Here is a 72,089-nt window from a genome sequence, read left to right as displayed (position 1 = left end):
AAAATTACTTGGAATAAAAAAAATGAAAGTACAACTAATCAAACTTTCACAATAGAAAAAAAAAGTATTGCTTAAGAGGGAAATTTATTGCATGAAATTCATAAAAAGTACTGAAAATCAATAATCTAAGCTACATTTTAGGAAACTAGGGAAACAAATATAAGACAAATCTACAAAAAGCAGAAGAAAGGAATTAAAGTTAGAGGAGAAACCAATGAATATGAAACCAAGAGAAAATATCTACAACAACAACAACAACAATAAAATCTTGCTTATATGAAAGGATCAATAAAATTCAAACCTTTAGTCAAATTAACTAAGAAAAAAAGATAAATTTAAATTGTTAATAAAATTAAAAGAGGGGGTATCATTGCTGATCTCATAGATACTAAAATAATAATACAGAAATATTGTAAACAAATTTATACTCAAATATTTGAAACCTAAATAAGATTATTTTTTGAAATTTACAAACTACTAAAAGTCACCAAAAAAGAAGTAGATAATAGGAATTTATTATCTACTAAAAATAGGCCTATATCTATTAAGGAAGTTGAATCAATCACTAATAACCTTAGGCTCAGGTTGTGGCTCAGTGGTAGAATGCTCGCCTAGCACATGTGAGGTCCTGGATTCAATCCTCAGCACCACATAAAAATACATAAAATAAAGGTAGTGTGTATGTGTATAAATAAAGAATGAATTTTTAAAAAATCACTAATAACCTTTAAAAAAAGAAAGCACCAAACACAGATAGTTTCATTGTGACTCTATCAAACATTTAAGGAAAAAAAAAAAACAGTACCAATTCTCTATTACTCCCATAAAATAGAAGCAGAAGGATCCCTTCTAACTTATTCTATGAGGTCAGCCAAGATAAACCAAAGCCAAGATACAGGCATCACAAGCATTTTAGTGAGTTTTTAATTCCCTTAACCAAAATACCCCCAAAGAATAATTTGGATGAAGAAAAGCTTAATTCTGAGCTCACAGTTTTTCAGTTTCAGTCCATGGTTGACAAATTCCATTGCTCAGGGCCTGAGGTGAGGCAGAACATCATGGTGTAAGGTTCTGGCAGAGGAATGGTGCTCAGTACATGGAAGTCAGAAAGCAGAGAGCGAGCTCCAATGGCATAAAATATAAACTCTATAGGCACTCCCCTCAACCACCTTCTTCTTTCAGTCACACCCTATCTGCATACAGCTGTCACCACATTAATACAACAGTCCTTTAAATTATTAATCTATCAATGAATCCACTCTTAAGTTACAACTCTTATGATCTTATCATTTCACCTCTGAATATTGTCTCACACATGATCTTTGGGGAGACATCTTTTTATCCCTCATATCCAAACCATTACAACATGAAAGGAAAATATCAGAACCATATCTCAAGGCAAAAATACTCAATAAAATATTACTAAACCTAACAATTGTGTGAAGCAGTTTATAAACCATGGCCAAATAAGGTTTATTTTAATATGCAAGACCAATTTAACATTTTCAAAAAAAATCTACCACATTAACAGGCTAATGAAAAAAAATACAAGCATGTAAACTGATGCAGAAAATACAGTTGAAAGAATTCAATTAATTTATGAGTGAAAATTCTCAGCAAAGTAGTACTAGAGAGAAAGATTTTCAACTTGATAGAGAACATATAAAAAGACAATTGCTAGCATCATATTTGATGGAGATAAATAAAATGCAACCTATATTAGACTGAGAGCAATTCAAGGAGGTCCCCTTTCACTACTCAGCCCCATATTAGAAGCATTAGCTACTGCAATGCAATAAGGAAAACATAGAAAGCATACAAATTGGAAAGGCAGAAATAAGAATGTTTTCACTCACAAATGACATGAATGTCTACTTTAAAAATTAATCAAAACTTTCAGGAACTAATAATCGAGTTTATTAAGGTCACAGGACACAGGCTAATGTGAAAACGTCAATTATTTTTCTGTATGCCAGCATTGAATGATTGGCATTGTAATTTTAAAATACAGCAATATTTATATTCAGACTCCCAAAATGCAATCATTGGCTTAAATCTAACAAAATATCTGTATGATTTACATTTAGAACTCTAATTAAAGAAATCAAAGACAAAAAAAAGAAAAAGAAATCAAAGACAGTCTAAATAAGTAGACATTCTATGTGTATAGTGTAGAAAATTTGATATTATTAATGTATCATTTTTCCCCCAAATATATCCTCAGAGTCAGTTTAATTCCAATGAAAGTTTCTTAAGGTACGCTATAGACATCGTTGAAATGACTCTCAAGTTTATGCAGAATGGCAAAGTTCCAGAAAAGTCCACATAAACTGAAATGGGACATTGTAAGAGAACAGACACTAGCACACTGTAAGAGTTAGGATAAAGCTACATGAGTTAAGGCAGCTAGATACCAGCAAAGGTGTAGGCACATAAATGGATAGACCAGAAAAAGAAACAAAGTGGCCATGCAAACATAAACACACACAATCCTGGTGGTACATTAAAGGAACAAAGGCTCCCGATGACCAGACAAGGAACAATGTCATCATTATGAAAATAAATAAATCATACTGGATTGTAACTAAGGCATAAAATAGACTATGAGACTACATTAGTATAAGTAGGTGATTAAATCAAGAAATACATGGAGTATAGGCACATCTTCCACGCAGAAGAATTCCAAATCATGGAAACAGAGGCTCATCCCTCAAGGACTGGAATACAGTTTCCTACCCCTTAGCTACAGACTGTGAAAGTGACATCCCATACATGGTGGAGGAGTGCTTCTCACCTCATTGTGGCTGAGAAAGAGAGAGAGAGAGAGAGAGAGAGAGAGAGAGAGAGAGAGAGAGAGAGAGAGAGAGAGACTGCAGGGTAGATGCACCCTTCTTCCAGGGCAAGACCCCAGGGACAGAACTCCTCCAATCATATCCACCTGCTGACAGTCACCATCCAGTCAGTCCATTCAAATTAGAGTGGATTGATTAGATTACAGCTCTCACAATCCAAACATTCCACCTCCAAACATGTTTGCATGAACACAGGAGCATTGGGAGAACACTTCAAATTCAAACCGTAACAGAAAGTAAGAACTTAGAATTCTTTGGGTAGAAAAATAAATGTGATGATGCATCCAATTTACTTTTCCGGAATCAATGATACTTAGATTCCCCAGAAAAATCACGACCCCTGTGGCTGATCCTTTGTATATTTAATGTGCACGGGAGCCATTGTTTTTTCTTCACAGCATCATTAAAACTAGGTCATGCTCTGCAGCATTTCAAGAAGTCAAATCATCACATAGGTGAAAAACAACTCTGCAACAGTTGACAGAAATCCCATTGATAATTATTCACAACTTTCCTCTCTTGTTTAAGGCCCTTTTTAAATCCTACAGAGCTATTTCAGTGTGACCATGGCTGCCACTTTTTTGCTCTTTATAAAAACACATAATCTATTTTTTTTTTTTTAAAAATGGCTAGAACCAGTCCTGAGGCCCTGAAAGGGTCTTGCATAACAGAAGATCAAGCTGTATTGACCTCATAGTTAATCCTATTTTGATTATAAATATCTGATTATTAATAATTTGGATCTACCTCATCTACATAGTACATTTCCCTAAATATTTTCATTTCAACTTCTAATCAGATGGTCAGGCAGGTTTCATCTGTTCAGAATAGTGCATCCACCATATTTTAAGTTTGGATCCTATCATATTCCCACACCCAGGAGCATCACTCTGACCCAATCAAGGGCACTAGTTCTATTCATGTCTCCTCTGTCAAAGTCTAAAATTCATTCCATTATCAAATACAGGTGGGGATATTGTTTTTCTTTTGCTCCTGATTCTTTGCATTCAGGTCTTGGTTTTAATTTTTATGTAAAACTTTACCCCTCTACTGCTGTCAGAACCCAATAGAAGACACCAGAAATCATTCAGTCAGTATAAAAATGTGTCTCTAATATTTTCACTGTAACTCTCAGAAAAACAAGCAAACAAATGAATCCTAAATCTAAAGTCTTCTAGGTTGTGCTGGTTCTACTAGAGTTAAGGCTGAGTTCTGAGACAAGTCTTTTTCCATTTGAGACTGTTCTTGACTGGATGTCTATGGTGCCCCAAATTAATAGAAAACCTAACCATCAATGCAATGGAGTTGAGGCCATTGGTAGGTGGGTAAGTCCTGAGGGTTGGCCCTGTCCTACCCTAATTTGCTTAGGGCCTCACTAAATTGCTGAGGCTGTCCTCAAATTTGCAATCCTCCTGCCTCAGCCCCCCAAGTCACTTGGATTACAGGTGTGTGCCACCGTACCCAGCTAAGCTGCCTGTTATGGTTTAGATGTGGTGTGTCCCAAAAGCTCACATGTGAGATAGTACAAGGAGAAGAAACGATCAGGTTACAGCCTTAACCCAATTAGTGAATTAACCTCTGATGGGATTAACTGAGTGGTAACTAGAGGCAGATGGAGTGTGCCTGGAGGAAGTGGTTTATGGGGTATATATTTTGTATCTGGAGAGTTGAATCTCTCTCTCTCTGCGTCCTGATTATCTTGTGAGCTGCTTCCATCTGCCACACTCTTCCACCATGATATTCAGCTTCACTTTGAACCCTGAGAAATGGAGCTGGCTGTGTATGGATGGAGACCTCGGAAAACCGTGAACCCTTAAGTAAGCTTTTCCTTCTCTACAGTTGTGCTGGTCAGGCCTTTTATTTACAACAGCAGACAATCTGGCTAAAACACTGCCAAGGTCTTGATCTTCAACTTCCAGACTCCAGCACTGTGAGAAATACTTGTGCATTGTTGATAAGGCATAGTTGATAGAATTTTGTTGCAGCAGGTTAAGTGGACTAAGACTGCACTCAATAGGAATTGTGCCGATGATGTTGTTTTGTTTGTTATTGTAGCAAAATTATGTAAGATTTTTTTCTTCATATAAAACAAAAATAACAATGCCAAACACTTTGGGTAGAGTGAAACCTAAATGTGTTAACCTCACTAGAATTACAGTAGAGATTCAATGAGTGAAGTTCTGATCTCAGATTGTCTGATTAAGGAAGGTTCTGCCTTCCTTTATTTCACAGTATTTATTGATAACTGCAATTGGCTATTTATTTGTTTATTACTCTCTTTTCAACTAGACTACATTTTAAGAGCTCTGAAATTATGTTGTTCTGATATATGCCTGGTGTACCTGGAAACCAGAACATTTCAGGTACTTAGTATAGGCTCATTATTTTCTAAGTGAATAAGTTTATTCTCCTTTAAGCTTCCTTATGGGTTTTGAATTTACAATGATTTTTAAGAAGCACAACTTAGATGAACAATGATACACACTTTTATACTGACTGAATGATTTCTGGTGTCTTCTATTGGGTTCTGACAGCAGTAGAGGGGTAAAGTTTTACATAAAAATTAAAACCAAGACCTGAATGCAAAGAATCAGGAGCAAAAGAAAAACAATATCACCACCTGTATTTGATAATGGAATGAATTTTAGACTTTGACAGAGGAGACATGAATAGAACTAGTGCCCTTGATTGGGTCAGAGTGATGCTCCTGGTGTGGGCATATGATGGGATCCAACTTAAAATATGGTGGATGCACTATTCTGAACAGATGAAACCTGCCTGACCATCTGATTAGAAGTTGAAATGAAAATATTTAGGGAAATGTACTATGTAGATGAGGTAGATCCAAATTATTAATAATCAGATATTTATAATCAAAATAGGATTAACTATGAGGTCAATACAGCTTGATCTTCTGTTATGCAAGACCCTTTCAGGGCCTCAGGACTGGTTCTAGCCATTTTTTTAAAAAAAATAGATTATGTGTTTTTATAGAGAGCAAAAATCTATATATTTTTTTCTTTTACTACTCCCCAAAGCTTAACTCTTTATGCCCATCTTACCCTCATCCATTTATTCAGAACTGCTGGATGATTCGGGGAATTCTATCTGATAGACACAGGGTGCCTAGCATCACTATCACAAGGGAGATGTTAGAGCATCCTGTGGTGTGAGCTAATGGTCTCTGGGTTTGGAATCTTCACTTTGGTTCTGTGTTTTCAACAATCACCATCTTGTGAGGCACACAGTCAGGATATTGAGGATAATTTTTTGTTTGTGTACACACCAAAAGTTTGAAAAACCAACACTTGATTTATAGGCAGATCTCTGGGCAGAGAAAAAAACCCTGAAAGGTCTAGACTAGACAGAGAAATGAAAAATTGTGAATTGATTTCTTCAAAAAGTTTTTTTTTGTTTTTCAAATTTAAGGGCTTCTGTTTGCTAAACTTGTTAGGTATAAAGTCAGAAATTTTAATGCTTATAATAATACAGAGCTCAAAAGTTTTTGAGTTTTTATTTTGTGTGAGAAACAATGATGATCACATTTAAACATCAAAATGAAAAAATGGATCATGGGCCTAAATATAAGAGAGAAAACTATAAAACTGTTAGAGGAAACATGGGGATACTTCTTTATGACCTTGGATTTGTCAATGGATTCTCAGATTTAACAACAAAACCAAAAGCAACTAAAGAGGAATTGATAAATTAGATGTCATTAAAATTAAAATCTTTTTCTGTAAATCAGGGGACATTACTGAGAAAATACAAAGACAATCTAAACAGTGAAAGAAAATGTTAGCAAATCACAATCAGGTAATGTTTTAAAATACATAATGAATTCTTATAACTCAATTACAAAAATAAAATTAGATTTTCAAAATAGAGAATTGTCTTGAATATACATTTCTCAACAGAAAATATACAAATATATAATAAGCACATAAAAATATTCAACTTCACTGGTCACTAAGCAAATTGAAACTGCAGAGATAAAATTTTACAAATACTTGAGAGTGTAGATAAAAAAAAATACTGAACAAGTTTTGGAAAGGATATAAAGAAATAGGGAGTCATACATGGCTCCTAGGGATGTAAAATGGTGCAAATGCTATGGAAAAATTTGGTAGTTTTTCTAAAAGTTAAGTACAGAATTGCCACATGATACTGTATGTGGAGAGCCGAGACAGAGAATGGAAGGACAGTATCTGATATTGGGGTCTCTTACGACCTCATGGCTTTGGCATGCCTGGTGCCTGGGAATGTTTCTGTGCAAGGGCACAGGATGCTTAGGTGCTGTGGTAATGCTCTGCATGAGGAGGAGGCTCTGTGCAAGAGTTCTATTAGCTTTGACCTTGATCTCAGGCACATAGCTACAGAGAATAAAATAATTCTCTTGCTAGACAATCAAAATGTTTCACCATCTCTGCTACTCATGAGCCTGCCGGTTTAACAATAACTTTAAACAAAGGACTTTCTTTAGCATTACACAAAGCTCCTAACACTGCACACTGAAACTGTGGATTGCAACTGGAATAGCTACATAGGTGTTTCTAGTTTCTGTTACTTTCCTGAATATAAAGAATAATACTTGCATAAACTTTAACCTGATAATGAGACATATATAAATAAAGATTGCTGGCTTAATTCTTTAGATCTGCTTCTCCATCAGAGAGCAGTACTCCACCTGTTTCTAGCTATTGAACTTCAAAATCTGATTGTGTGAGTCTTTATTTTCTAATCCCCCATTGCCCCTGTCAGAACCCACAAGTTTGACCATGCTGGACATGACAACTATAATTCCAATCCTAGATACATATCTGAAATAAATACAAACATATCAGTTTTCTATACCCACAGATGCACTCATATGTAGTTTATAGCAGCATTATTCATAGTAGATAAAAAGTGAAGTAGCCCAGATGTCCAGAAAAGGAAGAATTGATAAAGAAACCACAGTATGTACATGTAATAAAATATTATTCAGCCATAAAAATGAATAAAATACTGATTAAAATCTATAATTTGGATGAACCTTGAAAAATGTATGTAAAGTAAAAATATTCAGCACAAGTTTATTTATTGTATGATTTATTTCATATGAAATATCTCAAACAGATAAAGTCAGAGGAAAAAAAATTATCATTGCCAGGGGATTGGAAGAAGGAGAAATAGGAGTAATTACTTAAATGGTATAGATGATTCTGGGGTGATGAAAAAGTTTGAAACTTAAAAGAAGTAGTGATTTACAACACTGTGAATGCACTAACTGTGATTTAATTGGGATCTTTGAAATGGTTAATCATAGGAAATGCAAACTTCACTTCAATCAAAAAAGTAATCATTGTATTTCAGTATACAAACATCCTTAAATATAAAGGAAACATAGTTATCTCCACAGAAGTGGAATAATAATTTAGCAAAATCCAACATCCATTCTTGGAAGATTCAACAAAATAGTGAGAGGAGGGAATTCCTTCAACTTCAACATAGGGATCTATACAAGTTATTTTTACGTCTAAAAGACTGAATATTTCCCCTTTGTGATCAGGAAAAAAAATACAAACTCTCTACACTTGGCATAAATGGATCAGCAACTGACAATGGAATGCAGGAGATGTACTCACCCCCTGCAAGAGCCAGGTTTATACACCATGGACATGCCACGTCTATGAAGGCCTGCCTTTTGATCAGCACATCAGCAACCATTAAGCAGGAACTTTCCAGGTGGTGAAAAACAGGGTCAACACTTTTGAGAGAGGGAATAAAAGCACTGGGAGTAGAAATGGGGCCTACATAACATTTCATTCAAGACCTCTCGTCTAAGATAGTGAACCTAAAGAACAACGCAAGTTCAATAACATAACTTTTCTACTGAACTTCTACTTACCATACCCTCTCCTCTTTACTAGGAGTTAGTGTCCACACATCAGAGAAAAAAAAACCTGACTTTGGCTTTGGGGGATTGGCTTATTTCAATTAGCAGGATAGTCTCCAGATCCATCCATTTACTGGCCAATGTCACAAAGTCATTCTTGTTTATGGCTCATACTTAAGCTATTGTGAATCCAACTACCATAAACATTGATATGGCTGCATCACTGTAGTATGATGATGTTATATTCTTTGGATAGATACTGAGGAGTGGGATTGCTGGGTCAAATGGTGGTTCCTTTCCAAGGTGGTTTTTTTTTTGTTTGTTTGTTTGGTTGGTTTTTTTTGTTTTTTGTTTTTTTTTAGAAATCTCCATACTGTTTTCCAGAGTGGTTACACCAATTTGCAGTTCCACCAGCAATGTATGAATGTAACTTTTCCACCACATCCTTGCCAACATTTACTGGTTTTTGTATTGTTGATAATTGCTATCCTGACTAGAGTTAGATGAAATCTCAGTACAGTTTTAACTTGCATTTCTCTTATTACTAGAGATGTGGAATATTTTCATATATATTTGTTGAACACTCATATTTATTTTTCTGTGAAGTATCTGTTCAGTTCCTTTGACCATTTATTCCATGGGTTATTTGGTTTCTTTGACGTTGAGATTTTTGAGTTCTTTATGTGTCCTGAAAATTAACGCTCCATGTGAGGTGCAGATGGCAAAGATGTTTTTTTCCCAATTTTGTAGGCTCTCTCTTTATGCGCGATTGTTTCTTTGTTGTGAAGAAACTTTTGTTTGCTACCACTATATTTATTGATTCTTGATTTTACTTCTCATGCTTTAAGAGTCTTGTTGAGGCATTTGACTCCTATGCTGATATGTTGAAGTTTGAGACCTATATGGGGTTTCTGGTCTAATACTTAGGTCCTTGATCCACTTTGAGTGGAGTTTTGTGCAGGGTGAGAGGGGATTTCCAGCTTTCTGAGCACCATTTGTTGAAGATGCAATCATTTCTCCAATGTATATTTTGATGTTTTTGTCTAGTATGAGGTTAACTTTTTTTGTGGGTTTGTCTCTATGTCTTCTATTCTGTTCCATTGGTCTTCATGCCTTTTTTGGTGCCAATATCATGCTGTTTGGAAAATTAAGAGGCCTAGACTATCCAAAGCAGGAGGCACCACCATATCAGACCTTAAATTATCAGAGCCACCATATCAGATTATTAGATGATATCAATATCAGAGCCACCACCTGCCATGAAGTCTAAATTTTGCAAACCAAGTATATTTTTTCTCTATTTACAATTCTATATCAGTTTATCATCCATTTCCACCATAAAACTCTACCTACATTGCAAAACTCTGTAAGTTCAGACCCATATTTTACACACAAAATTTGTTACTATATCTCTGTAGTATAATTTAAGGTCTGATGTTGTGGTGCCTCCTGCTTTCATTTTCTTGCTAAGAATTGCTTTGGCTAGTCTAGGCCTCTTAATTTTCCAAATAATGACTGGTTTTCCTGTTTCTATGAAGACCATCATTGGAATTTTGTTAGGAATTGCATTGATTCTACACATCACTTTTGGTAGAATAGCCATTTTGACAATATTAGTTCTGCATATCCAAAAACATGGGAGATCTTTGCATGTTCTAAGATCTTCCTCAGTTGTTTTTCTTTATTTAGTGCACTGAAATGTGTATTCCTCCACCTCTTTTGTAAGATTGATTTCCAAGTATTTTTTGAGTCTATTGTGAATGAAATGGTTTTCCTCATTTCTCTTTTAGCTGATTTGTCATTGGAGTTTAGGAACACAATTTATTATTGTAAATTTTGTTTGAATTCATTTATTTATTGAATTCATTTATTTGTTTGAATTCATTAACTTTGCTGAATTCATTTATGAGTTCTAGAATTTTTCTGGTAGAGTGTTTTGGATCTTCTGAACATAGGATCATGTTGTCAGCAAGCAGAAATAATTTTTTTTAAGCAGAAATAATTTTAATGGGGATAGGAAAAGGAAAGACAGTGGAATGAATCTGACATAATTTTCCTGTGTACATATAAAAATATGCCACAGTGAATCCTATCATCATGTACATCATAGGAATGGGATCCTAACTAGATTCAGATATATTCCATGCTTTTATAATTACATTAAAATGTCATGTATAACTAAAAGAATCAATCCATCAACAAATATTACATAACTTTATGATTATAAACTGTAAGCCTACCCATACAAGACAGGGATAATATAAGAAGAGAGAAAAATCAGCAATTGACATTGTTCAAACTACCTTAATAGGCATAAATATTCTGATGTGGGATTAGAATTCCTGATATATGCAATGACATAATCTATCTTTGGATGCTCTTCCCTTTGGGAAACTCACAGAATGGAAGTTATTCTGGAGAAAGAATTAAATATATATATATATATATATATATATATATATATATATATATATATATCCCCTGGAAAATATCCTTTCAAAACCACCTATCATAGTACCAACCTCTTATTAATAATTATGATGCTTTTTAGATTTCTTGTTATCCAGTTCCAATTTGGATGGACATTACCTCTGGCTACAGTATCTCACAGATGAAAAACCAGACAAAACTACTGGTTGCTCTTTAAAGAAGCCTGCTGCATTACCAGTTTATATTTGACTGAAATGTCTGTTCCACTTGCCAATGTTAAATATCTTGCTGCCAGCACTTAATTCAAGAGCCACCACCTGCCATGAAGTCTCAATTTTGCAACCCAAGTATAATTTTTCTCTATTTATAATTCTATATCAGTTTATCATCCATTTCCACCACAAAACTCTATCTACATTTCAAAACCCTATAAGTTCAGACCCATATTTTAGACACAAAATTGCCTACTGCTGCAGATGGTGCTCGATGAATCTTCATGTGAATGAATGAATGAATGAATGAATAGGAAGGGTTGAAGAAGTGGTCTAAGGAGGGGAGTCATTTTAAATGGTAAAAGGGAGTCCTTTTAAATGGTAAAAATAATGAACCCCAATAGTGACCCAAAACTTTCAGATCTAGGATGTAAAAGAACTGTATTAGAAATCTCACCACCACAGCCTCTTCAAAGAATAACCCATATTTTTCAACAAATCTAATGATAGTCTGATTCCTCTTCCTAAGAGAGTTACAAAATAAAAAGTGAAATATCATCTAATTTAATATTTGATGCAAATCCAATGATGCATAATCTACTCATTTCTTAGCTCCGAACAGTTTATTTGTGTTTGTAATCACATCTGCTCTGCACTTTCAAAAGAGAATAGAGCATTGCCAATTATGTTAATATTTTAGTGCTGAAAGCAGAGGACAGATCTTACTTGCTAAATACTGTATCACTTATGAATTCATTCAGAACCCTCTATCCTTAAATTAGTAACAGCATTTAAACACGACTATGTTTTGGCTTCTCCAATATTCCTTTCATTGCACCAGTGTTAGTTCAATATCACCAAAGTTCTTCCTTGGTTTCACTTGACCTGTGTTGCCAACCATCAAAGGAAGGAAACTACCTAAAAATTGACTTATTCCATCTCTTTGCATGATACCTATTGGGAAAAAATAATAGCTAATAGATTCTGAGTATTTCTTATGTACCATGCTTTTAAAATATATTTTATGCACATTATCTGAGTATGCATTCCCAAGGAGTAGACTCAATTAGGAGTAGACTCAATTATGGCCTGAAATATGTTTCAGCACAATTTATATCTTCATGTTCAAATCCCCAGAATTTCAGAATATGGCTGTATTTAGTGGTAGGGTCCTTAAAGTGGTAATAAAGTTAAAATAAGTCTCTGATCATATGATCTAATCCAATATGAAGGACTATCTTACAAGAAGAGAAGATGGTACACAGAGACACCAAGAATAACACTGCACAGAGAGAAAGCCATGAGAAAAATCAGGAAGAGGGCCCATCTGGAAACCAAGGAGAAAGGCCTCTGGGGAAATCTGGCACTTTATTCTTGGAAATCCAGATCCAGAACTATGAGAAAATAAATCTGTATTCCTTGAGCCACCTAGTCTGTGGTATTTTGTTAGAATAGCCCTAGAAAACTAACATCAATGCTATTATTATCTCAGTTTTACAGAGGAGAAACAGAATCTTGAATAGGTCATAGTCCAGTATGTGGTAAAGCTAGTATTAAGACCACCGTCTGAGTTCAGAGGCTGTGCTGTTTGACACTATTCAATGAGTCCCTTTCTTACCTTAGGATAAGACCATTTTGCACTGGATTTAGACATCAGATTGTACCTGGCATTGTGTTGAGAACTTTGTGTGCTTTATCAAACCAAGTTGCTGATATGCTTAATAATTTTCTGAAACACTGCCAGTTGTGTTTCTTGCTTCTGAAGACTTTGTCCTGCACTTTTCCTCTAGTTCTCCTAGATGGACTCATTTCTCCTTTCATTCTTCTCTTGTCCCTTACCTTGTGTCTATGAAAAAGTCAGTATTGCCAAGATTCTCCAGTAGTTTATCACTGTAATTTTTCTTGACCTTTTTAAATCAAGTTCCAGTCTTTTGAAAATCAGGCATCTAGGGACACTTTCTCATTAATATTGTTCTGACCCCTCATGGGTTTCTGACTATTCCCAAGTGTGAAAGCCAGCTCACTGCCTTCTGTTTCCACCAGAACAATGTTCTGTATACTGCATCCATTTTCAATACTTATGTCCCTAGACACATGGTTTGTTCACATCCTTCACTTCTAATCACTGTGAAGCCAGTTTTGTCTTCACTATTGGACAATTCCCATGTTTTCTTAATGTTTCAAAGATCAGGCTTTTCCTTTGTCCCCTGTCCCTCTTGCTTACACCTGGGGTAATGTGATAATCAGGTTTAAATTAGCACAGGTGGGATAGGTCCAGGCAGTACATGAGAAGAAACAAGGTGTGATCTAGGAGTAGGTTATGGAAATAATGTGCAGGTGAAAGTTATTGCATTTCAAAATGCCCAGAATCTTAGAAGACTGAAATTTGTTGAAGTGTTCACATGGTTATGGAAGTTGGTCAATATCTGCTGTGGGAGGGATGTGTCACCCCCAAGCCTTGTGTTAAAGGCTGCATTGCCATCCTATGGTGCTATAGGGAGGTGGTAGAACCTTTAAGAGGTGGGGGTCTAATGGGAGGAAGCTGGGTTCCTAGGAGCATGTATTTGAAGGGCACTTGAGACCATGGGCCCCTTTCTCTCTCTCTCTTTCACATCTCTACCACCTCCTATGCTACACGCTTTTTTTTCATGATGTGCTGTCTTGCCATAGGCCCATAGGAAAGGGATTCAGACAACCAGCTTCTGAAACTCCCAAAACTGTGCACCAAAATAAGCCTTTTCACTTTATAAGTTAACTATATGAGAAATTTTGTCATAGAGACATAAATCTAACTAATGTAGTATCAGACAGAATAAAATACAGGTGAGGTTGCAAAGAACCATATCTTTCCTACTAAGAAGAAAAAATATTATTTTTCTAGAAAGTTTCATATAAATTTACAAGAATAGTGAGTATGTGATAGATAACTTATTTTGTTTTTCTTCTCTCCTGTGCAAAAATCTATGCAAAATGTCTTTCTATTTTATTTTAAATATAAAGGCTTAAAAAATAGTCCATAAATAAATGGAATACCCAACAGCCTACTGCTTCAATTCTCTACTCTTATGAAAACCTAACTGACACTTTTCTTCTTTCCTCAGGGTCTTTGCACTTGGTCTTCCCTCTACCTTCCACACTCTTTGTTCAATCTCTGCATGCACATTTCTCTTCCCTCTAACTTTGCACAAATACAATTTCCTCTATATGGTCTTTGCTGATTACCCTGCTTAAACTTGCAACTCCCTGCCCCGGTAAAATCCTTTTCCTTTTTCAGGTTATGTCTTCAAAGCAATTGTCATCTTCTATCATGCTATATAATTTATCTATTTGCCTTATTGTTTGCTTTTTTCTGCAACCTTCAGCTTCTGACTTGTGCATGTGTGTGTGTGTGTTGTTGTTGTTGTTGCTGCTGCTGCTGCTGCTGCTATTGCTCTTTGATATATCACCAGTGCTTAGGAAAGTGCCTGGCACATACTAAGTACTCATTATTTGCTTGGGAGTGGAATGACTAAATAGGGTAGGGGAAATATTTACATATGCATCTTTTTGCTCTAAATCTAATAAATTATTATTTATTATAAAGTTTATATATAAAACTTGCTTTTTAGCATCAGAAAGGTCCTTATACTTTTTAGTCTTCAAAATTAAACAGATTTTACCATTACTGATTAAATCATTGTGATGATTTTAGTGATTGGCCTGTGTCGTCCTATGAAGGATACATTTGCTACAGTCAATACTAAAGACTTTTGGAGTATTTCTGAGCCATGCTGCATAGATTCCACAATTCTATGAATACTACCAATGAAAACAAACGAGCATACATATCAAATCTGTGAAAGGGAATCTTAAAAGCACAAAAAAGAAAACAGTGCAAAATTGTAAGTACCCATAAACTACAACCATCCCTCAATATTGCCATTTTAGTATACGTGCACACACATCTACATAATTGCAAGTGTGCTATTTGTTCACATAATTCTCAGTTTTTCTCCTACCTTCTCTAGAACTCTTTCCAACACCCTGAATTTGTCTTGGGGCTAATGTGTCTTCAGGGAATGGTAGCTGATGGCCAGGAGTCATCAGTGATCATGATGAATTCTAAAGACCTAAAGACTTTTGTTAGCACAGAAAAATCATATGCAATTCCAAAACTGAGAAATGACATCTATCTCTCAAAAATTCTTGATGTTTACTTCTAGGAATCTATTATTAAATTTTCATTCATATATAATTGGGGTCACATTGTTCATGCTGTTTGTAACCTATTTCTTTCATATAATAATAACCGTGAACATTTTCGTATCCAGTTCCTCTTCCTACTTATCACCTACATACCATTTATCACCTGCACCAATAGAGTTATTAAAAAGACTGCCACAACCAGAGTTACAAAATAATCAATCTGGATGCTAAATGAAATCTAAAAGACATATTTTCTCTCCTTTATCTGTGGTAAATACCATTATCTCTCCCACTAGCCCTCCAAATGTGATTTATGTTCTTAAAGAATTTCTATCCAGTAAAGAAAAATGATGCTTCACCTTTCACTCTCAGTTTTTCATAATGGATGTTTCTAACAGCATATCACATATCACAAAAAGCATGCCTTTTTCTGATCACTAGATGACAACCAATGGAACTGTTTACTCTTACCAACTTTCTGCCATGGCTCTCCCTGCACAGAGACCATGTGATCCTGGAAAAATTGTTGGTAAAACTTTTACAATTGAGTTTAGGCAATGATATTTTTTTCTCACTCTTAATTGCAAACTTAGTTGATGTTAAAAGCTTCTTGTAATTACAAATTGAAACCATCAGACATCATTTCACATTTGTTTTGTTTGGGAAACACTAATTATTCTTACATATGAGATGTTGGAAAAGATGTAAAGCAAGATGAACTCTATTTACAGAGTGCCCATGGGAGAGAAACTTGTTGGGTATTATCTTTTAAAGTTTAAAATGTGCATAGCCAAATATGCAACTATCCCAAGCATTAGGATATTACCCTACAGGAATACTAACGTATTTACACCTGGATAAAAGTAGAAGAAATTTGATTGTAGCACATACAATGGAAAAAATAAAAAGATAATAAGAAGGGATCCAACATGGCGGCCAAGAAGGGATCCAACATGGCGGCCGGCGAGGAAGCAGCGATTCCAACGTCTCCACTTTAACGGAATAAGAAAGACCTATCAGAACAGCGGCAGCCTACCTACGGAAGAACTTCTAGCATAATTCCCTTAAGAGGAGAGCTGCCGTGAACTGGTAGGTTTATTGGAAGTGACAGTTTGTCCCAGAGAAGTGGATCTTGGACGGCCACGCGGGCACAGAGGTCTAGTCCCGCAGCCATCAGCCGCTCCGGCAAGCGGCTCCCCGGGAGGCCTAGCTCTCGCTCTGGGAGCAGCCGCCTCACCCGCCCGATTCCTAACCACGCGGCCACAGCTACCCAGCTCTACAGGTAGCCCCGCGGCGGGTGCAGAAGTCAAGTCCTGCAGCCAGCAGCCACTTTTGCAAGCGGCGGACACCCGGAGTGACTTGGCCCGCCCCGCCCGGACCAGCAGTCGGCCTCCACCAATCGGGCTCCCCTGGGAGGCCTAGCTCTCGCTCTGGGAGCAGCCGCCTCACCCGCCCGGTTCCTAACCACGCGGCCACAGCTACCCGGCTAGACAGGAGGCCCCATGGGGGGTGCAGAAGTCAAGTCTTGCAGCCAGTAGCCGCTTTTGCAAGCGGCGGACACCCGGAGCGACTTGGCCTGCCCCGCCCGAACCGGCAGTCGGCCTCCACCATCCGGGCTCCCCTGGGAGGCCTAGTGCTCGCTCTGGGAGCAGCCGCCTCACCTGCCCGGTTCCTAACCACGCGGCCACAGCTACCCGGCTCTACAGGTCCCCCCCCCAGCAGGCGCAGAGGTCCAATCCCGCAGCCACCAGCAGCTACTGAAAGCGGCTGCGGCCCGGAGCGAAGTGGCAGCCCAAACCGGCAGACGCCCCCGCCATCCCGGCTCTCCCGGGAGGCCCTGCTCTCGTTCTGCGAACAGCCAAACCACCCGCGGGGATCTTAGCCACGCAGACACAGCTGCCCCGCTCTTCAGGTGGCTCCCAGTGGCCCGACTCAGCTAGAAGGGTCCCCGCATGGCCCAGCACATGGCCATGCCCTCCGGGCTCTGCTAACAGCCCCGCCCACCTGGCGAACAACCAGGAAACTTCAAAATCTCTCCGTGAGCGTGACCGCAAGGACCAAAGGACTCTCGACCCCCAACTCCCCCTACTGCCAGAGTCAGGCAGACCTGAGACCCACCAGCGGAACAGGCCTAGAGGCCTGCCAGCATGGTAGACACGTCACTCCAATTGGAGTAGGGGCAGAGCAGAGCAGCCGCCCGCATCTGGATCAGGCCCAACAACCCGAGCGGGTGGTAGTCATATGGCCACAATTGGAGGGGGGGCAGAGCAGAGCCGCCACCCGCACCGGCAGGGTGGGCAGACCTGCGAACAACCGGCAGAGCAGGCCTAGCGGCCCGCCAGCGCGGTAGTGTGGTCATCCCAACTAGAGGAGGAGCACAGCCACTGCCCACCTTGCAAGGGAGATTTTTCAACTATACAAGAGCAACATAAATAATTAGGGGGAAAGTCTCATAAACACAACAGTTTCAACAAGCAGAAAGAAATGTGAGCAACATGAAAAGACAAGGAAAGAAAGGACCACAAGCAATGCAGGTCAACTCAACTTTAGAAGAGGTAATAGCTGCAACAGATGGAATGTCAGATAAAGAGTTCAGGATATATATGCTTCAGATGATCTGGAGTCTCAAGGAAGACATGAGACAGCAAAATCAGACAATGAAAGATCACATTGACAAACAAATCCAGGAAGTAAAAGATCAATTTCACAGGGAGATAGAGGTAATAAAAAACAAACAAATAGAAATCCTAGAAATGCAGGAAACAATAAACCAACTTAAAAACTCAATTGAGAATACTACCAGCAGAGTGGATCACTTAGAAGAGAGAACATCAGACAATGAAGACAAAGTATTTCAACTGGAAAAGAACATAGACAGCTCAACAAGTCTGCTAAGAAACCATGAGCAGAACATCCAAGAATTATGGGACAATATCAAAAGACCAAATTTAAGAGTCATTGGGATACAGGAAGGCACAGAGCTCCATACCAAAGGAATAAACAGTCTATTCAGTGAAATAATACAAGAAAACTTCCCAGACTTGAAGAATGAGACAGAATCCCAAATCCTAGAAGCCTACAGGGCGCTGAATGTGCAAAATCATAAGAGATCCACACCTAGGCACATTATAATGAAGATGTCCAACATACAGAATAAGGAGAGAATTTTAAAAGCTGCAAGAGAAAGAAAGCAGATTACATTTAGGGGCAAACCAATCAGGATAACAGCTGATCTCTCAACACAGACTCTGAAAGCTAGAGATCCTGGAACAACATATTTCAAACACTGAAAGAAAATGGGTTCCAACCAAGAATCGTGTATCCGGCGAAATTAAGCTTCAGGATAGAAGATGAAATTAAAACCTTCCACAATAAACAAAAGTTAAAAGAATTCGCAGCTAGAAAACCATCTCTTCAAAAAATCCTTGGCAAAACATTACAGGATTATGATATGCCCAGATTGAGTCTGGAGGATATAGACAATCTAAACAGACCAATAACAATAGAGGAAATAGAAGAAACCATCAAAAGATTACCAACTAAGAAAAGCCCAGGACCGGATGGGTATACAGCAGAGTTTTACAAAACCTTTAAAGAGGAACTAACACCAATACTTTTCAAGCTATTTCAGGAAATAGAAAAAGAGGGAGACCTTCCAAATTCATTCTACGAGGCCAACATCACCCTGATTCCGAAACCAGACAAAGACATTTCAAAGAAAGAAAACTACAGACCAATATCTCTAATGAACCTTGACGCAAAAATCCTCAATAAAATTCTGACGAATCGGATTCAAATACATATCAAAAAAATTATACACCATGATCAAGTAGGATTCATCCCTGGGATGCAAGGCTGGTTCAATATACGGAAATCAATAAATGTTATTCACCACATCAATAGACTTAAAAATAAGAACCATATGATCATCTCGATAGATGCAGAAAAAGCATTCAACAAAGTTCAGCATCCCTTTATGTTCAAAACTCTAGAAAAATTAGGGATAACTGGAACATACCTCAACATTGTAAAAGCAATCTATGATAAGCCACAGGCCAGCATCATTCTGAATGGAGAAAATTGAAGGCATTCCCTCTAAGATCTGGTACAAGACAGGGATGCCCTCTCTCACCATTTCTGTTCAACATAGTCCTCGAAACACTGGCCAGAGCAATTAGACAGACGAAAGAAATTAAAGGCATAAAAATAGGAAAAGAAGAACTTAATTATCACTATTTGCAGATGATATGATCCTATACCTAGCAGACCCAAAAGGGTCTACAAAAAAGCTATTAGAGCTAATAAATGAATTCAGCAAAGTGGCAGGATATAAGATCAACACGCATAAATCAAAGGCATTCCTGTATATCAGCGACAAATCCTCTGAAACGGAAATGAGGACAACTACTCCATTCACAATATCCCCTCCAAAAATAAAATACTTGGGAATCAACCTAACAAAAGAGGTGAAAAATTTATATAATGAAAATTACAGAACTCTAAAGAAAGATATAGAAGAAGACCTTAGAAGATGAAAAAATATACCCTGCTCATGGATAGGCAGAACTAACATCATCAAAATGGCGATATTACCAAAAGTTCTCCATAAGTTCAATGCAATACCAATCAAAATCCCAACAGCATTTCTTGTAGAAATAGATAAAAGAATCATGAAATTCATATGGAATAATAAAAGACCCAGAATAGCAAAAACAATGCTAAGCAGGAAGTGTGAATCAGGAGGTATAGCGATACCAGACTTCAAACTATACTACAGAGCAATAGTAACAAAAACAGCATGGTACTGGTACCAAAACAGGCGGGTGGACCAATGGTACAGAATAGAGGACACAGTAACCAATCCACAAAACTACAACTATCTTATATTTGATAAAGGGGCTAAAAGCATGCAATGGAGGAAGGATAGCATCTTCAACAAATGGTGCTGGGAAAACTGGAAATCCATTTGCATCAAAATGAATCTGAATCCCTATCTCTCGCCATGCACAAAAGTTAACTCAAAATGGATCAAGGAGCTTGATATTAAATCAGAGACACGGCATCTGATAGAAGAAAAAGTTGGTTATGATCTACATACTATGGGATCAGGCCCCAAATTCCTCAATAGGACACCCATAGCGCAAGAGTTAACAACTAGAATCAACAAATGGGACTTACTCAAACTAAAAAGTTTTTTTCTCAGCAAAAGAAACAATAAGAGAGATAAACAGGGAGCCTACATCCTGGGAACAAATCTTTAATCCACACACTTCAGATAGAGCCCTAATAACCAGAATATACAAAGAACTCAAAAAATTAGACAATAAGATAACAAATAACCCAATCAATAAATGGGCCAAGGACCTGAACAGACACTTCTCAGAGGAGGACATACAATCAATCAATAAGTACATGAAAAAATGCTCACCATCACTAGCAGTCAGAGAAATGCAAATCAAAACTACCCTAAGATACCATCTCACTCCAGTAAGATTGGCAGCCATTAGGAAGTCAAACAACAATAAGCGCTGGAGAGGATGCGGGGAAAAGGGCACTCTTGTTCATTGCTGGTGGGACTGCAAATTGGTGCAGCCAATTTGGAAAGCAGTATGGAGATTTCTTGGAAAGCTGGGAATGGAACCACCATTTGACCCAGCTATTCCCCTTCTCGGTCTATTCCCTAAAGACCTAATAAGAGCATGCTACAGGGACACTGCTACATCGATGTTCATAGCAGCACAACTCACGATAGCAAGATGGTGTAATCAGTCTAGATGCCCTTCAATAGATGAATGGATAAAAAACATGTGGCATTTATACACAATGGAGTATTACTCTGCATTAAAAAATGACAAAATCATAGAATCTGGAGGGAAATGGATGGCATTAGAGCAGATTATGCTAAGTGAAGCTAGTCTATCGTTAAAAAACAAATATCAAATGACCCCTTTGATATAAGGGGAGTAAACAAGGACAGGGTAGGGACGAAGAGCTTGAGAAGAAGATTTACATTAAACAGGGATGAGAGGTCGGAGGGAAAGAGAGTGAGAAGGGAAATCGCATGGAAATGGAAGGCGATCCTCAGGGTTATACAAAATTATATATAAGAGGAAAGGAGGGGTAAGATAAGATAATACAAATGGAAGAAATGATTTACAGTAGAAGGGGTAGAGAGAGAAAAGGGGAGGGGAAGGGAGGGGAGGGGAGGGGAGGGGAGGGGGGGTAGTAGAGAATAGGACAGACAGCAGAATACATCAGACACTAGAAAGGCAATATGTCAATCAATGGAAGGGTAACTGATGTGATACAGCAATCTGTATACGGGGTAAAGTTGGGAGTTCATAACCCGCTTGAATCAAACTGTGAAATATGATGTATTAAGAACTGTGCAATGTTTTGAACGACCAACAATTTTAAAAAAAGATAATAAGGCAAAGCAAAGTTACTGTTTCAATCAGCTTTTTGGCCACTATGACTTAAAGATCCAACCAGAACAACTGTAGAGGAGGAAGGTTTATTTGAGGGTTCATGGATGGCAGAAGAGTATAGCAGAGGGAAGCAGCTCACATGGTGATCAAGATGCAGAGAGAGAGAGAGAGAGAGAGAGAGAGAGAGAGAGACTCTTGCCAGGTACAAATATATATCCCAGAGCCATGCCCTAAATCCCTCCTCCTCCAGCCACATCCTACTACTTCAGTTACCACTCAGTTAATTCCTACCAGAGAATTCATTGACTGATTGGGTTAAGACCCTCACAACCCAATCATTTCTCTTCTGAACCTTCTTGCATTGTCTCACATGTGAGCTTCTGGGGAACACCTCCCATCCAAACCATAACAGGTGCATTGACACCAAGCATAGTTGAATAAACTGGAATATCCTTTCAATGGAATGCCACAGAGCAGAGAAAATGAATTCTGCCTGAAACAGAGCTGAGGATAAATCTCAGAAACCTCTGTTGAGTGGAGGAAGTCATATACACATACACAGATTCCTGGAAGGTTTGAGTGCCTTGCCCACTTACATGAGATAAATACAAATTGAACCCAAGGCCATGGATATAAAAGTACTTTGCTTAACCAATATACTCACCCTGACTGGTCCAATAAGAATAAAAGGAAAGAAAGAAAAGAAACCTAAGAGTAGTGTAAGGATAAAATGAGAGACGAGGAAGCAGAGTAAAGTAGTGTTTTCTCAGAAGCTTGACTGTGGAGGGCAAGAAACAGAGTAGTGAATGGGAATGAGAAGTGAGAGAGTTTTGTCCATGGAAGAAACATGTAAAGGTACATATACTGAACTTCAAGGTCCAGTGGGAGGAAGTGGTTTGAGAATGCCAGAAAAATGAGGTGGACTCATTGGGTGTAGTTCTGAGGAGACAGGTGGATGGCAAGGAAAAGCAGCTGTGAGGCTGAAGCAAGTGGGAAAGTATATACATCTGGGGGCAGAAGAAGTTAGAATGAGGACTGATGGACAAAGGCACTTTGTTAACTGAGTTTGTATGTAAGGTGGGCATTCAAATGGTAAAAAATTCAAATGATACTCCATGCACTGTGATAAAATATTAACTATAATTCCTGTTCAATACCATGGAGTCTCCCTCCCTGAACTATTGCTGCTGTCTTTTCTGCTATTTGTTTGCATAATCACTAAACATCTTATATCACTATTCCTTGTTACAAGAATATTAGTTATTGTCTATGCACTTCCAGTATGGGAGACAATGATTCAATTAGTTGTTATCTGTGCACTTTCTATGGAAGATAACAATACAGTGTTCATAAGCCAATCTCACACAGTTCCCTTCTATTACATTTCTGTTGCAATTTTTAAAACACTACTTAACATTTAATTTGTAACAATGTAATTATAAATTTTGATGATTCCTAAAGCTTATGTATAAGCTGCCTTTAAATGCAAACTTTCTTGACCTCACATTCAATATGTTTGAAATTTTTGTGCTAAGATTGCTTAAGTTATGATTTTACCTGATACATAAAAACTGTAATTTTGCTTTCTTTATTATCTTAAATTTTCCAAAAGGCACTTGCTTTGAAATATTAGAAACAATGTGGCCATGCACATAAAGGTCAACAAGACATCCTGAGTGCAACCTGACGCCTTCTTCCATATTCTCCTCAAATTTATTTTATCGCCTTGACCTTTTCTCGCAGCCGCAGCTGAATGATGCTCTTGGCTTGTGGAATACATTTTGCACTGATGTTATGCTTTCTTGAAGAATGAACCTGTTCTTATGTCAGTAAAAATACCAATTTAACATCACAGTGATTCTGGAGGGAGTTGGGATTATGAGTTTATTTATCAAATAATGAGTATTGCTCATTAGTCTGGGACTGATTTATTTGAGGGAAGAGGATGGGTAAGAACTTAGGTGGTAATAGCACACAAAGGCATATTATAACTGTAGCAGCACTGAGAGGAATTACAGACCTTCCATGGAACCCACTGCTCTCTTAACAAAATCAACCCAAATACAATCTCAAATACTCAGCAAAAGCTGTGTTAATGTCCCACATGAATTAAACAAAGACAGAAAACCATGGCTATCCAGTAGGAATGTGAGATGCAATAAGAGAAAGGGTTCAGAATCTTTTGGAACCTTTGTTTTTCTGTCAAGAATGTACTCTCTTAAATAGTAGTATCATCACTCTTATGGCATCAGGGTGGCTGTGAAGCTGGTTTCAATTCCAACATATTTACCAAGGGAACCCTGAGCAACTTCCACAAACTCTCTGTGAGTCCTGATCTCTAACAAGTAGAAAATAATAACTTCCCAATGAGGTTGTTGATGTAATTTGGCACCTATTGTGAAGAACACCATTATTTTGCAGTTATGAGCCTTTTATATCTAAAGTAACAACAATAATACCACCTTCTCAGATCATGCATCCCTGATATTTCAAACTAAATAAAACCCCAATCACTCTTTTACTTATAGGAAGTTATTATTCTCTTCAAAGCTCATTTACCTAAAATTATTTCATCCTTTTCTTTGCTCAGCTGTTGTTATCTTCTCCTCCTACTAGAATTTGCTTTCCATAGTGCCAAGAATTTTATCTGTTTTCTTCTTCAATTTAATTCTACTACCTAAAACTCTTTCGAGCATAGAGCTATGCTTGATGGATATACGACAAATTACAAAATGATTAAATGATAAGACAGAAATAGTTTGATGTGGAGACTCGGGGGAAAACTGCACACTTTGCACAAGTAGCTCAAACAATTCCAATCTTTTAAGAATTCATACAGCAAAAGGTGGAAATGACATATTACAAGAGAAACTTAAAGGAACAAACCTAGAAATGAGTGATTAGCTCTTGATTTTGAGAATTTGTCTTCAGGTATATTATCTTGCTGCTTGTATTTTCTGTTGGGTTTTTGGAATTTAATAATCTATCTCATTAACAACAAGGCAGCAAAGTTTATAATGATTTGAGTTCTTAGCATTTGAAAGAGTATGTTTTCTGTCATAAAATATTTTATCTAATTATCAAGTTATATATGTATGGAAAGCTAAGTTACAGAAATTCTATGATTGCCAAGAATATTCTAATATTTTTACTTAAATACAAGTCCCTCAAGAAACTCTTTCATAAGTCAATGACTTGTAAAGCTTCTTTTTAAGGTAAGAAAGTATGCAACTATCTGCTCAACAGGGACAAAATATAAAACCCAAAGGCATGTCCCCAGTGACCTACCTCCTCCAGCCACACCCCAATGACCCACAATTACTACCCAGTTAATGCCTATCAGAGGATTAATCTACTGATTAGGTTACACCTCTCATAATCTGATCATTTCACCTCTGAATATCTTTGCATTATCCAACACATAAGTTTTTTGGGGACACCTCATATCTAAACCATAACACTGAGGATTGCAGAAATCACAGAGTCGTGCATGATTGCCAAAGAGTTTCTGCTCTTTTGTATGGGGTGCAACAGACCTGGCTCAGGAGTCCTTGGGCTGTCTAATCATTTTCTAGCAGTGTCCAAATCCTGGGCGGAAGACCACTGTTACAATGACTACCGTACAAATAAACTAGAATTAGGGAAGTCCATGAGCTTGACATCAGGGTGGCAGTGAAGCTAATTTCTACTCCAGTCTTTTCACCTGAGCAACTTCCACAAACTCTCTGCATTTTAGGGTCCTCATCTTTAAAAAGATAGAAAACAATAATTTCCTAGGAGGATTACTGACAGAATTTGGCATCTATTAGATTCTCTAAATCATGATCATTCCAAAACCTAGTGCTAAATAGTTCTACGGTTTATATTAAAAAGGTTATGAAAAACACATAAAAAATTGAAGATGTTTAAAAATTAACAAGACTTTATCATTCATTGTTTAATTAACAATTTTCCTATTTAATTGTATTTAACATGATGTAAAAGGTTTGATTTTTTCCCCATCAGTTAAATTACCACTGTGCTATCCCAGAAAAGTGTGCAGAAATCTATTTTATCCTGTTTTTTTTTCTTTGAGAGATGTCAAGATGTAAAATTTACTTTGGAGGGAAAAAATATCAAATATCTACATGTATCCATCACAAGATTTTTTTAACTCCCTATACTATTTATATCTCTTGTTAGTTGTATTTTTATCCAATTTTGGTCTTAAGATTCTTTCATGTGTGCAAGAAATAGAAACAATTTTTCAATTGTACAAAGACAATATCTTTGCTTTTGTTTCTTCCACATCAAATTAACTTATTTAATAAAAGTTCCTAATACAAGATGATTTTGTTACTTATACTCCTCATGTTGTACCTTTGATCTCCAGATTATACATGCTGCATATTTTCTACTATGTATTTATTGACTTACATCTCCTCATTCCCCCATTTCCTACCAATTGTTTGTTCTTAGTCTGTGTATAATCACCCTTTTTTTTTGTAAAATTTCACATATAATTGACATCTTATTTTTTTGTTGTTTTGTTTTTTGTTTGTTTTGTTATGTCTAGCTTATTTCATTCAGCAGATCAATGAAATTTTAACTCCATGCATCTTTATTTGCCACTGTTATAAGTATTTCATCATCAATAAAGTCATAATGAGAGGATCTTTTAACAGAGGTGAGTTCTAGGTAAGCTAGCAGTGCTGACATGTGTTCTGATGCCAGGTTCTGATTTAGATTTTAGAGCATCTTTTTAGTGTCTTGGGTTAGGACAAATATTAACAGTACTAACACATAAATACAATCAAACACTAATGTTGATATTAAATACTAACATTGATGTCAAATTGAAAATTTGTAACACATAATAGAAGAAAATGCAAAGACAAGGCACTAAAAATTTGTGAATTTTACTATATTTTATATTTTACATATTTAGTACGTATTTTATAGTAAAAAAGTATAAATTTAGAAAGTGCTATAAAATTTCTAGATTTTTATCCACTCGGGTATATGGAGAAAATATGATTGAAATAAAAAACCAGACATATTCCCAAATATAGTGAGACATTTTAATACACATCTTCCCATAATTAATGGATCAAGGACATAGAAAGTTTTTAAAGATATGTTCAATGAATTTGATTTAATTTACATGCTAAACTACTTGAAGATATTTACACTTTCCAAAATGAAAGTTAATCCTGAATCAGACTGCTATTAAGCTAGAAATTTTTGATTAAATTAACATTGAAAAATTAATATGAGAAATTGAGAAATACAATTGTAATGATCTATGTGTCAAAGAAGTCAGTAGAAATTATAAAATATTTGAAAGATAATGAAAGTGATAAAAATGAAATATGTGGGCCTCACTAAGCCATGATTACAGGGACAATTTTGATCAGAAGCATATATATTATGCAAGATAAAGTCTGAAGACCTATTCTCTATGTTCTTAAGAAGAAATAACCAAAAGAACATATGATGAACACAATGGAAGAAAAAGGAAAGAACTAATCTAATAGCAAGTAAACGATAAAAGAGAAAATAACTACATGTATAAATTGAGAAAAGAAAAGAGAGAGAGGATACATTATCAACACCACAACTGATAAAAGGGACGTCATTAGAATCTGACAGATAAAAGGAGACAAATGTGAAAAAAATTATCTACTGGTAAATTCAAAAGTTTAAAGACTAAAATAAATTTTATCAAATTCTTGTATAAGTTCATCATAATTTTGATACAATATACTGACAAGGACATTTGGGAAAAACAAATCACAAGATATCTTATTTGTGGATATAAATAAAAAAATGTACAGAAATTTTTACAAATTTTATATAGCCATCTATAAATATAAACTTAGTTTTAATTTTGAATTTATACATATAAGTTTATATATATATATTTAATTTTGAATGTAGATACATAAATTCAATATATATATATATATATTATTGTAGATTGACACAATGCCTTTATTTTGTTTATTTATTTATTTTTATGTGGTTCTGAAAATCACATGTATGAGGAAGGCACTCTAGCACTAAGACACAACTCCAGCCCCCGAAATTAAATATATATTTTTTTAAAAATTAGAGGGCATTCAAGATGATGGGCTAGAGGAGGGCTGCATTCTGTGTGGCTCTATGAACTGGGATTCATCTAGTACAAATACTGTTTCTCTTCGAGTGGTTAGAGGACCACTGACAGCTGCTCTATGTAATAATCAATGCTTCTGTGCTCAGATAGGACTCCTGCCCACCCATACACTCAGGAATTCTGGCCACCACTCCCATATGGTTCCCCATCTACCAACATGGGGCTCTCCCAGTTGCCTCCATCATGAGACACTACCATCATTGCCATAATCCCATGAATGTGGTAGCCTGCACCTGGGGGCACCACACAGGGTCTGGAGACAGCTGCCAGCCACAACATTGCATTCCACAGGGCTGCATCTCTGAACATGCCACTGCCTGCCATGCCTGGCCCCACCTGATCCGACCTGACTCAACACCTGATCACTAAAAGCAGCTACCTCCATCCTGGGGCACTTTTGTTGCCATCTTTAGTTGGGGCAACCTCCAGCTTGGAACACTGGCTTGGGCTTAGAAGCAATATCAATGTACCTTTAGTCTCCAACTCCCCACTCTCTCTGGCAGCTGCTAACCCAACATAGTGCTTGTGGTTACATGGCTGCTCTGTAGCTCTCAAAGCCTGGCTTTAACCTGCCCAATACAAAACAGCTTCCTGTGGTGGGTGTACAGCCCCCAGAGTGTAGCCCACAAGACCTCCAGAGAGAAAGGTTCCTGAGTGGAAAGTAATAAGGGAGGGAGTAAGTGAAATTCAGTTTAGAGACCAGGAATTATGAGGTATACAAGTGATATAAGGAAGTAAGACCAGGCACCCACATTACTTGAGCAGGACCAAAGAAGATCTTTGGGGTGTAGTCTCCCATCAGGGACTGACAAGTGATATATGCCACCTCCAGGAGCTCCGCCCCCAAGACCAACCCTCCCACACTAATAATCTTCACCACCCTGAGGATGGAGATACCAGCAAACAACAGGCAACCTCACCTATTGAATAAGAAGGGAAGCAGGAAAGATACTGATATACAGCAAAAACAATCCTTGAATATCTTCTTTTGAGATTCATATATTCTCTCTCTCTCTCTCTCTCTCTCTCTCTCTCTCTCTCTCTCTCTCTCTCCCTCCCTCCTCCAGCCCTCACATCCCCAACATTTCTGAAACCTAGTACTTTTCATGAATTAGGCTACTGAGGACTGGGATAACTAAATAGTATATTACAGTTGTGTTGTATATTCATTTAGCTCCTATTTTTACATTTTTATTTTTCTTAATATTTATGTTTGTTTGTTGTACACACTCTATTGTCTTCCCACTTACTTGTTTCCCCAAAATCACTTTATCTCTCTTCTTCTGCTACTAACCATTTTTAAAAATTTCCTTTATGCTTTCTAAGATCTAATAACTCTATATCCTCACCTCTTACCCCCTCAGCATCTCATCCAACACCTCACCCCTGGTTCTTTGTCCACCATCAGAAACTATAGACCCTTTTGCAAACCTATTTGTTATCTACAATATAAACCTGTTTATATTGTAGATAACAATTGAACTCACCATTTCTGTATATCGTGACAAAACCATAAATGTCTTAGTAGCAGCTATTTAGTTTAAGGTTGTATAATGTTTGTATTGGGATCTGTTAATATTATTCTCCCCCTTAAAGGAGAGATATTGGAATCTTGCTGGGACACTAAAAGCCTTAGGGTAAAAACTGTAATGCCTCAGATCTGTAGTGACAAAAGGGAAGACACATGAACAAAATGAAAAAAGCAAAGAAAGAAAGTGCCCCAAACAAACCAAGATAAGACATTATTAGAATCCATGGCGAGCACAACAGAAGAAATTTCAGAGGAGTTCAAGATGTACATAATTAAAATGTTCTATGAATTAAAGGATTATCTAAGAGAGCAAATACAAGCATCAAAGATCATTTTGATAAGGAGCTACATGAACAAATACAGGAAATAAAAGATTATTTCAATCAGGAGATAGAGGTTCTGAAAAAATCCAAACAGAAATCATTAAAATGAAAGAAACAATAAACCAAATTAAACACTCAATAGAAAGCACCACCAACAGAGATCACTTGGAAGACAGCACCTCAGACAATGAAGACAAAATATATAATCTTGAAAACAATGTTCACTGTGTGCAATAAAGATGGTAAGAAACCATGAGTGGAACATTCAAGAAATATGGGATAACATAAAAAGACCAATTTTAAGAATTATTGGGATAGAGAAAGGCATAAAGTTATAAACCAAAGGAATAAACAATATATTCAATTAAACAAAATCAGAAAAATTTTCAAGCATGAAGAATGAATTGGAAAATCAAATACAAGAGGCTTGCAGGATACCAAATGTACAAAATCACAACAGATCCACACTAAGGCACATTATAATGAAAATTCTTTGTATACAAAATGAGGAGAGAATCTTAAAAGACACAGAAAAAGAAATCAAATTACATATAGGGAGAAAACCATTAGAATCCTGCAGATTTTTCAACCCAGCCTATGAAAGCTAGAAGATCATGAAACAACATATTTCAAGCTGTGAAAGAAAATAGATGCCAACCAAGAATCTTATATCCAGCAAAATTAAGCTTTAGTTTTGATGACGAAATAAAAAGATTCCATGACAAAAAAAAAAAGTTAAAAGAATTTACAAGTAGAAATCCTGCACTATGGAACATTCTCAGCAAAATATTCCCTGAGTAATATTCCATTGTGTATAAATGCCACATTTTTTTATTGATTCATCCATTGAAGGGCATCTAGGTTGGCTCCACAGTCTAGCTATTGTGAATTGTGCTGCTATAAACATTGATGTGGGTGTGTCCCTGTAGTATGTTGTTTTTAGGTCCTTTGGGTATAGTCTGAGAAGAGGAATAGCTTAGAGCAGATTATGCTAAGTGAAGTTAGCCAATCCCACCAAAAAAAAAAAAAAATGCCGAATATCTTCTCTGATATAAGGGGGATGACTCAAAATGGGGTAGGGAGGAAGAGCATGATAGGGAAGAGGGATGGGAGGGCAAGAGAGGGAGAGGGGAATTGCATGGATGGTGGAAGGAGACCCTCATCATTATACAAAATACATGTATGAAGATGTGAATTTGGTGTCAACATATCTTGCATACAGAGATATGATAAATTGTGGTATAAAAGTGTATTAAGAATTATAAGGCAATAATAATAATAATAATAATACTCATGTTTAAAAAATAAAAAAAAATTATTCCCTGAGGAGGAAATTAAAAACAACAATGAAACTCAGCAAAGGGAGGTATTACACTAAAGGAAAAACCAATCAAAGGATAAACTAAGTTCAAGTTAAATACCAAAAATAAACAAAAATGACCAGGAATAGAATTCATGTCTCAAAAATAACCCTGAATATTAATACATAAAGTTATCAATCAAAAGACATAGACTGGGATATAGGATTAAAAAAAAAAAAGACCTAACAATAAGCTGCCTCAAAGAAACTAACCTCACACACATACATAGGAAAAGACACACACATACACAGGGAAAAATCATACTATCCACCTGGACTGTGGGGTTTTGAACCTCATACCAAATAAAGTAGACTTTACATGAAAGTTAATCAAAAGGGATAAGGAAGGATATTTAATTCTGCCTACAGGAACCAAAAACCAACAACACATAACACTTATAAGTATATATGCCCCAAACAACAGAGCATCTACATTCATCAAACAATCTTTTTTCAAATTTAAGAGTCAAAGAGATCATAACACAATAATTCTGGGTCACTTTAACACACCTCTTTCATCACTGGATAGATCTTCCCAAAATAAGCTAAACAAAGAAACTCTAGAACTCAATAATACAATCAATAACTTAGACTTAACTGACATATATAGAATATTTCATCCATCAACGAATGAATACACTTTCTTCTCAGTAGCACATGAATCCTTCTCTAAAACAGACCATATGTTATGCCACAAAACAACTCTTAGCAAATATAAAAAAGTATAGATACTAACCGGCATTCAATAAGATCATAATGGAATGAGTAGAAATCAATGATAAAATAAGTAATAGAAGCTACTTCAATACCTGGAGACTAAATAATATGCTATTGAATGAAAAAATAGGTTGCAAAAAAACATTAAGGAGGAGATTAAAAAAAATTCTTGGAGGTTAATGAGAACACTGATACAATGCATTGAAATCTCTGGGACACTAGGAAGGCAGTTTTAAGAGGAAAGTTCATTGCATGGAGTTCATTCCTTAAAAGAAGAAAAAATAAACAAATAAATGACCTAACAGTACATCTCAAAGTTCTAGAAAAAGAAAAACAAATCAATCCAAAAGCAGTAGAAGACGGGAAATAATTAAAATCAGAGATGAAATCAAAACAAATGAAACAACTGAAAAAAAACGACAAAACAAAAAGTTGGTTGTTCAAAAAAGTAAATAAAATTGATAAACCCTTAGTCATGCTGATGAAGACAGGAGAGAGATAACTCAAGTTACTAACATTTGTGATGAAAAAGAAAATATTATGATAGACAGAAATACAGAAGATTGTTAGAAATTATGTTGAAAATTTGGACTCCAATAAAATAGAAAATATTAAAGGCATTGACAAATTTCTATAGTCATATGATTTGCCCAAATAAATCAAGATGATACAAGTTAAACAGATCAATTTCAAGCAATGAAATAGAAGACACCATCAGAAGCCTTCCAATAAAGAAAAGTCCAGGATCAGATGCATGCACAGCTGAGTTCTACAAGACAATAAAGCAGAATTAATACCAATACTCTTCAAATTATTTCATGAAATAGAAAAGGAGGTAACACATCCAAACTCATTCTATGAGGCCTATATCACCCCTATTCAAGAACCAGCCAAAGACACATCAAAAAAAAAAAACTTCAAATAAATATCTCTAATGAACATACATGCAAAAATTCTCAATAAAATTCTTGCAAATCGAATAAAAAACCATATCAAAAAGATAGTGCTCCATGACCAATGGGGGTTCATCCCAGGGATGCAAGTTTGTTTCAATATATGGAAATCAATAAATATAATTTATCACATTAATAGACTTAAAGATAGAAATTATATGAACATCTCAATAGATGCAGAAAAAGCATTCAACAAAATATAGCACCTCCTCATATTCAAAACACTAGAAAAACTAGGAATAACAGCCACATATCTCAACATTATAAAAGCTATCTATGCTAAGCCCCAGGCCAACATTATTCTAAATGGAGAAAAATTGAATGTATTCCCTCTAAAAACTGGAACAAGATGGGACACCTTTTTTCACCATTTCTATTTAACATGTTCTTGAAACTCTAGCCAGAGCAATCAGACAGAGGAAAGAAATTAAAGGGATACAAATAGGAAAAGAAGAATTCAAACTATCACTCTTTGCTGACAATATGATTCTATACCTAGAAGTTCCAAAAAATTCCACCAGAAAACTTCTGGAACAAATAAATGAATTCAGCAAATTAGCAGGATATAAAATCAACACCCATAAATCAAAGGCATTTCTGTACATCAGTGACAAATCCTCTGAAAGAGAAACCAGGAAAACTACCCCATTACAATAGCCTCAAAACAAACACAAAAACAAAAACAAACCTTAGGAAGCAACTTAACGAAAGAGGTGAAAGACCTCTACAATAAAAACTACAAAATGCTAAAGAAAGAAATTTAAAAAGCCTTAGAATATGGAAAGATCTCCCTTTTTCTTGGATAGGAAGAATTAATATTATCAAAATGACCATACTACCAAAAGCACTGAACAGATTTATGCAAATCCAATCACTATCTCAATGACATTCCTCATAGAAATAGAAAAAGCAGTCATGAAATTCATCTGGAAAAACAAGAGACCCAGGGTATATAAAGCAATCCTTTACAAGAAGAGTAAAGCAGGTGGCATCACTATACCAGAACTTAAACTATACTACAGAGCAATAGCAACAAAAACAGCATGGTATTGGCACCAAAATAGACTTATAGACCAAGGGCAAAGAATAGAGGACAAAGAGACAAACCCACAAAAATACACTTATCTCATATTAGACAAAGGTGCCAAAAACATTGGAGAAAAGATAGCCTCTTAAACAAATGGTGCTGGGAAAACTGGAAATCCATATGCAGCAAAATGAAATCAAGCCCCTATCTCTCACCATTCACAAAACTCAACTAAAAGTGGATCAAGGATGTAGGAATTAAATAAGAGACCTTGGACCTAATAGAAAAATTAGTAGATCCAAATCTTCATATCAGATTAGGCCCTGACTTTTTTTTTAATAATTCTCCTATGGTGCAAGAAATAAAATCAAGAATCAATAATTGGGATGTATTAATACCAAAAAGGCTTCTTCTCAGCAATAGAAACAATCAGTGAGGTGAATAGAGATCCTACAGAATGGGAACACATTTTTCCACACACACACACACATCAGATAGAGAACTACTCTAGGATATATAAAGAACTAAAAATATTAACATCAGAAAATACTCCCAAATAATTCAATCAACAAATTGGCCAAGGAACTAAATAGACACTTCTCAGAGAAGAGTATATACAGTCAATTAACAATTATATTAAAAAATGTTCAACATGTCTAGCAATTAGAGAAATGAAAATCAAAACTATTCTAAGATATCATGTCTCTCTGGTCATAATGGCAGCTATTATGAAGACAAACAACAATAATTATTGGAGAGGATGTGGGGAAAAGGCACACTCCTACATTGCTGGTGGAACTGCAAATTGGTGCAGCCAATCTAGAAAGCAGTATGGAGATTCCTTGGAAAACAGGGAATGGAACCACCATTTGACCCAGCAATCCCTCTCCTCCATCTATACCCAAAGGACTTAAAAACAGCATACTACAGGGACACACCCACATCAATGTTTATAGCAGCACAATTCACAATAGATAAACTGTGGAACCAACCTAGAAGTCCTTCAGTAGATGAATGGAGAAAACAAAAGTGGTACTCAGCATTAAAAGAGAATAAAATCATGGCATTTGCAGGTAAATGGATGGAGTTGGAGAAGATAATGCTAAGTGAAGTTAGCCAATTCTAAAAAACAAAGGCAGAGTGTTTTCTTTTATATGAGGATGCTGACTCATAATGGCCATGGGGTAGGGTGGAGCATGGTAGGAATGGAGGAAATTTAGATAAGGCAAAGGGACTGGTGGGGAAGGGAGGGAAAATGGGAGTAAGAATGACAGTGGAATGAGATGGACATCACTACCCTTAGTGCACGTATGAAGGCATGAATGATATGACTCTACTTTGTGTACAACCAGAGACATGAAAAATTGTGTTCTATATGTGTACTATGAATTGAAATTCATTCTGCTGTCGTGTATAACAAATTAGTATACATAAATCAATTTAAAAAATAAAATAAATTAGTACACATCTCGAGTTCTTACACAAAGGAATTTAATTTCAGCTTAATAATAAAAAAATAAAGTAATCCACCATATTGACTTAATTGATGTAAAATGTACATACATATGTAATTGCACTAATAGATCAAAGTAAAACATTTTATAAAATTTGGTAAGTATTCACATAAAAAATTCTTTACAACATAAGAAGATAATAGTCTTAATCTGATTAAACTCATATAATTTATTTATATTGCAAACATTCTAGATGGCAGAACATTGAATTCCACTTCAAATTGCAGAGTTCATGTAAATAAGTAATATGTATTAATATTTGGAAATAAAATTAAAATTCATATTATTCACATATATTGATAAGTTTAATCTTTAAATAATTAATGGCAATTAAAATAAAAGTCCCTATATTTAAATACACAACACGAAATCTATTAGAATGGCATAGCTATCACGAAGTATGAGTTTTTTGAGGGATTTGGAACATTTTGTTCTTGCCTTAGTTTCTCTTACTCCCTTAAGTTGTTTATTACCCTTTGCAAATTTGCCCTTAGCAAATTTCCTTGTGATGGTCCTGATGACCTGGGGTGGCTGTGATATGGCTTTAGTGTTGACCCAGGGACAGGAAGGGTCACAACAACCTGTTCATGAGAGAGAGTTGTGATGTGGTCTTGAAATAATAGTTCCCTTAAGAGATTGTAATTAACTATGGCTGGGGTAGATTTGACATGCTAGTTTTTATTTTTCTGATGCTTGCCAGCTTTGATAAAGGTCTTGTTGCTCCCAAACCTGTGATCTGTGGACTATTTGACGTAGGTGTCTGATGTCCTCCCTGTAAGTTACTGCCTTCATTGTCCTCCCCCACCCTCTTGCTCATGAATATTTACTAAACACTATGAAATATAATTAATAAAGGCTTTTATTAAGTGGAAGGTAAATCATATTCATGATTAGGAGGACTCAACATTAATCAATGAATAAATTTGACACAACCACAATAATTGTCCATCCACTTATGCCTTTATATGTGTTAATAGGTATGTCTGTAAGAGAAAGAGAACAGTGAAGACAGAGCATAAGTCCATTATAGGTCCTATAATTTACATAGAATTGAAAATAGACAGAACTGCCTGAACATTTTTAAGAACAATATGGCAAGGCATAATCTACCAAATATTAAGAACTTTTACAAATGGGAGATAAATGGACCAATGGAACAGAACAGAAACTATTAAGTCAGATGTCACACTGATATGAAGATCAGATTTATGAGAAAATATGAAATACAAATTTAAGACTAGGGAAATACATATATGCATTATTTTTGGTGCTGGGTCTATTATCTACCAATAACAAAGAAAAGTATAAAAAGAGCATTACTCTTAGTTCATACAACATGCAAGTATTAATTACTGTTGAATATAAGTCTAACATTAAAAAGCAAACCAGCAGGGATTACATGACCTTGGCATAGGAACAACCCACTAACCATAAAGGTAATGATTGTTATATACCCAAATGTGAAACTTCTGCACATTAAAAGACACTACTGGCAATGTGACCAAGACAGAAGCAGTAGATATCTGCAATATATATATATATATATATATATATATATATATATATATATATATTTGTTAATAGACTTATATTTGGAATTATATCAATAAATCTTACAAAACTAACCACAAAATTAAAATGTGAGATAGTAATATTTAGGTGTATACATGTTGATATACATCAACTCATGGAAAGGAATGTGTTTAAGAGCACTGGTAATAACTGTCATTGTCTAGAAACTGTCATGATCATTAATGGTAGAAAACATAAATTTATATCATAAAGAATTTATCAAGTGGATTATTGTATATACAATAAAAATGAATAAATTATAACTTCAAGAAAGATAAATATAAAAATCACAAACATGATGTTGAGTGGAAATAGTGATACATCAAGAACTTCATGTAGTCATTGCCCTTTGTGTTCAGTTCCAGAGTGAAAACATATATGATAAGACATCAGGATAGAGATATTTTGGGGAAAAGGAGGAGGGGATGCAGCTGTGGAAGAGGGATAAGGAGAACTTTGGAGTTATGGACAATCTGAGTTTTCTGTTATTATCCTTTGGGGAACCACACATATGAATAGCTTTTGCTGAAAGTTAGGTTACCTGGCAGGAGACCTTGGTACATGTGATTTATTGAGGCAGTACTCTTGAAGGAAAGTAGGAGAAAGGACAGGAAAAGACACTATGAAGGATGTCATCTTACATTAAGTTTAGCCTTAACTTCATTCATTCAGGCAAGGATTCTGGAACATCACTTTTATCCTTACCAGATTTTAGGCAAGGGGGAAGAAACCTATCCTGCACATACCATCTTCTGTGGGCTGGACTGAGGACCATAATCTCTCCTCTGAGCTAACTCCAAGACACTTTTTCAGAGAAGGGCCAACAGCTAGGGCAGCTATTAGCATGGAGCACTTGGAGTAGTAGAGGATGGACACACTTGGTGACAAAGGATGGGACACCAAATCATCTCTTATGGACATGACTAACATAGAGGAACCCACATATTTACGTATTTTCAGTCTTAAAACCATAGGTTAAGGTGACACATCTGATAGTGTACTCTGAGCACCATCCATAGAGCAAGAATTTGCTTATCAGGTTCACTATGACTACTTTTTAATACCTAACTTCTTTCCAGTCTCCTGACCCTGAGAGCTCTTGTTTCTTTTTGAATAACTTTTTTCATCCATAATTCATTGCCAAGAACTCTCTACCCCATAGTAATCAAGTGCAAGCCTTCTTGTGTTTTTCATACATTTCACAATCTCTGATATACATTGACTATGAAAGTCTTTCCTTGGCCATGGTTTTTCTTATCCTTTTTTAAAATTTTTAGTTGTAGATGGATACAATGACTTTATTTTATTTATTTATTTTTATGTGGTCCTGGGGATGGAACCCAGTGCCTCACACATGGTAGGCAAATGTTCCACCATTGATCTAAAACCCCAGCCCAGCCATTGTTTTCTTAATGGCTTTGCAGGAACTTTTCTTTCAACTTTAACCAACCCTGACTACAAATGTGATGTATGCATCATCTATGGGAGAGTTAAAAGTTAAAGAGGACAGGGAGAAATTAAGGTCTGGTTAGTATGGTGGGACATGAGACTAAAGAGAGAAAGTAGGATCATATTATTGAGCTTTATAATTGTGTAATGCATCTTATTAGACCCTGGAAATACAGAGGAAAATTATTTCCTTTTAGAAAGATGTTGGGATGGTATATTGTTTCAGATTTATATTTAATAATCAATGACCATGTTAAATGAAGTAGTTTTCTATCTGTGATTGAGATGTATGCCTCCCTAAATAAGGTGGAGGATAAATCTAATGGTGGGATGGAGAAGAGAATATGAAGAATTGATGGACTTTATATTGCAGCAATGTGAGTAGACAATGATGAAGATCAGATATGGGAGGGTTGCACAATGACTGATGGAAGGGTGGCATGTTACAGGAAACTTAAGCATAAAAATTCAAGGACTTTATCATGAACTCAGGGTAGAAAGTGGGAAAAAAGGTCAAGAATGACTGGCTTACTCTGAAGTTTCTCTTCAGTGTAACTTTTGGTAATGTGAAATACCAAAACATTGAAAGTAGGTAGAAAAGAAAATTTGCTGAGGAGACACATGATTTAGATTTTTTGGCTAGAATTTGAAAACAATTTGGCAAATCTAGAAATTTTAAAATTCAGCTGAAGGAAATGTATCAATTACATTTTTAACATAGTTCAGAAATTACCTGTTTTTTAAAAATGGATTTGATAACAAAAATATTGACCTCTGTGAAATTTTTAACATCCATAAATATACTAATATCCCCAAATATGTTTATTTTCTATTAACTAGCCAGTTGATTTTCCATTTTGAAATATTGTACAATAATTTTAATTATTATTGCAGAATAAGAAAAAATGGCACTTGAGGAAAATGTGTGACTATGTCAGGTTGATAGAACTGGAATTCTATAATTTTTACCAGTTTCTGGTATAATACTTACTCTTCTATTTTACTATTTCCTTTGCTGCATTTCCTTCTGCCTTTGTAGGACCACTTTTTCTAATTAAAAGTTCATTTTAACTGTAATTACTCATCTGCTCTAGCATCATCTTCATATCTGTTTAATTTATTTGTCATCCTTAATAAAGACCATGAAAAAATAAATTGGTGACTCATAATTTCTAAAATCTTGGAATGTCTGAGCTCAAATTAATCATAGATATTATGACACATTATAGATGAAGAAATAGATTCTCAAAGAATTATTCAAGTCTGAAATCCATGTTCCCACTGCACTCTGAGAGCTATTAAATTATTCTCTAATGTTAAGGCCAAGAATATTATCATGCATATCTTAATTGTGTCTGTCAAATAGAACTCAGCAAACACATGTCAACATAGTGACACCCAAACATCCATCTATAATGCATCCTTAATATGGTAACATTAAAATAGAATCACAAAATTCAATAATATCAAGTGTTTATCACAGGACAATATAATCTCTTCAATATATCATCCAGTAAATCTTTTTAATCAGAATACACATAGAAACACCAAAGCAATACAGTCCTTATTCCCACTTCCAAGAAGCCCTCAGTGACAAACCTATCTTATATAAAACAATTAATAATTAAAGTTGGAAAATGCAAACAATACACAGATACACAAAATTGCAAGGGAAGTTTTTTTTTCTCTACATCATCCGTGAAACATCTGATAATAGACATTTTATTCATTCATTTGTTCATAACCATATTTATATAAACAGGCATTTGCTAATATTTTATCATACTATGAACACAGTGGGTGTATGTATATTTCTCAATGTCAGATTCCAGAAAATGCACACCTAACAGATATACCATATTTTTGTTTACAGGGAGCAATAACTCTTGCTTTGAACAAAAGTTACTTTGAGTGACTACTACCTGCTAATTCTTTGGATCAATGTACTTCCAAACTGGGGCTTGAACTCATTCCATTTATTTTCAGGCTCCTATTTTCTTTAGGAAAAATGATACATCTGTCTATGTACACACACATGCATGTACTCTGATCCTGATGCTTAGTAAACACTCTACCACTAAGTTATACTTCAATCCTAAAATATCCATTGTTTGTTTTTGTTTTGTTTTGTGGTGCTGGGGATCAAACTCAGGGCCTTATGCATGCGAGGCAAGCACTCTACCAACAGAGCCATCTATATCCCCAGCCCAGGATAGACATTTCTAATTAATCGATTTCTAACATTCAAAACTTTTCAGGAAAAAAAAATACTCTTGTTTTTCTTATAAAACTCCTTTCATTCTAAGATTCAAACCTCCAGATTTAAGTGATTTGAATAAATTACCAATAAATAATGTGATACCATAGTTTATTCAAAAACAAAAAGTATTATCACCACAAAAATCAGCCTAAAGTTGCCACGTTTTAGCTTGTATTAGAATTTCTTCTCTTTAATCATCTATAATTTTGCATTCTGCATTTATATGTAATTATATATTCCCAGAAATTTTTCTTTGTATCAGTCTTCACTCTTACTCATGCAAAGATTGCATTAGGCAGAAGCATTCTAAACATTGCCTTTGAACATTAATATTGGTACAGATTTTCATAGTTTAGATAATCTCTTATGAGTAGCTGTGTACATCCGTGAAGGCATCACTGATTGTTTAAGACAAATACTTTGAAGTGGGATTACGGAGTCAAGAATGTGTATACCAATGTTAAGACACATCAGAGACTTTGATGTAGGGGTATAGACATTACTTATGTTTTTTCTTGTTGAACAAGTTTCTATCTATGAATAATGCACAAACCACTTCTTGCCAAGTAGAAAAAGAATAATGCCACAGGGAAATGAAATACATGGATAGACTGGAAAGAGGAGGCTTTTGAGATGTGTTAGTGGGAGAAAATGTTTAAAATTTGAAAAAAAATGCTAAAAATAACCAAAAGCTCATGATGATCTCACACAGAATTTTACTCCAGAGCAAATGACAAATAAAAGAGAAGCTGGGCATGCACAATGTTGCTATGAGTAAAAATGTTAAAAATAGTTTATGGTATTAGGTAAAATGGAGTGGTGAATTTACTTGATTTTCAGTATGTGCCATGGATTCAATGTTTGTGTTTTCCCTAAATTCACTTGTTAAAATCCTACCCCAAAGCGATGGTATTTGGATATAGGGCCTTTGGGAGGTGATGAGTTTGTGATGATGCCATGGGGCTGGAATGGTGGTAACCGTTCCATTTAGGGATCTCTTTCTCACCATCCACACACTTCCATGTGAGGACACACCAAGTAAGAGGCCATGTACAAGCCCAGAAGAGAGCCCTCTTCAAAAACAGAACCATGCTGGCACCTTGATATTGGACTTCCAGTCTCCACAACTGTGAGAAATAGATGTTTGTTGTTTCAGTCACCCTTTGTGGTCATTTGTTTTGGCAGCCCAAACTGAATAAAGCAGTATCCAAGCGGAGAACTGGGAATAAAGCTTATTTATCCTGGGGAAGGTTCATGGGAAAGAAGATAGTTTTCTCAATTGCACAGAATGTTCCTGTGAATCTGTGATGTAAAAGTCAGACCTAGATTCGGAGTAACAAGAGATACTCCAGGTGAAAGATTGCAGTAAACTGATAGAGTGAGCCCAACTCATTCCATCAGCAATGGTCCCAGGACTTCTTCAATGTCCCTTAGAAAACCCCGCAGAGGAAATTCAAGTTGAAGCTGCAAGATGGACTGTCAGGTCCCGAGACTACAAAACATGGTAAGATTGTTTACCCCACGGGTCTTGCTAGGAGTGGATATTTTCTATGAGATTTGAACAGTTGGCTGAATAGAACATGAAAGTGAAGATTTGATTCCAAAGATTTGAAGCCAGAAAGAAAAAAAGGAAAAAAAGAGAGAAGACAAATAGCAGTGAATGATAACATCATAGCAGGATTGCTGTCCAGACGATTTGTCCATCCATCAGCATGGTGCTGGCTTCTAGAATGTTCTTCCCAATCTTTTCCTGGCAGAACAATACAATGCATAGCACTACCCTGGTTGGAATTTTGCTCTCACCTCTTCTCATAATGTTTTCCCAAACTAATGGTCCCAACCTTATTTCAGTTAGGGCAGTATACCAACCAATTTTCATTAAATATGATAAAAAATATTTAAGAAAGAAACATTTTAGCTCACAGTTACAGAGGTTTCAGTCCATGGTCCTTGGTAGAGTTGTTTTGGGACTGTGGTGGCACAGAATATCATGGTGGGAGTGCATGACAAAGGAAGCCTGTTCATTTCATGGAATTACAGTAGATGGGGTAGAGAGAGAAGATGGGAGGGGAGGGGAGGGGGGATAGTAGAGGATAGGAAAGGTAGCAGAATACAACAGTCACTAGTATGGCAATATGTAAAAACGTGGTTGTGTAACCGATGTGATTCTACAATCTGTATACGGGGTAAAAATGGGAGTTCATAACCCACTTGAATCAAATGTATGAAATATGATTTGTCAAGAGCTTTGTAATGTTTTGAACAACCAATAAAAATAAATAAATAAATGAATGAAATGAAATGAAATAAAATTAAAAAAAAAAAAGAAAAGTGAGAAGAGGGGATTGGGATCCCAATACCTACCACGGGCACATCCCTAATGACCCAATTTTTTTATACCAGGCCCTGCCTCTTCTTCTCTCTCTCTCTCTCTCTCTCTCTCTCTCTCTCTCTCTCTCTCTCTCTCTCTCTCTCTTTTTAATGAACAGAATGTCTTTATTTGTTTGTTTTTATGTGGTGCCTAATTGAACCCAGTGCCTCATACATACTAGGCAAGCACTCTGCCACTGAGCTATAGCCCCAAACTTAGGCCTCGCTTCTAAAAATTCTATTACCTCCCCCAATAGTGCCATGGGCTGGGACCGAGCATTTAATACATGGTGCTTTTAGGGACATTTCAAATCCAAACTATAGGAGGTGGATTAAGCAACAGATACTTACTGCTGGTAGTTTTGAAGACTAGGAAATCCAAGCTCAATCTACTGGCAGATCTAGTGTTGGCTGAGGACCCACCCAGCTATCTCCTCAAATGGAAGATATAGAGAAAATGAGCTCTGTGTCTGTGTCTCTTCTTCAAAGAGCACTGACCCCATCCCTGAGGGCTCCACTCATGATATGGGCACCTCTGGATGGCTCCACTTCCTAATATCATCACCATGAGGTCGGGATTTCAACAAGTGAATTTATAATAGTATACAGGCACCACAAATATTCTGTCCACAGCACAGCCTTTGCCCAATATTGCCATTATTTACTTAAATTATGTTTGCAAAGTAAAGCATTGTGTTTCTTCATGAAGAGATATCATGAGTACACATGAACAGAAAGAGAAGGAGTTCTGGAGGGGTTTCTGTACTGCTGCTGTGTGCATGAGCAAGAGCTGTAAGGGAGTGCTCCTAGGCCTTCCCTTTTGTGCAGGTGAGAATCTGGCCTTCTGTGTTCTGTGGCTCTGAAGCAACATGATGTGGATTTTGGATAGGCTTCCTTCTTAACCTCTTTGACTTCAATCTTTCCATTTAAGGCTGAGGAGACATCAAGAGCTCTAAAATATCTTGCACCAAAAAAAAAAAAAAAAAAAAAGGAGAAGAAGACAAGAAACAAGCAACCCTCTACTGTTTTAAAACTATTCCATGATTTTTTAAGAGGAACATGCAGCCAGGAATTAAGTTGTGGAAAGAATAGGTGTGAAAAACTTTAACAAAATAAGAAGCAGAGATGTCACAAAAATACGTTCCTAGAACAGTTTTTTTATTCCATTAAAATGAAATTTTCCACAGCTTGGTATTTTAATCAAAATTACACTGGGGAACTGAAATGAAACCATCAGACTGTAGTCAGTTTATTTATCTAACCAGAGGACCTTGCCAGTTTCCAAGCAATTTTGTTTCATTTTCGCATCTTGCTGTGTCATGTCACACATCAGAGGTGCAATTGAAAATGAAATTATCTGTAACCATGTCACCTTAATAGTATTTATTTAAAATGCTTATGTTCTTCTCTGGCACTTTATTAATTCTAAGAACGCAGTATGATAATTTTAACTAAGGGCTCTGCATAAAATTAAATTTTAAGATGTGTTGATGATTTTGTCAACAAGTAATAGGATTTGTGTGAGTAGCACCCATAGACATGTTTGTACCTGGAAGAAAAAGTATTCTGGAAAAAAAAAAAAGCATTGCTTAATTTCTATTGCTCTATCAAGAAAGAAAACTGACCACAGGGGCCAGAATGGGCATACCCATTTATCCCCATGAAACAACATCCAAAGGGTCCATTTAATAGTTAAGAACCTGACAGCTGGGGCCCTCAGGAGTGAATGATCTCATGCTGGGATGCTAACAACATTCATTTTATTAAACCATTGCTTTGAGCAAAATGTTTACATCTATGGATGAGGAACATGAAGTCACCTCTTCTGTTTTTTAATCAGACATAGCTCTTCCTCATCACTGAGTCATTTTTATTTTAATCAACAAAGATCTCCCTCACCACTGCTCCTCAGCTGGTGAGAAGGCTGCTGTTTCTCAGCATGGCTGTGGGAAGGGGCACAGTGTTGATGAAAACTCTCTTTGTTTGAAAACACTGATTCTGCAGTTTCTAATCTGAATGCTCTGTGTTGTTCTCATGTCCACAAGTCTGTTCAAGGTGTATGTGTGTGTGTGTGTGTGTGTGTGTGTTTGTGTGTGTGTGTGTTGTGGTGTTTATCTGCAGTTTGAGTATGTGTGTATGTATGTCTGTGTGTGTCTGCATATCTCTGTGTGTTTATGTGTGTGCTTGTGGAGAGGGGAGAGAGGTGTGCAGATATATGTTTGTTTTAGAAATCTTAATCCAATTGCTACATAGAGACTTGTCCAATGTTCATTTTAGTTATTGCCTTCATCAGTTCATATCTATAGATTTTTGCTTTCACCAAATGGCCTCAATAAGAATCTCCCTATTTTTATTAATTTTCCTTCTGTGTATTTGCACTGATATGCTTTTTAATGTGAGATTTCTGAACTCTAGTTTATGTACATCTTCTGTGCCTGTTTGCTGCTAGGAAAGATGTTTCTGTCTTGATTGTAATATGGACAGAAAAGGGATCCCCATGTGCCTGGACTTCAACTCTGAGGCCCTGCTGTGTGTATCCCATTACCCAGCTACCTGGCCTAGGGCAGGTGCAGGCTGATCCCACCTAATCATCCCACTCCCTAGTCTTGTATGAGTTACAACATTCTCCTCCTGTTTCTCTGTTATTTGAAAAATGTGGGATGCCTTTGGATGTAAGAGACTCTGCAGCACCTGCTGGGGTAAGAACATTAAACACGCGTTGGACTGCAGGAAACCCTCATGCACCACATCTATACCTCTGATTCCAGAAAAGTCTCATGTAACAAAACCAAAAATGGTGGTAGCCATAAGAAAGACATTACTCTTTATTTTAATTTTTTAGAAGACCCATATTTCATATCATAATGCGTTATAGACACAGATTTAACAGAGAGAGAAAGTGAGGAGGGAGAGAATGGGAAAAAATTTAAAAAGATGTGGATTTTAGGATAGTAAAATAATCTTGATTATAATAACTGGAAAAGGTAGTAAAGAAATAAAAACTAATTCCTGCTTAAATTTTAAGTGTGGAAATTCTAATAAAGAAAATGGGAAACAGAACACAAGAGTTAAGGCCCCCATATCCTGTTGCTGACACCTTATGAAATCTTCCCCATCTGAGTGTGGATGAATTCAGTGACTCTTTTGTCTTGAATAAAACGCAATAGAAGTAATGAAAAGCCCCTGGTATGAGGAGGCTACAAGGAAATTCATGGTTCTCTTCTGGGAGACCTCTCCTTGGAGAGAAGCCAGCAGTTGGTCATGTTAGAGGCTGCTCTGGGGAGGACCATGTGGAAAGGAAGTTGAACAACTGTAGGCCAGCAACCATGGAGGAATGAAATCCTGTCAAAAATCACTTCAATGAGCTCAGAAGATCTTCCCCCATTGGAATTTCCAGATGAGACTCCATGATCTGTTGATTCCTCTAGAGATTGCTGCCTTGTGAGTGACCTTGAAATGGAGGCATCCAGCTAATACATTCCTGGGTTCCAGATCCACAGAAACTATGCATAATATATATATAAAATATGGATAATTATATACTAATGATTTTCTAGGAAACTCCATTTAAGCTTGGCTTTGTCCCTCCTTGGTTTAATTCTGCTCACCAAAGTGCAAACTGGGTCTGCTCACACTTCACCTTTTGGGTAAGGATGTTCTCTGTATGATGCATACAGCATGCTAATATTGGATTGGGTTTTAGATTTCAAATGTCAGGGTCAAGGCTTTGCAGACAAAGGGTCTATTCCTAGTCCTGAGATGCTGTGCAGCCACATGGTCAAGTAGGATTTTCAGCTACAAAGAGTCAGATTTGCTTGGTATTCATGGAGGACTTTGAAAGGATTAATGAGGATAATGTTAAGTCTCACTACATGATTCAGAAGAAAAATGCAGCATGACAAATATTCTTATGTTCAAAGGTAACCTATTTTTTCTTAAAATATTTTTGGGTTACCACAGGGACATAAACCTTTGAATAAAGTGTATTTTTGATCTATTTTTTAACTGTAATGAGACTGGTGACAAGCTAACAAAAATTCAGGGTACATAGTATTTTCATCATTGATGGACTGGATGGAGCCTCAACCAATACTCAGCCATTGTCACCCCAAAGCCATGTGCATTTCTGTACTCTGCAGGGATCCAATATCAGATCTACCTTCAATTGACAACGTGATTTAGGGTCAGTCTTTTAAAAACTTGAGTCTTAGTTTCCTCATCTTTAAAGTTGTATAATCATACTTACCCCAAAATCATCACAGGGTTTTGTTTGTTAGTGATTCTTCACACCTTGCATTTGAGCATCCAACTATTCCATGGGCAGATGAAAGTAACATTGTGCATTGTGAAGGTTTGGGAGCCTAATAAGAACTACTTAACTGTTTTATCCATTCTTCTAGTATAATTATTTCCTTGTAGGTCCAAATGCATGCAAGTATATCTCTTTGATGTCAATTCATGAAGCCTCATCGATGACATCATTTGGCAGAGAACCTGTCTGTTTAGGCAGATGTCTCATGTGAAGACCTTGAAAGTGCTAAGCATGATGGATGGGTGTATTTTCCAACCTTGCCGTGATTTTATTAATAAGCATATTTTCAAAGACTTGTTTGATATATTCTTTGTTACTACTCTTTCTGCTTCTTCAAATCATGTGTTGAAGGACAGTAGCACATTGACAGCTACTAAGAGGACATAAATAAGTTATAATGCTTGTCATTGTAGCCACCTGGAACTTAAACTTTGTTCAGTCTCTGGAAATTCAGCCTGGCAATAGGTTATAAGTATTATTTTGGGACTTTATTATCAAATGACAACTTTTTTAAAAACAGCAATTTAAGATGCCTTTGGGAGTGGAAGATTTTGAGCATTGAGTACAGAAAGCCATTCCGACATGCAGATAAGTCAGTATTGAAGTGCTGTTCTTTAACTAATTTTCCCAATATCTCAAACTTAGAAACTTCATAAGAATGCAAATTTGTTAAGAAAATGGCATTCCCTTTTCAAATTTGTTATGGAATTCCCAATGAAAAGACTTGGAGAAGCTAAAACATATGTGGAAGATCACAGGTGAGAAATTTTATACTCAGCCATTGTCACCCCAAAGCCATGTGCATTTCTGTTCTCTGCAGGGATAAATGTTTTTCCTTTCTCAGACAAGATCGCTACATGGAACCTCATCACTAAGTGCAGTGTAACATTGGAAATAAAGAATGGAACTGGTGGGTTGTTCCTGAGATCACCAAGTATTAGTATGTCATCTTCCTGTTATGTTTGCTAGAATGGCCTCTAAGTATTCATATCTTCCTGGTGTCCACCAGGAGTGATCCCTAAATTCCCAGACTTTATGAAATTTTTAAACATAAAGACAAGAATGTAAATTAGCTTAGAAGATGGGAAGAAAGAAGAAAGGGAGACAGGAACAGATTCATGTATGTTCTTAAAAATTTCAAGCCTTTGGCATTTCATAAATATTAAAAATCATCTTTCTAAACATCGTGTCAGCACTTGCCCCTTTTCAACAATATCTCTGGCCAGTGCACATGCTGTGTCTTATTCTTCCAGTTTCTGTTGAGATACCCATCTCTGATAGGGAACATACTCCCTCTGGAGGTGTAGAGTGAGCAATTTGAAATTTCCTCCATATTCTTATCATTTATAAATTGATTCAGAAACAATTTGCTAAGTATTTGCACTTGGGCCCTGAAATTAGTTCTTGCTAAGGAATGCAAAGGTGAATATGGATTAGTCTTAGAATTCATTTGTTTACCTTGTGACTAGGCTATCCATGAATCCTTTGAGACCCATGTGATAAAAGACTTTCTTCAACACAGCTGGATGGAAATAGTTAGGGTACTTCATTCAGGATAGGCCAATCAACATTTCTTTTCCTATTGAATGGAGGTGAGTTCCAGGACCACTTATCATTCTCTTGGGGGTCCCCGAAAGGAGTTCTCATGTAATATTTGACATGGGTAGTTGTATTAGAGGCAGTGAAAGGTTACCTGAGAAAACCAGGCTTCCAAAAATAGAAACAAAAAAATCAGATTCCTATAGAGAAACAACAGTGAATGGTCAGTGAATGGCACCAAAGAGAGACCAAGTGGACGGTCATTTATTCTTTTATCTTGAGGTATTTCCTTTCCAGGTATTCAGATCTGCTTCTCAAGAAATCTTCCTCCTTTATGTTCTAGAGATACTCTTATTTTTTTCTTTGAAAATCCTCCCTTAATTACTTTGGCTGATATGAGAGTGCTCTCTGCATACAACTCAATGAATCCTACAAGCCTCTTGGTTATGGAGATAACTCCTGGAGTAAGCTCTGTTGATATTATAAAGGTATGTCTATGGGCACAATGTCAGTGAAGGAAAAGCAAAGAGCCCTAATTTTCTTAGGTCCTTCTTTTCCATTATTGTGTCCCTTTTGCACGTGCTTTGTTTAACATCTCTAATCTGTATGGAGGGCAATGATCATAGATAAAGTTTATTTCCCATTCCAAATCAGTTACCATTTTGACCACCATTTTGGCTGAAGGCAGTATATGCAGATACCTAGAAGAAGTTTTAAAAAGCAATCTATTAAATTGTCTCCAGGATCACCTAAAAGTTATAAAGTCAAGGTCAAGTGAAAAAATAAGCTACTCCATATCCTTGGATCATACACAGTGGAGTTCCTCACTGGCTATATTTACTTACATTCTACAAGAACGTTCTCTAGGTGACAAATTGTCTAATGGATCACCTTCATTTTTATTCCTGGAAATTTCTTATTCTTTCCTTACTAGCATTTTGTATGCCTCACCTCATCCCCAATCTCAGCTTTCCAGCTATTTTTCTCCTTTTCAGCTTTCCTTATTCTAAATACATATCCTGTATCAACTCTTCTATGCAGTTTTATGGTAAAATTATTATTCCTGTCTCTCTACCACCTAGCATACCTGCCCCTTTGTGCTGCTGGGAGAGAAGAACTAAGGCATCACTTATGGGGTTTTCTCTGCAGCCTGATTCTCCCCTTTCCTTTCATTCAAGCTCCAGCTGCAAGCCTTTCCTCAGAAGATGCCCTCCCTTGAAGTTTGTACTTATCCTTTTCCCTTTGCTTGGAAGAAACTTCCTTCTCCACTTCTTTCTTTTATGGCTTACAAATCCTCATTCAACTTTGATGATTGCAGACACTTGCACTGTATTTTATTGTATTATAATTTATGTGAGAATTTTCCTTGTGTAATTCCGCATAGCAAAAGGTTTTGTGGCAATAAGCTCCATATACTATCTCTTACCTATCTGAAGCAATTTTTGTATGAAATTTAAATTTAAATAACATGAATAATAAAGAAAGAATATTTACTTAAAAATACAAAAGTTATGAGGCGATTAATTAAATAGAAGAACAAATGACTACCTAGTTTCTATTCATTTTGAAAATGGAAATGAATACATACATAAGAAGATAAATACGTAAGTACCTAAGAAGGTAAATTACAATGTGGGAATTTCTTCCATGTGGTTCTTTTATCTGTTCCTATTGGGACAGTACAATTCTAAACAAGTTATAACACTTATTTTTTAAATATCTAGTTTATTGTTTTTCCTCTGCTTAATAACAGAAAACAATCTTTTTAAAGGTTTATGAGCATCTTGAATAAACTGCTTGCCCTTTGTGCTAATGACAGCTAATGAGTAGAATTATTAGAAACCATTGAGAAAACAGACATTGCAAAGTCAGATCCCATCAAAATCATGTGCAATGAAAGCTGAAGTTTAAATTTATATATCTTTATAAAGTTGGGGGGTAGAAGAAAGCTGTGGGAGCTGCTAGAAAAATCATGAAAAATTGAACAGGGTCACAGCACTCAACAAACCTTCTATTTTCCCTCCCAAAAGCTTTCTGGTGTCTCTTGTACATTTTCTATTCTAATAGAATGTAATTGTGTTGCAGGTCAGCAGTGACTGCTTGCATTCATAATGTCCATTTATAATAAAAATGCTATAATTTGGATTCTAAAAACATTTGTGCTGCTGACATAGTTTAAAACTTTTCAGGTAATTAGAAAACTCTATCTTTAAAAAATGCAAAGTTAATACATTAACATTAGTGAGTATGTTGCAGAGTTATTTTTTTCTTCATTTTTTTCTAACAGCTGAAACCATAGCCCCAGGGAATGGTTATCATTCTAATATGAGCTAATGACCAGGTAATTTCCAGCCTCCAAACTCATTTTTTATGGGACAGCAGGAAGATGGCATAGAGGATGGAAAGTGATAAGTAAAATCATATGTTCTCAAAATATGGAATATTTTTTTCATTTTATTCATTATTATTTTTAAAAAAATGTATAGTCTAGTCTCATTGAAGGCTATGGCAGCTTTTGAGATTTGTGTGTTTTCTTCACATGCAGATTCTGGCCTATACTTATGGAACCATGTCTAAGGGACTGGCAGTGACACTACCTATCTTTGTGAGGGTGTCTTCCATCATGTAAAACTAGAGATAATTGCCAATGATTAGGAGAATTGAACGTCCAAGCTATGTCACCTTCACCAACACTGAACGATTGATCCGTAATGCTGCAAAGAATCAGGTTTCAATGAACCCCACCAATATGGTTTTTTAGGCCAATAGTCTGCTAGGACGGAGATGTGATGATGTTGTCATCCAGTCTGATATGAAACACTGGCCCTTTATGATGGTGAATGATGCAGGCAGGCCCAAAGTTCAAGTAGAATACAAGGGAGAGAGAGAAAGTTTCCATCTAAGGGTGGTGTCCTCTATGCTTCTGACAAACATGAAGACAATTGCAGAGGCCTACCTTTCCAATTCTGTGGTCACAGTGCCAGCTTACTTCAGTGACTCTCAGCATCAGGAAAACAATGATATTGGAACCATTGCTGGTCTCAATGTACTCAGGACAATCAATGAGCCAACTTCTGCTACTATTGCTTATGCTTTATACAAAAAGTTTGGAGCTGAAAGAAATGTGCTAATTTTTTATTTAGGAGTTAGCATGATTGATGTGTCAATCGTCACTATTGAGGATGGAATCTTAGAGGTCAAATCCATAGCCAGAAAGACCCACTTAGGTGGAGAAGACTTTGACAACTGTATGGTCAATCATTTTGTTGCTGAGTTCAAGCACAAGCATAAGAAGGACATCAGTGAGAACAAAAGAGGGGTCTCTGTACTGCATAGAAAAGAGCTAAGCACACCCTCTCTTCCAGCACTCAGGCCAGCACTGAGACTGATTCTCTCTATGAAGGAATTGACTTCTATACCCCCATTACCTGTGCTTGATTTGAAGAGTTGAATGTGGACCTGTTCTGTGGCACCCTCCATCCTGTAGAAAAAAGCTCTTTGAGAGGCTGAACTAGACCAGTCACAGACCCATGATATTTTATTGGTGGATGATTCTACTCATATTCCGAAAAATTAAGAAGTTTCTGCAGGACTTCTTCAATGGAAAAGAACTGAATAAGGGTATCAACCCTGATGAAGCTGTTGCTTATGGTGTCCAGGCAACCATTTTATCTAGAAATAAGCCTGAAAATGTTTAAGATATTCTACTTTTGGATGTTACCGCTCTTTCCCTTGGTATTGAAACTGCTGGTGGAGTCATGACTGTCCTCATCAAGTACAATACCATCGTTCCTGCCAAGCAGACACAGACCTTCACAACCTACTGCCAACCAGCCTAGTGTGTTCATTAAAGTATATGAAGGTGAGCACACCATGACCATGGGTAATAACCTGCTTGGCAACTTTGAGCTCTCAGGCATACCTCCTGAGCTTAGTGGTGTTTGTCAGATTAAAGTCACTTTTAATATTGATGCCAAGGGCATCTTCAGCATCTCTGCCATAGACAAGAGTACAGGAAAGAGAACAAGATAACCATCACCAATGACAAAGTCTATTTGAGCAAGGAAGGCATTAAGCACAGGGTCTAGGAAACTGAAAAGTACAAAGCTAAAGACGAAAATCGGGGGGGTGGGGTGGACAAGATGTCATCCAAGAATTTGCAGGAATCCTGTGCATTCAACATAAAAGCAATTGTTGAAGATGAGAAACTTCAGGGTAAGATAAATGATAAGGTCAAACAGAAGATTCTTAACAAATGTAATGAAGTCATCAACTGACTGAATAAGAATCAAACTGAAGAGAAGGGGAAAAAAAAACAAAAAACAACCTGCAGAGAAGGAAGAATTTGAACATCAGCCAACAGAGCTGGAGAAAGTCTGCAACCCCATTTTACCAAACTGCACTAGAGTGGAGGAAGCATGCCCAGAGGAATGTCTGGGGGATTCCCTAGTGGGGAGCTCCTACCCCAGTGGTGCTTCCTCTGGACCCACCATTGAAGAAATTGATTAACCCAGCCCAAGGACAGATGTAGCATTGTTCCACGTGGTAAAATGTGGAAGGCCCAAATTTGTAGCAAATTCTGTGGCAGTTTTAAAGTTTCTGCTACAGTAAATTATCGGACATTCTCAATACTTGAATATGGAACATGTACACAGGAAAAGGAAATAAAATTGCACTTTATAAGCCCTGTTATTATAAGTGGGAAATGCAAGTCTTAAATAAAAAGCTGTATTTAAATTGGCATAAAAAATAAATAATTCTAGTAAGGAAAACTACATATTTATATCAGTAGAGATTTAACACTTAGGATAAAAATGTTCTGATATCCTTACATAAACCCACAATTACATCCTCTTCTTGGTACCACTCATGAGATGTGTTAGATTCAAAATGAAGTCACCTGTGTCAAACTCTGACAAATGAAGCCAGGAGAGCACAGAAGGAGGGCCCTCACATGTGGTCTGCCTGATAACAGAAGCCACTTTAGGGGCAGCTGACCACTCACCCAAGAACACCTACCCCACTCACGGCCTTACAAGGCCCCTCCAAGGAAATAGCCTGCAGCGCTCTAAGGCTAGGTTACCAGACAGCTGCAGCCACTCTCCAGACAGGACACAGCAGTGCTCACATACAGCCAGAGTACCAAGGTTTTCTTTCAGAAAATCTTGCATAGCTTTCCTCTTTCCCTAATCAAACCCCGATTTTTCTTTTTTCCCCCTTTGGACATACGAAAGACTACCCCAAGCAACCTGTGCCTGAGTTTATTTTTTTTTTAATTTATTTCCATACCTTTTGCATGGAGGCTGTCCTTTCTTTCTTTCTTTCTTTCTTTCTTTCTCTCTCTCTTTCTTTCTTTCTTTCTTTTTTCTTCCTTCCTTCCTTCCTTTCTTTCTTTCTCTCTCTCTCTCTCTCTCTCTCTCTCTCTCTCTCTCTCTCTCTCTCTCTCTCTTTCTTTCTTTCTTTCTTTCTTTCGTTTGCCTGTGACACAGTCTTTAAGGAGAAAGGAGTCCTTAACTGCAGCATTTCTCCCTGTAAATTCCCATCCAAGGTTCAGTACACAAATGATTTACCCTGCTTGTTGCCATAGTCAGAAGGAATTATATTCACTCAAAAGGAAGAAAGAAAAAAAACCCTGAGAAACAGCTAGAATGTTTTCTATAAACTCTAAAAATTATGCTAAAGCGTGACCCATGTATACTGTGTGGGCTGAAATGTGTCCTCCATCCAAACTCCTAATACTCAGCACCTCAGAATGTAACTGTACCCTATACCTGGTTTAGAGTGGGCTGGACGTCCATTTCAATTCATGTCTTTATAAGAAGGAGAAATCTGGAGATCTCAAACTGATTTAAAAAAAAAACACCTGGGTTCAATCCCTAGCATTACACAATAAATAAATAAATAGACAAACAATGTATGCCAACTCTAAAATGTCATAGATGTTAACATTGTCTAACAAATATTTTAAAGCATCATGCTAAAAACGTTTCAGTAAATAATTGCAAACATTCTGATGCAAATGCAAACAAAAAGCTTCATCCAAGAATAGAACATCTCAACAAATTCACAGAAAATACAAAGGTTTTGAGGATAAAGAGGAGAGACACTTTGGAAAACTGTTCTAATGTGAAGAAGTTTAGAAGAAACAGATAATTTTTACATTTTTGAATTTTGTAGTCAGATTAGTTTGTTAAAGAAAATCACCTTCATCTTTAGTCTTTTCTACCGTCATGACATACTAATATATTTCTAAACAATAGGTTTAGGTTTTATTTCTTGTTTTTTAGTTTTAAGAACAGTCGGCTGACTTGTGACTGTGGGAAATGAGGATATAATCTTGGATACACACACACCTTTATCTTCTTCCATTTTCCCAGGGTACTTTTACATTTCTATTATGTAATTCATATGAGCCACTTCTGAGTAATGGAGCATATTTTGACTAAAATTATATTTTATATACATTTTGTCTTATATACATTTTTTATTCCTATCATATCCTGTACTTTTTTTAGTTTTCTTTTTATTCTAAATGTTGTCATTATTTTATTTATGTATCATGGTCTAAAATTCACATCCCTAAAAGATTGACCAGAGTCTTGTCTTGGCAGTGGGAAATAATGGAGTGGGAAAAGACTTTTTTTCTTTATTAGTCATCTTTCATTTTTATGACCTATACATGTGTTGTTTTGTAAGAAATCAGAGCAACTAGTAGAAACTAGAGGGAAAACTTTTTTAGACATTTGAGATTATTATATTGTTCTTTTGTGCACCGACTTCAAAGAAGAACAACAGATGCCCAGAGAAATTGAGAACACTCACCATCATTCCCAGCTAGTACATCATGGTGCTGCTGCCATATCCACATCACTTGAAAGGTGAAGGGAAGAGGACAACAGCGACTGAGTTATGTGGTGTCCGGAGCTCATCTCCAGGGCATGGAGAACAGCCAGGGTGAAACAATATGTTCTAATTTGTGGGCAAAAATGTAGTCCACATCCTACCGGATGGCAGTACTGAATTGAAAAGGGTTAGGGGCTTCCAACAGGATTAACTAAAGACCTGAGCAGGAGAAAAAAAAAGTACTATGAAGAAAACTGAACTCATGATGACAATAAAGAAGGCCTTTTCAGGTCCACATGCAAAAAAAACATTGCTGTTTTCTAGACGTGAATTTAGCTTGAACAAATTAGGAAATATACCTGTGAAGGAACCAAGGAATACGGCTTCTTGGCCAATTTACTCAAATCAGTGCTGAGTGTCTTCCTGATCTCAGTTAATTATCTTTAAGAAGGGATTATTCATAATAATCTTGCATCCATCCCATAACAATTAGTAAAGAGCACAACTGCTAAACAGGTAATGAATTTATTATAAAATAATCTCTTGTACTTTGCCATAATCTTTAAATGTTGGGATTTTACTTATACCTCTTATTAGATCATGTTAGGTCAGAGGCAATAATACAGCAGGCCTTTAAATGTCTATTTAGTAATTTATTGTTTATTGAGTACATAACTGCAGTGCTTCCCATTAACATGCGGGAAATTTGGAGAACAAAATAATAGCAAAGTGAATTGTTGACAGATGAGTGCTGTGGCAGGTGGATGCCATTGCCAAGGTCTTCAGTGATCAGCACTTAAGTTTTCTTGCCTTTCAAATGCCTGCCACACTCCCTTTGTGTTCTGGTTTCTGAGTTAGGTGCTGGAGATGCAGAAATGTACAGCAGTCATAATCCTGAGCACACAGAGAGGACCACTAACTGCCTGTCCTCAGGAAAAGATAATTTTTAGTGAAGTATTAAAGATGAAGGAGGATTTTCCTGGAAGGTGGGTAGAAGGGTTCACTCTAAAAGTCACAAGACACACGATGTCTTGTCTCTGTTGCCTCTGAAGTTTCCCACAACCATGGGCAGGTCTTGTAATGAAATTTGTAAGCTATATATGGGTTGGGATGTACAACGGATACTGTTTTCCTCTATTTTATTTTGATAGCTATGAGAAACCCCTTTAAAGTTTTAATTGGATAAAATTCATTTTACATGATGTCCCAGAAGCTATCAATCTTTTGTTTAAATTCCACATCTGTTCTCTGGGTGACCTCATTGTTTTAGATCTACTTGAAATAACCTCCACATTTTGAAATTAGAAATATGTGTTCAAGTTTTGCTGAACGTGAAATGATAGAATGATGGTAGCTAGCATGAAATAGATATTTCTCACTTGATTTTGCTTTATCTAATGTAACTATAATACCTACTATGAATGGAAAAGAAGAAAGTTCTGAAACTTTAGAAATTATAGGATTTATAGGATCCAAGTTCCTCTGTGACCTTTCAGCAATTTACTGACTAATAGACACCTTTCAAACTAACATTGGTGAACACACTGGTTATATTTAAAAAAAAAAAAAAACAGAAAATAAAAGTATTTTTTTAGCTTTTCATTATTATAACAAATACCTTACAAATCAACTTAGAAGAGGACAGATTTATTTTGGCTCATGTTTTTGGATAATTTTATTGGGTTGTTTGACCTACTGCTTTGGGACCTGTGGTGAGGCAGAGCACCATTCAGGGGGTGTGTGGCAGAGGAAGCTGTGCACCTCCAGGTAGCCAAGAAGCAAGAGAGAGAGAGGAAGAGCCAGGGTTACCAAGCCCCCATCAAGTTCATGCCCATAGTGATGTAATTCCTTACACTAGGCCCCACTTCCCAAATGTTCTACCACCTCTCTAAGTTCACAGGCTGAGGACTAAGCCTTTAACACACAGACCTCTCAGGGACATTTATCCACACCACAGCAGTGATGTTGGTCGACAATGATCAGGCGTTGATCATGTGTCTTGATATAGAATCACAGACACACCCAGAGTTGTGAGAGTATTTTTAAGATATAGAAATATTTTTTTGAGATTGGACTTCTATGTCAGTTATAAATGTGGCATAGACCCAGGTGGCACAGACCCACCTGGGTCTGTTTCTCTAGGTCAGGGGAACACTTAGAATGCTGGAGCAATGTGCATTTAATAGCTACTGATCTTGGTATGTGTCTTCTTTAAAAAAAATATCACCAGTGAAATTTGCTTTGGTGCCATTTAGTTAGTTGGCATTCATCAATGATAAGGGAAGCCAAGTAGACAAAGAGTTTAGATTAGGGGTTAGACGGGAGGAACTGATAAAAAATATAGGGTTGAGTTTTATTTTTTCATTGAAAATAATTTAAGATGCTTAATTACTGAGAGTTCTCCAAAGTTCCTACAATTCCAACACACACACACACACACACACACACACACACGATTAAAAAAACAACTTTATTTCCAAATTTCCATAATATTTTTTAATTTGATCATTACTTCCATAAACGTGTCTGTGACATATAACCCATATCTTTGCTTAAGATCCTTCTTTAACCAACTGAAGATTATCAACCAGCATTTAATTTATGTTTTTTAAAAATGCTTTGTTATTGGCAAAGAACTGGCCTGACATTTTGCCGTGTTAATCACTGCCTGAATTCCATTCAGGAGCAGCTGTAAGCACCTGAGCATAACCACCACCTTGAGTAACCATCACTAAGTATTAAAAAAAAAATAATAACCAGATGGGAGCCTTCTGGGGTGGAAAGCAAGGAGAGTTGGCTAGGATTCCCTCTTTGGGCTCATGTGGGAGGCCTCTCAGAATCCAACAAGTGATCCTCCATGCTAATGTCACACACAAGGAAAACAGTGTTGGGAGTTGGCCAGAACAGTTGCTGTGTTTGGATATTGTTTGATTGTGTTTCCTTAAAGCTCCATTGTTGAAATGTAATCCCCACTGTGATGTATTAAAAATGTGGGAACTTAATCTGCCCATAGTGTTTATAGGTAGAGCCTTTTGAAGGGATTAGCAATCACTTTGTCTAATCCTAATCACTCAACTACTGGTGACCTTATAAGAGAAAGCAGAGATATCACACATATGCCTGCACGCTTACACTTCTTGCCATATGATGCCTTGCACTGCCTTGGGATTCTGCAAGTAAAGGGCCATTACCTACATAACCCCTTGACTTTGAGAACTAAGAGCTAAGATATACTTCTTTTCTTTTTACACTTTCCCAGCTTCAGCTATGTTGTTATCATAATAAAAAATCGACTAATACATTACTGGGAGCCACTATATGAGAGGTCACCTACTGAATTCCATTTGTAACGATAATCATATAAACAAATATCCTGTTATTCAAGGGCAATTAGAGTGTTTACTTTTATTTTTCAACTCTGCAGAAAAATTCTCGCCATGTGGGCTAAAGGAATGAGTCCTGTGAATGATTTATCCTAAATGACTTGGCTTGACCAGGCACCCTCATATAATATAATTCCAGGATTGTAGTATTCCAGTACTGGACCTCTGAAGTGGACAGTTCCATAACAGGTCTACATTTTTCTTATCCATGATCTCCAGTATTTCTGCTTTTTAAATTATCTAGTGTTCTGTTTCTATGCTTCTTCCTCCCCCAAATAACCACCAGGATGGTTGGGCATATCACCAACAGCATCTATCATTATTTAGAATTTGTTCTTCATAATGAGATGTTCTCTAACTTACAAAAAATACTAATTCATACTTTAATTCTCAAATTACCCATGCTGAAATGGCTAAGGTAAAGATAATTTCATTTACAGACAATCATTTTAAGTAGCCATTGATTTGTGGAAAATATAACACTTGAAAGTAGGGCATAGCTTCTCATCTTTGTTCTGCCTAAAATTATCCAAGCTGTAATTTGTAGGAAAAAAAATCCATATAAACCCATCTTTCCTGAAGCATCTTATTAATTCATCATGTAGTTTGGGCTCACTTACTTTCTCTCCATGTAATTCAGACACTCCCCCTACATCAAGAGAGGGTGCTAAAAAAGATTGTCTCTAATGGTGACATGGTAAGGCTCCCAGTATATAAGATATAATTTCCTTGATATCCAGTGTAAAATGGAATAAAATTAAGCATTAATTTTTCACTATAGACATAGAAATTTCAAGTTACAGCCTGGTATGTAAAGAATTAGAAATTTGTCCCTTCTACATTACATGATGAATCTAAACAAACTGAAATCAATTTTTTTCTGGGGCCTATCAGAAAACAAATTTCAGGGCAAAATGACATCCTGGAATCAGCAGAAACATACCAGCATTTGTTCACCTGAGGCACAAGACACTACAAACCACATAAGCTAATAGAAATATTAACAGAGCAGTTGTGTAGAGTTTTGAAGGCTAAAGAGGGCTTGTGTGAAAGTGTGAAGCTTCTATGGGCTCTACTGCTAGAGAAGGTATCTACCATCTTATAAGCTTTTCTTCCAAGAATCAACCAGATTCTCAATGGAAAGAACAAGAAGAAATCCCGAGACAGCGTGATCCTCCCATAACACACACACACACACACACACACACACACACACACACACACACACTGTGGTGCTGGCTAGGGCCTCATGGAAGCAGAAGCTGCTGGAATGTCCAACCAGATAATTTCCAACTATCTCCTTTGTGGAGAAAAGGTTCTATCTGCAGGGTACATTGTTGAAGTCTACCTTGAGATACTGCTGTAATCCTGTTATAAGCTGAAAGACAAGAATAGAGACTAATATCAAATTTCCAACCAGAAGCATCTTCTCAGTCTCTCTTAAGTAACTGTAGCCTTAATCTGCAGGAGAAATTAAAAACAAATTTCAAACACAGCTCAATTTTTGCTAGAGGATATTTGCACTGATCTCCACACTAAAAGCCTCCTAGAAAGAAACTTGTTCTTTTCTCTAACCATGCAGAAGGCCAGCTGACTTCTTCTATTCTCCACATATCCACCAGAAAGTTATGAGGCATATCAAAAGGGAAGAAAAATCTCATCCAAAGTGATAAAGCAATATCAAAACTAGATTTAGATATGGCATAGCTGAAATTCTTATTCTTAAAAACAACAAAAAATTATTTAATAGCTCTAATAAAGAAGATAAAAACATACAACATGCAAAGCCAGATATAATTTTAGAATAGAAATAAAGTTTATAAGAAAGGCTGAAATGTAAATTTAAAAATAAAAATATAACAAGAACTTTGGGATTGTTGACTAATGGTTTCTTCAGTAGACTTGACATGGCTGAGGAAAGAGCCTGTGGACTTGAAGATTGATCAGGAGAACTTCCCATACTGGAATGTAAAGATAAAAAAAAAAAGAAAGAAAGAAAAAAGTCAACTAAACAAAAGAGAACATCCAAAAACTGTGGGATAAAATCAAAAGGTACCACTTCACAGAACAAGAAATACAATCCATCAACAAACATGAAAAAATGTTCAACATCTCTAGCAATTAGAGAAATATAAATTAAAACTACTCTAAGATTTCAGTTCACTCCAGTCAAAATGGCAATTATCAAGAATACAAGCAATAATAAGTATTGGCCAGGATGCAGGGGAAAAGGTACACTCATATATTGCTGGTGGGACTGCAAATTGGTGAACCACTATGGAAAGCAGTATTGAGATTCCATGAAAATGTGAACTAGAACAACCATTTGACCCAGCTATCACAGTCCTTGGTTCATACACAAATGACTTAAAATTACCATACTACAGTGATGCAACCACATCAAATTTTATAGCAGCTCAATCCACAACAGTTAAACTATGGAACCAACCTAGATGCCCTTCAACAGATGGAAGAATATGTACTACGTATACACAATGGAATATCACTTGGCCCTTATAGCATTTGCAGGTAAATGGATGGAACCAGAGAATATCTTGTTAAGTGAAATAAGCCAATCCCCCAAAACCAAAAGCCAGATGTTTTCTTTGATAAGAAGATGCTGATTCATAGTGGGGCCCAGGGTGGGGGTGGGGGTAGGGAAGAAAGAAGGAACTTTGGTTCGTGTAGAGGGGAGTGGAGTGAGGAGAGGGTGGGGCTTTGTGGATGAGGACAGTAGAATGAGACAGACATTATTACTTTCTATACACGTATGATTACACTACTGAAATGATGCTGCACCATGTACAGCAAGAGGAATGAGAAGCTGTGCTCCATTTTGTACAATACGTCAAAATGCAGTCTACTGCCATATATACCTAATTAGAGCAAATTTAAAAACCAGAAGGTATAACATATGAATAATTGAATTTCTAGAATAGCAAGAAAGATAAGGGGGCAGGACCCATGTTTGAAAAAAACAATGGTTGAGAAGTTTTCAAAACCACCCAAACAAACCACAAACCTAAAATTTAGAGAACACTAAGCAGAATTAATACCAAATGCACACACACATACACACACACACACACACACCTGTGTGCACTCACACATCCCTACACCACACCGTATTTTATTCTCTGCAAATTAAAGATACAGAGAAAAGCTTGAAGGCAGATGGATAAAATGTGTTGTGTTAGTTACAGAGGAACAAGAATAAGAATTTCAGCAGTCTTATTGAAATCACACAAGCGAAATAGTGCTATGACCTATTTTAAGTGTTGAAATAAGAAACAAAACAAGTAAAAACAGACAAGAACCTGCCATATATGTAGCAAAAAATATCCTGCAAAAATGCAGAAATAATGCTTTTCTCAAGCTGAAGGTATAGCTCAGTCAAACAAACTCAATTTTTCCAAGTGTGCACAAGGCCCTGGGTCCAATCCCAGCATAAATAAATAAATAAATAAACAAATAAAATATAAAGACTTTCTCAGCTACATAAAAGTGGAGTGACATCATCACTAGTAGAAATATCCTTAAAACAACAATGGAAATGCTATCACAAACATGGACACAAAAAGGAAAATTTTTGTGCTGTCTGCCAGAATAGGGCAAGACCTCATTCGATCTGCTTGCTCTTCAGGTGTGTGCACTCTGCTCAGCAGAAGCTGGGGTTGCTCATTTTATCCCCTGGTTATAGGTGAGAAAGCCTTTGTATGAATTAAAGGGCTAACTTTGAGAAATTTGAAACAGAAATGAGAGCTCAAAACAGAGAACAGGGTCTTAGATGGAAACTGATGTGAGAGACCATGTGTGACCAAAATGTCACAAAAATAGGAATACTGAGTCACAAGTATAAATGAGCAATGAAACAGAGAAGGGATTAGTGTCAGGTAAGCTCCAGAGAGGGAAGATCTCTAACTATTGGCATATTCGCATAGAAGGGTTGAATTAGTTTCAAGGAAGGGGTAGAATTGTCATATCCACAGTGAATGCGAAGAGTACTTCTAAATTTCTCAGTTTGGTCTTCAGTAGCTTTTGGCCCTGGATAATTAAAATTGGCATCTATTGTACAAATTTTTAGTCTTAATCATTTTATTTACTTGATTATGCTTAGTGAACAGATTCTATCATGTTGAACACTGAAAAAAAACCCTAATTAATGAGACCAATATTGTAATTCAGAAATAACTGTCAAACAAGGTCATGTTTTCTTTCATTTTAATATGGTATTAGCAAATTTTAGGGCAGGATAAATACCTTCAAGGGCATAGACTTTTTTTCTGTGATATCTCAGAAATAATACAGAAATGAGTCCTTGAAGTTCGAGAAAACCTTTCTCTGTTAGCATTGTATCTTAAAGGATGCAAATATTCACCTAATATCTAAGATATTTCCCTTTTACTAATGGGCTATGTTAAATAGAGTGATATAGCATAGAAATAATTCAAAAGAGGCAGTGAAAGAACTTGGCTTCTGCTAGGTTTGCCAATTCCAAAGTCTCCAAATGCTTTGGTTTCTTTATCTGAAAAGAGAGAAAACTAATCCTGGATTTCACATCAGGGTTGATCTTGAATGGAAATGACTTCTTTGGTTTCTGATAGGAGGATTCAAGCCTGGCTCCAAGACATACTGGCCAAGTGACTCAGTTTGCTGTAAGATGTCTGTGAATTGAGGATAATTATGTCTCTCTCATACTTAATTTGTGAGACGGGATATATCATGGAATCCTGTTTTCCACTGTGTTAAGCGTGGAATCCATCCATCTTGCTGGCAATATGGGTTTATTTGCCTCACATCATAGGAAGCCCAGAGACAGATGGTGCAGAGCCAATGTGGCACGTTACAGTGTTCTTCTGCTCCACTCTATGCTAAGTGGGTTGGTTCGTAGCCTCAGGGTCACAGTCTTCCTGATGGACTTCCAGAATCACATCTGCATCCAAGGCAGGGAGAGGAAGACGAGGCAGAGGATATCTGATAATGTTGGGCTGGCACAGATGTATCCCATGACCATCAGGAGCTGCACTGAAGACTGGGAACATGAACATGTAATATTTTTTTTTCTGTCTCTATAATCGAATTGAGGGCAGGAAAAATGGAATTTGGTGAGACAATCCAAAGGTTGAGGCAAAGAAATAGGAGTAGTATAAAGCACAAACTAGCTGGAAAATAGAGATCACCTCTACAATATCAGCACGTAAAAGGAGGTGGATGGACTAGATCTTCCTTCCCTCCCTTTACCCTTTCAAGGAGGGCACACATGAATGCACCCAGGGAACATCGGAAAAGAGCTAGGAGAATGACCTGGAACCAAGCTGGCAATTTGTTGCTTCCTCTGGGAAAACAAAGGATATGAAGGGAACATTTCAAAGATCTTAGTACCAAGTGCCATCCCATCAGCCTCACAAGGGTTTTCTCGGGATCCCCATGCCTGGCTTCTCCTGCAGCCCCATACTCATTACCACTGTTGCTCCTCATTTAGTTTCTAACCTGCTGTGCCCACCTAGGACTTGATCCTGTTCCCAGGGCTGGCAATCCCTGAATTGGAGGTCTGAGGGTCATGGCAAAAATCTTTCATGCTGTGCTCACTAGGGTGTACTTAATCTGCAGCAAATGTGGGCTTTTAATTGAGAGGATCAAATAATCAGACTTGATATACAGAAAGATTCCTGTGTGTAAAAATAGATTTTGGTGGGTGAAACTGGGAATCATCACAGCAATTGAGGTAGAAGATGTCCAGAGTCAGTCTGCGGCTTATGGGCAGATGTTTTAGTTTGTTTTGTGATCCTATAACAAAATAAGACAAGCTAGGGAGTTTATAATGAACAGAAATGTATTGGCTCACAATTATGAAAACTTAGAAGTGCAAGATTGAGAAGTCAGCACCTGGTGAAGGTCTTCTTGATGTACGATCTCATGATGGAAGGTCAGAGAGAGAAAGACAGGCTGACAGAGAACATCTTCCTTCATAAGGAACCCACTCCTGTGATAAAATTATGAATTCAATCCTAAGGGCTCCACCCTTATGGTCTAGTCAACTCTCATTAGGCCCCACCTCCCAATACCCCTGCCTTGGGGGTAAGTTGCTAACTCATTCTTTGTGTTGTGCTGAAGGGGTCTTAAACAAACCTTAGCAATGCAGAAAGGTGAGTGTGTGAGAGAGAAAACACTGTGAATTAGTTAAAGAGAATGAAGGTGTAGGACAGTCAAAGTGGCCTACAAACTTTCACGTTGAGTAGTAGGTACAAATAGAAAAGGCAAGAAGTTTTGGAAGAAGCATACTGAATCAAATTATTAACAGGGTAAGGTAAACTACTTTTGGAAAACTCAGGTGAACCTGTCAAGCAAAGAGTAGGATTAAATGGTTGAACCTGGGAAAAATGATGTTTGCAAGATGGAATCCAAGAGTTTGAATTTCAAAAAAAAAAAAAAAAACATTGAGGAAACAAATTGTGGAATGTTGATATTGAAGGAGCAGGTAACTGAAAATGAACCAGGAGAGGAGACAAATAATTACAGGAGAGAAGAAAAAATATAGAAAATGTAAAGGAAGGAAACAAAAATTGATGCAATACAGGCTTAGGAAGATGGAAACTATGTTTATCTTAGAGCCTGGTCTAAAGTTGACAGGATACAGTGGGTAAGAGAATGAGCTGTAGAATTGCATTGCCTGCATCAAATACTTCCAATTGCTGATTATGAAAATTGGGACAAGTTATTTAATCCAAATTTGGTTGTGAGTGTTGAAATAGTTGATATAAACAAAGCACTTACTACCCTCCAAGTGTATAGAGTAGATTGATGGTGCCTAGTAAATATAACTTAACATTATAAAATATGCTTTATCTCTCCTTTAGATGACAAAATGCTTAATATAAGAGTCCAGACTTCTGTCACTGCTATAGCCCCAATAAAGTGAATGGAACATAGTTGGTAATTTCTAAGTATTCTAATATGGAAAAAAAATTGTTGACCTATACATCCAGTATTCCAAGAGAGAGAGAGAAGGAGAGAGAAGGTAGGGATCTCAGATATATAAACCTAATGCTACTGTTCTGCATTATCTTTTTTTTTAAAAAAGAATAATTTAGCTATGTTATTTACCTTCCCTTGATTTTATTGGCTTTACATATTTAAAAAGTCCTGTATTTTTCACAATGCCAGGAAAATTTTCAGAATTCAAATCACCATCACTAAACACAACTGTTGCATATAATAGCAAAATATCAGATTACAAAATGAGATTGTTGCTTCACTGGGATTAAAATGTCTTGATTAAAATAAGAAATTGAGTTCATGATCTGGAAAGCTAGAATATGAAGCAAGAAATAAAATAGGTGAGGGCAAATCTTCTGTGGTAAACTCTTCCAACAAAGCTGGGGCTCCGTGGCATATGTAATGATCCATTAGGGGTAACGTTTGCATAAGGAAGTATGATATAGATTCTTCTTAAATGGAAATTTCAAGACTCCTTACCCTGAAAGATGATATTTCTTACCAGCAACATACTTGGAATATATGTTCAAATCCCTCATAAATGAAATAAAAATATTACTTAAAATCCTTTTTCTAACTTTATGCAGCAGACAGTGATTGATATGAGTTACCTTAGGGAAAACCAAATCATACATTAAGCACTTACTATGTGCCAGATACAGTGCTGAGCATCAGAAAGTGATATCACAAGTGATATCATTCTGTCTTTGCAATGACTATTACACAAATACTAAAATTCTGAATTTATTGATGATAAAAGCCTCATTCTCAGGTCATATAGATACTAAAGACCTGTTTTTCACATAAAATTCGGGTCACTGAGTGATATCTACCACTATAGTAAGGGTCTTTCTTTGTCTTTTAAAAATTGAAGTATAAATTAAATACAATTTTAGTAAAAATCCTAAGTGTACATCTTGGTGAATGTGACTCTCAATGAGATAAAGACATGGAGTATTCTGTCATCCAAGAACATTCTACCCTTCTCCTTCCAGTCAATCATCACAGCAGAAGTACTTATTATTCTAATTTTTACTAGAATAAGTATTACCAATTGTTGAATTTCATATTAATAAATTCGTATGCCATGTATTTTTTTGGTGTCTGGCATCTTGCATTCCACAGAATGTTTTTGAGAGCAGTCCATGTTGTTGAATGTCCCATGTTATTGCTGTGTCATATTCTGTAACATGAACTCATGGCAGTGGATTATTTGTTGTTTATCCTCTTTCTTGAAAATAAATGTGGTTTCCTTAGAGAATACCACAGAGAGCACTGTGTGATCACTAAGAATATGGGAGTTTTACAGAATCATCCCATGCCCTTGAAGATCCCTCACGTCAAACCAGGAGGATTGATAGTCACATGGCCCCGGGTGCAGAACAGAAGTGGAGAAGTGGGGAGAGGACATTAGAGGCAGCACCACAGGTGGATTTTCTCTCTCTCTCTCTCTGGAGCTTAGATATCCTTCCTTAATCTCCTTGTTATAAGGAAAGAACAACAAAGCATAAATATCTTGCTGGGTCTTTTGGTTGCTTTTTTTTTTTTTTAAGAAAGTAAAATAGTGACAGAAAGTGCTAGCTAGAATAATTTCACCCAGATGATTTGTTCTAACAGTAACATTTTAGAGGGAAGATTTGGGGTTTGGTCTTATGAAATAGTTCTTATGTCTCAAAACACAATATGTTGTCTTCTGAAACTTCAATTTGGAAAACCAAATATGTCCAGGTTGAACCCTGTCTTATTTTGTCCTATGCCCAAAGCTAGGTCCAGTCCTCCCAGAGTACACATCTGTAAGGACTGTTGTGGAGGGCTGCATTCTGGAGAGGCACAAATAAAAGACCTTGTGGAAGATTACCTGGATTTCTGCTTGAAAGAAAGTTATTTGCAAGTAAATACAATTAGATAAAGTTGCATATTCAGTATGAAAATTTGGTGTCTGTTTACCAAACTCACCTTTTAATTTGCAGATAAACCATATAGAGGTAGGTTGACCAATGCAGTTTAAACACAAATATTGCATATAACAGCAAAATATCAGCAGATTACAAAATGAGACTATATTGTTGCTTCACTAGGATTAAAATGTCTTGATTAAAATAAGAAATTGAGTTGATGATCTGAAAAGCCAGAATGTGAAGCACAAAATAAAATAGGTGAGGACAAATCTTCTGTGGCGAACTCTTCTGACCAAGTTGGGGCTGGGTGGCATATGTAATGATCCATCAGGGGTAACATTTGCATAAGGAAGTATATTACTAACATAGATTCTTCCTAAATAAAAGTTTTAAGACTCCTCGCCTTGAAACATGATGTTTCTTACCAGCAACATACTTGGAACATAATGTTCAAATCCCTCATAAATGAAATAACAATATTACTTTAAATCCTTTTTCTAACTTTATGCAACAGATATCAATTGATATGAGCTACCTTAGGAAAAAGGAAATTGTACATTAAACACCTACCATGTGCCAGATACAGGGCTGAGCGTCACAAAGTGATATCACTCGTGCTATCATTCTGTCTTCTCAATAACTATTACATAAATATTAAAATTCTTAATTTATTGATGAGACTAAGCCTCATTCTCAGGTCATATAGACACTAAGGACCTATTTAGTACATACAAGATAGTGATCCAGGGCTTTATCTTATTCTTTGAACTTCTGGTTATTTTTACAGTAGACACATTTTTTAAAAATCAGCTAAATCTTTGGAAACAGTCAGTTTTCCTTATGAATATGCATGTCTTATCTTTCAGTGCCTTAGGTAGGAACATCTATTCATCTTGGAAATAAATGTTTCTAGCCATCCTAATATCAGGACTAATGATGTGTGGACAGAACACAATCAGAAACCATCCTGGTAATAAAATCATGGTGTACTTCATCAAATGATTCTTTGATATGCAAAGTCAACAATGTACTCAGAGAATAAAGAATGATGCTTCCGATTCAGGGCTAGTCCACTTATAGGAAAGCAGGAATACAGAAAGGGTACTGAACCAAGATGGAAATTTGCAGGTTGCCTTCAGCAGAGGGTAAAAGGAAAAGGAACTGAGGCAACAATTGAGTTTTAAGGGTTATTGGTCTGGTAGGGTGGGGGACAAAAAATTACAAGGACTAGGGGTTCTCGGACCATTCCTGGGAAGTCAGAAATTGGAGATAATACTGAAGCTTAAGAAAAAGTGTATGTAAGGGAAATAAGTGAGGCAGGACAGGAGAGATAAAAATATGGGTAGAAAGGAGACATAAAGAAACTACGAGGAAATATGACTTTAATCTGAGAATCTGAATAGCTTTACAGGCCTATCAGTCCCCAAGGCGGTCTCTCTTATGTACCTATCACTCTCAAACCTCTGGGGAATCTATGAATTTTAATGTTAGCCATAAGTTCATTCACTTATGATAATTATCATGCACACTGTTCATTAGCCCACCAATAAATAGATTAAATAAAGAGAGAAAAAAAACATTTTAAGAAACATAATTTAGGGGAATTTTCAAAATTATGTGTCAGATCAGTTAATGGAGACCACCTCAGGCTAAGAATTTTGATAATGAAAACACTGATATCACCAAGTTACCTTGGAAAGAGGAGCCCGAAACACCCAAAGTGTCCCTCACTCTTCAGGTGGCCCACATTCTCCCTTGAATTTGTAATACTTTCTTTCTTAAGTAAATCTCTCTGCCTCTACTAACATAGGCTGAAATTCCTTTCTTTCACTTATGATAATTATACATCAAGGATCCTACTTGTTCTGAGTTCGATTACCCCTTCTCCAATAATTCCTTAAGACCTCTTCCAGTGTTATCTCTTCTTCAGAGAAAAGGAAACATGGGAGAAGCAATTAACATTTTGACTATTAAACAATATTTGGAAACAGGGTTTGAAAATGTCACTCTTTGAATGGGCAGCTAGAGACTGTGAAAACAGAGGAACAGAGAGAGAGAGAGAGAGAGAGAGAGAGAGAGAGAGAGAGAGACAGAAGGCAATGATCAGGAATTTGTGTGCAGATCAAATTGTAGAGAAGAATGCAAACTAGAACAACCTTGAGATCTAGATTGTAGGTGTGGAAATAAGTATAGTATTAGTCCAAATTACAGACTGATATTAATTTGAGTGGTTTGTAAAGATCAACATCACATTATGCATCATTAGCTTCTCAATTTTCAGAATCTTCAGTGAATGATGTGAAAACACTAAATTCTGCTCCCTTCCTCACAAGTTGCTCATCATTCCTGTAACATTTTTTTTCTTGATTGCTTAAAATATTTCAGTATATGAGGTAGTATCCTTAGTTCTAAATAGTATTTTTAAAATTAGATACAATTAATGGCTATAATCTAATGTATGTGGTTATGTGAGAGGGCAGAGAAGAAACAGATGTGTAGAAAAGCCCATAAAACAAAAGCAGAGCTATATTTGTATCTGGGGAGAAACAGTCACTGAGTTTCACATTCTTTGCCAGTATCCCAGTGAGCTCATCTTTAATTAGTTACATAAGTTTTATTGCTCATCCATAACCAGCAACTCAGTCCTTACTATCCTGGATTGATTTGTAATGTTTCCACAAAATATGCAGTATCAAAAATATGAAACACAAAAATTTAGTGAAAACTATTTATTTGCCTCTAAAGGCAGAATTAAAATTCTTTTTAAAATTACAAATCCAAAGACACTAATATGATAGTACACTTGGGTCTTTTCCCCTAAAAGCAGAATATACAATGAACACATTGTTTCTCACGTAGAGCCTCCCCATGTAGCTGAACTTTAGAATTATTTTGAGAGTTTGCTCTTCAACATGGAGAATTTCTCCAATGTGGGACATATCATGAATTAGGAAACGGAAGGGAAAGTCCAAGGATTTGTACTCACCAAAACCTTGAATGGAAACACTGATGCTCAATTTAAGGAAATAAACAGTATTCTAGGACCTCAGACTGAAGCACCATGGCTACCTCTGTGAATTCCAACTGCTGTTTTACTGTCTTGGTTTCTGGTCTGCCTTGTTCCAACTGTGCTGATGTGAACCTTCTAGAGTAATTCTTCCAACTGGATCCTCTGATTAAACTTCTTCCTTTCTCAGTTAGTAGGAATTTCCTCTCATCTTCAGAACTGCCAAACACAGTTTCACCTTGCCTTGCCTTGCCTTGCCTTTGGGTGTGGCATTATTCCTATCAGTCCTTACTGACAGCCAAGTTCTGGCACCTGAGTCACATAAAGCAAACTCTCAGTATTTTTTATTCCATTTTGGGACAACAAGGAATCACTTACCTATGTCTTACATACAATTTTCATTCTTTTTTGTGGACTTTATAAATATTTTGGTGTTTGAACAAATGAATATTTTTTTCTTGGTGCCCTTTTGAAAAGAACATAAGCTTCCATGATAAGTATTTGAAAATACCTGAAGAGCTGGGATAAAGTGATTGGATATTTTAAAGCATTAAAGGGGAAAGTGGTGGCTTTGATTGCCTTAGAGCACTTCAGAGGTCTTGGTCCAATCAATCACCCTCTCTAATGCCAGCGTTCTTTGTTGGATATGCCCTTCCCCAATCCACTGGCTTTCAAGTTGACTTTTATCCTAAGCAATTTACATAGTGTTACCTAGATCTTTAAGTAAGATTAGGAGGGAAAGGAAAAAAAAAATCTTCTATCTAGAGTTCAGTTCTATAATTGCAAGATTTGCAGAAAGGCTGGAAACTTCCACAAAGCATTTCTGTGCCCTTGGGTGTGTTGCCGAATCTCTGGAGCAATCTTCTTCTCTTTTGCATGCACGGAATAAGGTG

At 36.5% G+C, this 72,089-nt stretch overlaps 1 pseudogene; it reads left to right on the top strand.

Moving 5' to 3' along the window:
- The first annotated feature begins 51,866 nt into the window (after positions 1-51,866).
- On the top strand, positions 51,867-53,578 carry LOC101965193 (heat shock cognate 71 kDa protein-like; annotated as a pseudogene).
- The last annotated feature ends 18,511 nt before the right edge of the window (positions 53,579-72,089 follow it).

This window comes from Ictidomys tridecemlineatus, chromosome 2, assembly GCF_052094955.1.
Source record: "Ictidomys tridecemlineatus isolate mIctTri1 chromosome 2, mIctTri1.hap1, whole genome shotgun sequence".
Classification (NCBI taxonomy): domain Eukaryota; kingdom Metazoa; phylum Chordata; class Mammalia; order Rodentia; family Sciuridae; genus Ictidomys; species Ictidomys tridecemlineatus.
The sequence above is the reverse complement of the archived record's forward strand: the minus strand, read 5'-3'. Positions and strand labels throughout refer to the sequence as shown.